At 40.1% G+C, this 70594-nt stretch overlaps 4 protein-coding genes across 17 annotated transcripts in view; 3 read left to right on the forward strand and 1 right to left on the reverse strand.

Annotated features, from left to right (window-relative positions):
• The window catches only part of ANKRD28 (ankyrin repeat domain 28), a 119026-nt gene extending 111247 nt beyond the window's left edge, over positions 1-7779 (forward strand). For 3 of the 5 annotated variants that reach the window (XM_042043501.1, XM_042043500.1, XM_042043499.1), the window contains 2 exons: positions 499-590; positions 5763-7779. In XM_042043501.1, coding sequence (XP_041899435.1) covers positions 499-590; positions 5763-6049 — 379 coding nt within the window. In that variant the 3' untranslated portion in view covers positions 6050-7779. Of the gene's footprint in view, positions 1-498; positions 591-3954; positions 4060-5762 lie in introns of all 5 variants that reach the window. The other 2 variants (XR_006018544.1, XM_042043502.1) reach the window with 2 other exon arrangements.
• A 6690-nt stretch (positions 7780-14469) lies between these two features.
• Positions 14470-25708, reverse strand: BTD (biotinidase). 7 transcript variants are annotated; one of them, XM_042043513.1, is made up of 5 exons: positions 25690-25708; positions 23982-24053; positions 20431-20665; positions 18824-18973; positions 14470-16792 (listed from the first exon to the last, which is right to left on the reverse strand). In XM_042043513.1, the coding sequence occupies exons 3-5, from the start codon at positions 20659-20661 to the stop codon at positions 15608-15610; spliced, it is 1566 nt and encodes a 521-aa protein (XP_041899447.1). In that variant the 5' UTR covers positions 20662-20665; positions 23982-24053; positions 25690-25708; the 3' UTR covers positions 14470-15607. The 7 variants fall into 7 exon arrangements, with proteins under 7 accessions (XP_041899447.1, XP_041899442.1, XP_041899443.1 ...); XM_042043508.1 differs by lacking the exon at positions 25690-25708 and adding an exon at positions 25571-25667; XM_042043509.1 differs by lacking the exon at positions 25690-25708 and adding an exon at positions 25574-25663.
• On the forward strand, positions 25109-46582 carry HACL1 (2-hydroxyacyl-CoA lyase 1). 3 transcript variants are annotated; one of them, XM_042043503.1, is made up of 17 exons: positions 25109-25258; positions 26229-26333; positions 30017-30057; positions 30612-30692; positions 33453-33525; positions 34034-34111; positions 35144-35238; positions 35646-35758; positions 37405-37540; positions 38677-38782; positions 40188-40271; positions 40566-40667; positions 41600-41754; positions 42901-43059; positions 43355-43462; positions 44068-44254; positions 44657-46582. In XM_042043503.1, the coding sequence occupies exons 1-17, from the start codon at positions 25202-25204 to the stop codon at positions 44687-44689; spliced, it is 1713 nt and encodes a 570-aa protein (XP_041899437.1). In that variant the 5' UTR covers positions 25109-25201; the 3' UTR covers positions 44690-46582. The 3 variants fall into 3 exon arrangements, with proteins under 3 accessions (XP_041899437.1, XP_041899439.1, XP_041899438.1); XM_042043505.1 differs by lacking the exon at positions 25109-25258 and adding an exon at positions 25637-25723; XM_042043504.1 differs by lacking the exon at positions 25109-25258 and adding an exon at positions 25661-25753.
• Positions 46583-56082: 9500 nt separating this feature from the next.
• COLQ (collagen like tail subunit of asymmetric acetylcholinesterase) overlaps positions 56083-70594 on the forward strand; it is a 39502-nt gene continuing 24990 nt past the window's right edge. For both annotated transcript variants that reach the window (XM_042043514.1, XM_042043515.1), the window contains exons 1-3: positions 56083-56291; positions 68535-68647; positions 70211-70306. In XM_042043514.1, the coding sequence (XP_041899448.1) occupies positions 56186-56291; positions 68535-68647; positions 70211-70306 (315 nt within the window). In that variant the 5' untranslated portion in view covers positions 56083-56185. The remainder of the gene's footprint in view (positions 56292-68534; positions 68648-70210; positions 70307-70594) is intronic.

Here is a 70594-nt window from a genome sequence, read left to right on the forward strand (position 1 = left end):
ACAGTGGAATAGGGTGGTTTCTAGAAGGCAGATTGATAAAGTGCTTCTGCATTTCTTATGAGCATTTACATGCAGTAGCAAACTACTGCCATTCTGCTGTTAGAGCTGCAGTGACTGATGGCAGTGAGATGCAGTATCTCTCAGATGTGACAGTATCTGTTACATCAGTTGAGTGGGGGATTTATCAACAGTAGGGTGCCAACTGTTTCTGACTTTTTAACATGATAAAGTCCATAAGCATGCACATCTTTACTAGCAGCTGCTTCGTCACTGTGTGCTGCCATGGAAAGAAGAAAGTTCACAATTGGTATTGTAGAGTGTCTTTGCAATAAGACAAGAGATTTGCTGAGTTTCCTATCTTAGTTATTACATCTACAGTATTTATATAATGTATAAATAACATAGAAATATAAGTATTACATTTAACTAGATGCAAGCTACCTGTCGTACTTACTGACTTGTTCTAAGGTTTATATATGAGTTTGCTTGTCTTCACAGACCTCTGCATGTTGCTGCTCGAAATGGACTAACGGTTGTAGTTCAAGAGCTTTTAGGGAAGGGAGCAAGTGTACTTGCTGTAGATGAAAATGGTAAGAAAAATCTAACTTTGTTTCCCTGTAAGGAACTGTGGTTCTAAACTCAACTCCCTGAAAAGCAATAACTGTGGAAACTTCAGATGAGCCTTCCAGTAGGTCGCCCTCAGAAAAAAAGGCGTTGGCGGTGAACCCTTTTAGCAAAGCAGCAGAAGTGTAGAGAGAGTGAAAGCTTTAAGAATGATGCAGGTCACGGCACAGAAATGTTTGGTTTGCATTTGTAGTTTTATGATGCACTATAAAAGTAGTTTTATGATGCACCTATAAATGCAGTAGCTTTGGCATACCAAAAATGGTCAGAAAAACATAATGCTCAAAGTAAAATATAACTTTCAGCTGTTAAGAAGCTAGATTGAATTGCTATTCGTTTTGTCACAGTAGGTATATCAGTGTTAGCTTTTAAAAGCTAGTATGATTTACAGCTCTCAGTTACTTTTCTCAAGCTTCTGGCTCTTCAGAGTTTTTTGGCACATGGAAGTAAGAAGAAGTAACTGCTTTATTACAAGAATAAATCCTGCACCTTGTAAGAACAAAAGAAAATTAGATTTACTGACGAATCTGCATATTTTCATGTAAAACGTCTGTGGTTCTTAGAAGCTGTGCCTTTAAAAGTGTAAGGCTCCGTCTCTCACGCCGTGAAAGCAGTAGCTGGGATTTGGGGAGGGGTGAGGGAATGGCCTTGGATTGTTTGCTTTTTGGCTTTGTTTCTTTGGGTTTGTTGTGTTGTTTTTTAACTCCAAAAGTGATGTGCCTAATTAATAATTCTAATTCTATTTCCACTTTGGAAAGTTTTTCCTCTCTTGATGTTCACTGTGACTTTCTCTATGTGTTTCTCAAATTACACTGCTTAAAGTGACATGGGTGACTTAAAGATCATTCCTTGCCTAAAACAGGGCACAAGAGTAAGTACTAAAAGCAACTCCCTAAAATGAAAAGATTGGAAAACATATCTTTTTTATTTTTGTTTCTCATCACATGTATGCTGACTGGAGACATTTGCCTTCTCATAGGCAGCCCACCAGTCCCTTGTTAGGATGGATCTTTGACATAACAAAGGAAAACATTAGGAAACACATTCGTGTCAAAGTACCCTGGCAGCCTGGGGATGTAAAAATCTTTTTTTAAATTCTGCTCATATTTTAAATTTTAAAGTAACACTGAGCGCTATCTAATATTTTTCCTCACTGTGGTTCTTTCTAATAGCAATTGCTTTGTTTACAAAATTTTAAGCAGCCTTGAGGATATTCACAATGAATTCTTTTTCTGACTGGAGAAATAGGCACTGGAATATTTTGGGTCACAATACTGATCTTACTTTATCATAGTCCAGATAAATTCAGTGATCTGCCACACAAGATTAGCATTTCATACAGAATTAGATGATACAGCAGTTTAGTTTTAGTTTTAGAAAGTTCTAGTGTTTTACAGGGAAGTCTGTCTTGATATATGGAACATGTAACCAGCAGAGCCTCAGCTGTTACGGAGCAATGATCAACTTTTTGTCTTTGAATTTGTCCCTTTCTGTAAAAGCTACATTGACTTTTTGCAAGCAGTCTCTATTTGTATCTATAGCTGTATAAATTGAGTCCTCTGCTGCTCTCTCTGAGCTATAGATCATTTTTGAAAAACATGAGCTTTCAAAAAAAACCAGCATCAGTCCAGTTACCTGCATTTCAGTTTATATAGTTTATAAGATTTTTAAAACTCTAGATTTGAAGTCATACTGGTTTTGTTATAGAGCATCTCTTATTGTGGTGAGATCGTTTTTGTTTAAGAACTAGTGTCTGTAGAAAAAATTTAATCCTCTTGGTTCTTAAAAAATTAAATGCAGCTGAAACTGCAGCAAATTAACTCTCTAGTATACTTCCCCAAAGCAGTTGTGTTGAGGGTTCATTCTCAGCTCTGTCTCAGTTCTTACTCAGATTTCAGTTGTTTTCCCATATTTCCACACCAGTCATGATGAAACTGCCATCACCTTCATCTACAAAAATTCTGTTGAATTGGACATTCTTAATGTAAATTTGCCTGTCTTAAAATAAATTACTGGCTTTTTCTTTCATTTGACACCATATGAAGTTTTATTTTGTCACTCAACCAACTTTTCAATTTTTTTTTGTTTGTTTTGTAGTGTTTTTTTTCCTGACTATTTAAGTTGTATTTTAGTTTATATTGGAGATGTCCAGTTTTCTGGAAGGAATTTTTCTGTAAGTGCTTACAAGATAAATTGTGCCTCAGACTCTCATCTCTTTCCCAGTGTTAACACTTCATTCAGTTGATCTTGAGAACTCTCATTGCACTGACAACATTAACAACCTTCTGATTCTCCTGTAGACGCCTTCCTTGAAACTTTCAAGCCTCAGGGAAGAAGCAGCTCTGCATTTGGGCAGGGGGAGCCCCAGCCTTAAGTCAGTGTCCATCACGCAGATTCTATTTTTCTGTTGTGCAAGGAGGCTGCCCCACCTCACTCTGCTTCTATTGCCCCACTTACAAATGAAGATAGTAAATATTTTGTTGTTACTGTTGTGTGAAGGCTTATGCAGGTACAAGTGCATATTGTGGGGACCATTACAGGGAGCTGAGTGAAGAGTATTTCAATGGAGTCAGTTCATTTACCAACATCATCTTCAAAGGAAATATCAAGTATTTATATCTTTTGTTTCTCTAACTTACGAATTATCACTCTGCAGTTAAGTGACATAAAATTACAATTTGTTCTTACAAATTTGAATTGATATAGTGGAGTTAATGTAAGTTAATATGGTGGAGGACACAGATGTCAGTCTTTCATGGTGTAAGCAGTTACTTCATCTTGCTATGTCTAAGGCAAGAATAAAACTGTGATACTTCATTCCTGCTTATGAAAGCCAGGAGCTCGAGACCAACAATTGTATATTAATTACAAACACAGTTTTTAGAGAACAGAGAACTTTTAACAGAAGCAAGTATTTTGTTTAATCCTTACATTGACCTTTTTTTTTTATGAACTGAATTGCTCTGTTCCAGAAGGAACATGAGTATTTAAGACCCTAGAAGTCTTTAAAAGGGGGAGGGGGAAGGGGGCAAACAAATGAACAAACGCCTTAAAAATAGCAGATGCCTGCTTGTTTTTCTTCTTTGAACTTTTATCAAGTCACATTAGTGAAAGAAATGGTGTTGAATATGACCAGCTTGAATAAACTTATTTTGTGTGTCATCTTACCTTCATACAACCTCCAGCAACTGTAGATATTAAATGGTGTGCATCTGAGTATCAGTTCTGAGCCTCTGTTCTGCCTTACATGCCTGAAATGCAGTCATGATCCAGGTGTGGCAAGCTCTGGCCCTTGCTTCTGAATCCTCTCAAAATGTATCTCTTCTGCAGACTGTCACTGTTAACTCTGAGCTGTTTAAGTGCTGTGGTACCTTACTAACAATGAAAACATCTGCTGCGCTGCACTTCTGTACGGCCCTATCGCATGGTCAGCTGGTGCGTTCTGTGCTTGAATTATCTGTGTTTCCTTGGATTGTGTGCTCCCTTGGGCAGGGACTCTTGTCTTGCTCTGTTCGAAGCATCAAGCACAAGGTCTGTCCTGAGCAAGTAATAGTTCAACTGCAAGACTGTCCCCTGCTTGCTGTTTTCTTAATTTCTAGCTACAGTTATTTTCCATAATGTGCTTACTGGTTTAATACTTATGTGCAATTGTACAATACAGTAACTGCTCCTGGGCTCTATCCTAAAACTTGATCTGGACCTACTTCTACAATAAAGATGATTCCTTGGTAGTTAAAACACTTGCTGGTAGAATGAGCATTGCCTGTTTTCTCTGCCTTCCTAAGGTCTGGATAGAAATCTATCACGCACTTTGCGTTAAAGCCATCTATTATTTAAAATTACTCATGTACTTTTTACTTGGATGTTGTACACCTTTAAGCTGTGGACTGGGGGTAGTGTGGGACTTCAGACTCCCAAATGTACCTGAATATGAGTCTTCCTTTTGAGCTCACTGTGGGCATTTCTGTCCCACGCAGTGAGAGGTGCTGCGCAGGGTGACCTGGGCAAACACTGCCGAGTGGAGCCAGGGAGGGGGAACTTGTCCTGCTCTTGGCAGCAGAATTAGCTGTGGTCTGTGGTTGTACTTAGGAGACTGCCCTGCTTTTAGAGCTGCCAGTGGCACCACCAAGTGCAGTCCCTTGGTGCTGTAGGTGCACCAAGACCTGTGCCAGAACTCGCCCTCAGGCGCCGTGCGAATGGTTAAGCCTGAGACAGGAGCAATGCACGTATCTCCGCTGAGGAGAATTTGAAGCATTTTACTTGACATTGAATGAATAGAGGCAAGTACACAGAGAATGGTAAGCTGCAGAAGGAACAATGTTGGAGGATTATTAGAGCCACAGAAACCCAGAAGAGATGTCACAGCTACGTGACCTGACTTCAAATCATTCCACAGCCCGAGACCTGCATTTGGGTGTTGTCACAGCAGCAATGCCTGGCAGAAGTTTGGTTGGACAAGCTGGGCAACCAAGAGGTGTCTCTGCAAGTCCTAGCCTGCTAACCCAGCTAGCATTTCCTCAAACTTCTCTGGATTTCTTAATCAATACCCTGAAATAAAAGTTAGGCATTGGCTTTATAATTTATATTATTAAATATTGTAATACAGTATAGGTTAATTGAACTTTATACTCTGCTTTTTCAATTAGCTGGCCCTGATCCTTTAGCCAGCTTGTTACTGAGATAGCACAGTGTTACTAAAGTAACTGTGTGTGATGAACAGCTGTGGTGGAGCCTCTGGATGAAGAAACATTTGAGCTGTAGTTTCTGCAGTAGCTCTTTAGTAAATACCATCACCTATTACTGTCGGCTGCTGTTAGTTGTCTCGCTTCAGCCAGGTGACTTCCTCACCATTTCCAGATCTGGGCTTTTCTCACTGGCTGAGTGAGAAAGAGTGTTTGGCTGTGCTTAACAAAACAATTACATCTTTTTTGCAAAGCCCATTAATTTCAATTGTTTTTGTAGCCAGAAGTTTAAAAATACTAATTGATAATGCATTTATTTCATTTTTTTTAATTTTTCAAACAGTGTGGAACTAAGCAGTGTAAAATGCTTTTGCAGCTGAAAGATTGTATGAACTTGGAGAAATTTGTACAGTGCCTTTATTTTAAATGCAGGTTTTGTTTTCTCTTGATTTCTAGGTTACACGCCGGCGTTGGCCTGCGCGCCCAACAAGGACGTGGCCGATTGCCTGGCTCTCATCCTGGCCACCATGATGCCTGTTTCATCGAGCAGCACATTGCCCTCCCTCACCTTCAATGCCATTAATCATTACACCAACACCTCTAAAACTGTCACCTTCGATTCCTTGCCAATCATGAGGAGTGACCACAGCTCCTACTGTACTTTCAACAACATTGGCAGGGAAGGTGGCTACCCCTACACAGAAGAAGACGAGCTCAATGACTCAGATTCTGAGACCTATTAGAAGATACTTTTTGTAGGTCTGAGTGAACCCTCACGCTGGAAGGTCAGACTTGTGTTATCAGAAGGCTGTTGCTGTTTGAATACAGAAAGAGGACACACCTTTGAGAAGATGTTTTTTATTGTGGTTGCATATAAAAAAAAGATCTGTGAGACTCTAGGAAGATTTTTAAGAGCATATTTTGCAGAAGAAGCATAAATTCTTGAATAAGTACTTGGAATCCATGGCAAAAAAAAAAAAAAAAAGAATGTCAAAACTGTTTTATTTAACTGTATTCTACCATTCTGTTTCTGGTGCCGGGAGTGATTCCTGCAGACTGGGCACCCAATTTGGTGTAAATGAATAACACTATTGTGCAAGACAAAGGATGCTAGATTCAAATACTCTCAATAAACCTAAAACCATTTTGAAGGCAATAAATGAGTTTGGTACAGTAGGCATTGTTTGTGCTGCAAATTGCCAAAGGACCAAATAACTTAAAGATTTTTTTAATTAAATACGTTTTTGTGAAAACTGGAATAGGTTATTTGAGAAGTTATTTCAACCAAACCTTAATTACTTCCGGAAAAGAAGCTTAGATTTGGGTTTAAATGTTGAATTTTATTTTTTTTTAATCATCTGAAAGCCTTCCGACACTATTAAATGTACCATGAAAGAAAGCAGATGTGCTTTTAAGTTTTATTTTCGTTTTCTTTTAGGTGAAATGAAAATGATCTGTCATACTTTTATAGTACTAAAATTAAACCAGCTAACAAGGTGAAGTCAGGGTGAAAAATGTACAGTGTAATAAACAAGGGAAGCAAGGGGCGGGAATTGTGGGAGGGAAGAAGTAATTGTTGCACAGTTACAGATTTTTTTTCTTAACTTTTGGGTTTTGGATTGAACTTTTCTTAATTTAAAAATACACAAATAACTTGGAAACTATGAAACTGCATAAAAAATTGAATTGAAATGTCTTGATAACCCTGTTGTGACTGAAAGATTTTTTCAGTAATTTATCTACTTCCTTACATCATAAATTTGTGTGTAAGATTAAAATTGTATATCACTGTCACCTTTTTTTTTTTTTAAATCCCAGATTTACAAAGGGGGGAGGGAGGAGGGGAGGTGAATTTAAAAGTATATTTCCCTATTAGAGAAAAAAGTACAGTGTCTGGTCTGTGGGAAGAGCTGTGTATCTTTGTTGTGCTCCATTTAGAAAATAAACAGCAGAAACAGGTCCCTGTAATGTAGTTCAGACTTGCCCAAATATTTTTGTTAATTTATAACAGACTACTGTGGTTTTTTTAATTGCCTGAAGAATGAAAAACTGACATAAGTAAGCTGAAGTTTTGTCTGTTAAATATGAATTTACTTTATTTGGTTCTGCTTTAACTATAACTGTTACTTTTCAAGTGAATTTGTTTATGTACATGCAAGGAATCCTTGCATGTCCTGGCAAAGTACCAATAAATTACTACAAGCTGATTCCAATTTCATTTTTATCCTTTTTTTGTATTTTGAAACTGGAAATCTTTGATATTGTAAATTAACAGCTGCTTTTCTGAACAAAGTGTGGATACATGGGACAATATTTTGATCTATTTGATAATTTTGTGGGGTTTTTGAAGAATTAATGAGCATGTACATAGAAATAGTGACTGCTTGAATACTGTATTTACCTGCACTCTTTCAGTACTTCAAGATTCCTGTATATTTTACAGAGTATAATAAAAACCCAATTGTGAGTTCTACTAATGAATAATTTATCTGTATGTACTAAGAATTAATGACAAGGTCTCTTGTCGAACTGTTGGACTCTATTATAACATCTTCATGAAGGCTTTGCCAGCATTTTAATTCTAAAGTGAAGGTGAGCTACTTAAAGTAATTTTAAATGTTACATCATTATTCCTTTAGGCTTCCTTACAAATATTGCTTTCTTAACCATTTGTGCCTGTGTTCATTGTTTATCTGTGAGCAGAGTTAGAGAACTTCAGGGAGGTCGTGATTTCTGTGCTCTCTTCCCTCTGAATCTCTCACGTATGCGTCTCTGTGGGAGTGATGTTCGTGCCTCAGCCAGGCACACAGGCAGCACTCACAAGATCCACATTGCCCTGTCTCGGGATTCACTGCAACCATTTAAATTCAAAGGCTGAAGCAACATGGACCCATTTTTTCCTCAAATGCCTGTGGGAAACCTGATGAGAACACCAAGTGGTGTGTCTGTTATTTAAAAGGTAACAGCTGCATGTTTCTGTTCATGAAACTCTCTGATGTTGATTCTAAAGCAGTGTGAAAGGATGATATTAATAGGCCTTTATTATCTATGCTGACCTCTGTCTGACTTTGAGATGACCTGTTATCTCTGTGTGCTGTCCGTAGCCACAGGACACAGATTATAGCAGGGGACACTCCTGTCTTACTGGAAAAATTGCAGTAGTGGCCGAGCTGTTCACGTCCACTGCGTGCCTGGGTGACAGAGGAGGAAAAGCTCAGATGGCATTGGTTTGCTTAAAAGTGGAAGATTTGGGTATGGAATACAGGGACATGCAGAAAACAGTGCTGTTTAACATGTTTGTTTCCTTATATCAGTCAGAAATCGTGCCTTTCATTTCATTGCTACTCACCTCTTGAGGAAGAAAAGTTTCCCACTGCATTAAATTACATTATTTTAAGTTAGGTTTTGTGAACTTTTTTTAGCTAAATATCTGTCTTTTCTAATTACGAATTCTCAAGTCCAGTTAGGAATTCAGAGTTACATGATTTGTGTAGCTCACGTATCTCATCATTGCAGTGTTTTCAGTGAGCCTGTACATTGCAATTTGCATGTATTTGTTAAATAAACCCCCAAAACTATTACTACCTGGCAGTATGGGTAGGACAGTAATTGTGCCTTGTAAGTGGTAATTGAGACTATTGCTATAATATGGTCTAATTCCAAAAATGGAACGTGATTTGTTTAAAGACCATGCTACTGTGCTCAGAGACCACTTCCTTAATGAGTGGTCAAGGAACAGCAGGTTCCTTGTTTCTGAAAAGCAAAAAATGATGATGGTGTCTGGTGGGGAGTTTAAAGAAAAATGTTCATACCTCAGTTGGAGGCCTGTCCATTTCCAGAAAATTATGTTGGAACCTCCATTTTTCTAAAAGAAATTCTCCTGATTGTATACAGATGAATATTGCACAGTTACTCTTACAGCCCTCATCCAAACAATCTCTTGGATTTTCAGCAAGGGAGAGCAGTGAGCCTTGGCTGGACTACTGAAGCAATATATTACAATCAAAGAAACCCTTTTTGTTCTGGGGGGGGGAAAATAGTCAAGTGAACTTAAGGAATGAGGACAGCTGGCTCTGCTCAGTTTTCTGTGTACTCTGACTTCTGGGATGTTTTATGGGTTTTCCGTTCTCAGGATAAATGTTCTGCAGGAGAAAATGCCAAGTCAGTATTAACCTCATAGGTTGAGCTGTTACTTTTAGAGTGTCATGTTGCAGGATAAATGCTGGATGCTGATGAGATGAAGAATCAGTCTGTCTCCCCCTGAGAGTAACCCTACTGCAATCGAGATTTTTCTTGTAATTCCATATAAAATATTGACTTTGCTTTGTATTTCCTCCTGTAACTTTTTATCACCTTCCCATGCTTAGGTGTCTCCAAAATAGTTGTATAAATGTATGTGGAACAGTCAGAGCTTTTATTATAGGCACCTTTTAAACTTAGATTGGTTGCAATTGTTTGGGGGGTTTTTTCTGGTCATTTATTTTGTTTAAAATTCTGACTTGTCTATATTCTGGTTTTGGCTACCAGGCTAGAGAATTAACAAATGTTTAGTTGAAAAACAAGTTAATATGTAAAAATTAATACCTCTACAAAGATGTTAAAAGGAGCACTAAAGATCCCAAAGATGTTACCTAAACTGTAGGGAAGATGACTAAAAAGGAGACTGAGATAATGTTTACAGATTCTCCAACCCAATTAATTCTGGTTTTGAGAGGCATTAGCCTTCCTGTCTTGCCCAGATTGTACCCATTTAAAGACAACAACTGCTGTAGTAATCCAGAATAACATGCTCTATTTATATCTATCTACTATACAAAAAAAAATGAGAGAAGGTTCATTAAATGCAGTTGGTTGGGGATAACACAAGGGTTTGGGTAACTCAGCTTCTCTTTTGCAGAAAAAAGTGTGGTGACCTTTCTGTTGCTGATCCTGCAACAACTGGGTGAGAGGATCAGAGTGTAGAAACATGGGAAGTGGCAGTGAATACTGCCCAAAGAACTGGCTGGCATTTACTTGTGAGAAGTCTGTCTCTATCAGGGAACATTTTTAACAGTCTGCAGGGAGCCCATACTACTCAGTTCCATGTTTGGATCAGTGAAGTTCACATCTTTTAAAACTGAAACCTAAATAAAAACGGTGTTTATGGAAGCAGCAGTTCTGGAGAACTGGAGGTCATGCTCTTTGGCTCCATGTACCACAGGGTGGGCGAGGGACCTCCATGGGCTTCCCTGGCTACAGCTGGAGGAGCAGCAGGAGGATCTTCCTCATCTCCCACAACTTTGCCCTGGGCCTCTGCCGATGGTATGTATCCACAAAAGAAATGCTATCACACTTTTGGTTAAAAAGCATTGATTCCCGCTGACAGTAATTTCTGATAATCCAGTCCTGTTGCAATCAGACTAACTAGATGTTGGAGAGAAGGGCCTTTATTAATCTCTTCATAAGTAGTTTAAACTTCTAACGCAATTTCCATAGATCTGAATTTAAACTCGGCAAAATTGATATTAATATCACGAAAAAGTAAGTATTTAAATTCTTAAAGTTGGTCAAGCCAATTCATACAAATCCTTAAATCCAAGATCAGTGGTTATTGCTTCTTGCAGTAGTCTCAGTGATTTGTGATGATTTCCTTATAATCCTCTTTAAAATGCTGCAGAAGCTGGCAGGACAGTTGGAGAAGAATTCTGATTGGGATGGAAAACATTTTGTTGTATAGAAGTGTGTAGCTGTGACTCTGAATCAGACAAGATGAGAATTTATAAAACATGGGGCTCCAGACTTTACAGACTGAAATCCAAGGCGTTAAATGCTCTTGGGAATGTGGTGTGATCCCTGGGATGATCATGTGCAGGGCCAGGGGTTGGACTTCAATGATCTTTGTGGGTTCTTTCCAATCAGACTATGAAATGAGAAGAGACATGGCACAGGCCTCCTTGTTAGCTGATAGCATTAGCTTTTTGCTTTTTCTGGAGTCCTCTCACTATAATATCTGTATGTTTTCAAATGTTAAGGGCAAAGGTATCACTGTGCATTAATTTTAAACAACGAAACAACTGGCTGTTCTTAGGAAACTATCCTGTTACTGTATTTATGAGAATCTATAAGTCTTATCACAAAATCCCTTCATTTTACTGCTTAACAAGAGAAGGAAATGCCTGGCTGAGCATTGTGAATGTCACCCAGGCCCCCAGCCTGATCTGTGCTCCCTCTCAGACCTACTGAGAGAAAAACAGTCTGAAATGGCAGCCATGCAAAGAGCATTTTGTTCAGTTGTTCAGCAGTCTAGAGCTCAGCAAGATCACAGGAGTGTTTTGGTTTCCTTTCCCTGGGGAAGGTTAGTTACAAATGTGACTAAAATTTTCAAATTCTACAGCTCATCTCACAACTGAACTTTCCTAACAGGGAAAGACGACTGTCCCTGCTTGCAGGACTTGAAGGTTTCTTGCAACTCTTTCCAACCTGGTATCCCAGTCTCTTTAGGACACTATTTGTCTTCAAATAAAGCAGTATTTAAATTTTCTATGCTTCCCTGGTGTGCTGTGTGTTATTTTACATTAGGATAAACTTAGCTCGCTCCATTCCATGCAATTTTCAAGCTGAGGTTGGGAAGGAGATCTTGCAATTTTCCCTCATGTAACTGTAAACATAGTTGAATAATAGAGAACCTAAAGAGCCTTTCAAACTGTCTTCACATTGATGGTGTCACTAAATATTTAAAGAAGAATAAAACACCTTAAAATCTTTCTTTTTAAAATTAAAATTGCAATAGATGCAGCCAGAAATCTCACTATTCAGGTTTACAACAGAACAAAACCAAACCTGCTTTGAAGCCTTGTCAAAGGACAGACAGGCAGATTTTCTTCTCAGTGTACCTGGGATCTGACATAAGTCTTACATCTCAGGTGTTCTAGGTTAAAAGAATGGATTAGATAGCTTAAATAGTTCTAAAGCAAAATCTAGTGATTCATGTATCCTGCCATGTATTTTCTGTCCCTTGCCAAACTTTGTTACTCAAGATGTCAGCATAATTTTCTTAAAATTTTAAAAATCTTCCTAATCTATTAAAGTCTAAATGAATTCAACCTTACTAATCTCTTCTGCCAAGAGTGTGTTTCATTTGCTGTGGGTCCCACTGTTGTCTCTGATTTCTGACCTGCGTTGCCCACACCCGCTCTCCCATGGCAGGGAGAAAGGAGAGCACAGTGACTCTCTCAAGTATTTTCAGTGTTGCTGACTATTAAAAACCTGATGGAGTGGTAACTCAGTTCAGCCTGTGAATATCCGGGGTTTTCATTTCACTGGCTGAGATCTGCCTAAAGGAGCTTATGCCCGGTTGGGCATTGTGAAGGTCTCTGGTCTGAACAGATTGTGTCACCTCAGCCTCTTCCCATGCCTCTTGATAGCTTAACTCCAAGGTTCTGTTTTCCATCTCTTCCTTTGATGTGCTTTCTGGTGTTTCTCTCCCTGTAAGGAGAGTATCCCAACATCCACCTGGAAAAATCACTGTGAATCCTGAAGCAGCGGATCCCTTACGAGGAACCTCCCAAGCCCTCTGACTCGTGCTGTTACTCCTGCCTGGACAGACAGTTCCTATGGTTGTCTTTCCCCTTCCCAGTGTCAAGGCCCTTTAAAGACACCATCCCCTGCTGTCTCAGAGAGGAAGTTTCTTTAGCATCAGTACAAATTCCCAGATCCTGATTTCACTTTGGTCCGCAGACTGAGTACTCTCAATTTCAGCTCTACTTCCTCTGTCTCAAAAATCCTTGTGTCCTGGTTTGGTTTTGTTCCAGTCTCAGACAGGAACAGCTCGGGAAGCTCTAATAAATCTGTTCGTATCCATTAGATGATGGGCTGCATGTTACCAGTGTGAACATCAGCCTTGCTGAAGGCTTCTCACAGCTCCTCAGTACGTGGTAAGTAGCTTCACTCACAAGACTGCAGGGTTGTTTGGGAACAGGGCAGTGCTGGGATTGCTGCTCCAGCACGCACTGCCAGCACCCACCGAGGTGTGGTGGTACCGTAGGTTCCTGCTGGTCACCCTGGGTCAGACAGACACATCTGGTGTTACTCAAAGACCAGGGTGGGAGTGGAGAGTAGATAATTCCTGCTAATCCTTTGTGTTTAGTACTGCCTGTTCAAACTTTCCCAATGTCTCTCTGCAAGAGGTGGCTGTTTTGGGTGAAGGGAACAAGGTATGAGAACACACTCTAATATTTAATGCCTGCTCTTCTCAGGGAGGAGACAGCGGAACGTGCCTCAAGCAAACTCCAGTAGGGCTAGAAGGTCTTGTTCTAACAATTTTAACATACCCAGAGTTAGAATAGCTCTTTGGGACACACTTTGCAAGTATTTCACAGATAAATACTACTACTTTCCTTAAGCATAGCAAATATGTGTAATGCTATTTATTTGTTTAGCCTAACTTATGGTGATAATGGTCTCCTTTGGAACTAAATCCCAGAAAAGTATTTTAGTGCATGAAGCTGCATGTTTTTTGGCCTCTTAAGTGGAGGGTCCTGAGAGCTGAAATCTCCAGTTGTTCATTATTCCATTCTTTCAGACTTGCTCATGTGGTACTAGAAGCAGAAGCATCAACAAGCTCTGCAAATGCTTTTCTGTTCTACCCTGCACGTCCTGGAATCATGCAGCATTCAGCAAGAACGTGGTATGGGTGCCAAAAAATTAATGATCTTTAATAACCCCATGGTGGAATGGTTACTTTTATAGCAGCAAGTTTATGCCTAATAAGATGCAGACATTCCCCTCTCCATATTTCTGTCCAGTACACACTGCAGGATAAACAAACCTGGTGTGCTGCTGTATCAAAGCAGCACAGGCTGACTCACAGTGATACAGACTGGAGAAGGAGGGTTTGGTAGAGCCCAGAATCTTCCATAATTATACACTAATTTTGTGTAAATATCTAAGAAACCTAAGGTAGGAATTCAGCAACTTTTTGGTTGCTTTCCTTCCTGAAACCAGAAAGTGAGTTCATTCAAAGCAGGAGCTGATTGAGCACCTCTCAGGATTCATCCTTGTAGCTGTGGTGGTTTGAGTGTGAACCAACTCAGACCATCAAAACAGAGGAAGACTCACAGCTCTCCTTGTCTACTGTGCACTGCTCCTTTCAGCCTGACTAACAGAGCAGCTGGAACACAAGGACTCACCAAAGGAACAGTTGTGTTTATTCCATTACTTAACAGCTATTACCCAGATGAAATCATAACAGCCAATAAGAACCCATAAAATTATAATGCTTGAGAATACATTAACTTGTCTGAATTTAACCCCAAATTAATAACCTTTGAATATTCTCTTCCCATCTTCTCCACTGCAGTAGAACAGCTATAGCACTTAATCTTGTTATTGCTCTGGAAAGAATGGTGTGTTTTACTCAGCAGCACAAACCTGCCATCTGGCACATGAAGCATTGATGCAAAAACCTTGATGTCCCACAGCTTCTTATGTGCTTTTCATAACTCCTCTCGAATAAATTCATGAACAGTGTGTAAGATGTCTTAAAGTCAAAACAGTCTTCTTTTAAACAGGGAAAGTTAAAATACTCAAACAGTAGGTAACATGGCCACTGATATTCAATGCTGATGTTTTCTTTAAACATAATTTCTTGTGAATTGTGTCTTTCTGCAGTCCAGGTTTTCAGAGTCATTTGATACCCTGTTTCCCAGATTAGCTATTCTGTAGATGTTTACACTCTAACATCCAGTGAAATGTGTAACAGTATTACAGACACCGGAGTGGCCAGTCAATGGTAATGATTGCAGATGGGAGGTTTTCACTCTAAGAGAAAAAAACAATCATGGCACCCTAACCAGAAATCAGAACCTCAGCACATAAAAGCTATATGTATGTATACCTACATGTTTTTGTGCATGTCATGCACAATATTTGTGTCTTACTTCCCTTTTGTTTTTTTTCCTTGCAATAGTTTTCTATTCCATTCATTTCCATACTCCCAGTCAGGACCCCCAAAAACCAAACGATTAAATTTAAAGGAACAAAATCAGTTGAAATGAAAAGTGTTATTTTCCTGGTATAAAACATCTCACCAGATCACAACAAGCCTTTATCTTTGCAAGGCAGTTCTTTCACTCCTCGTAGGACATAAACTACCATGGTACAGACTGTACTTACAGCCATTATTTCAAATGTGGGACCTAATCAGGCAGTGATGGGACAAACACACCTGAACCTCTAGGATATATGGATGTTCAACAATTTCTGTTAAGATACATACTCTGAACATATGGGCAGTTGTTTTCTGACTCAGTCAAATATCGGTGCTAGTCCTTTTCATACCATCGTCCATAGAGAGCAGCTGTCAGGAGGCCAGAAGATGTTCTATTTTTGCTTAGGAAATAGTAGTTGTTTTTCCAGCCCATGTGATCAGCAAAGTCCAAGGTAATACCAGATGTCAGCAGCAAAGGAAAGATGTAAGGGGTGCTCATATTTCCCCATAGCTGGAAATCTATCAGAGCAGTGGCATCTGTGACCTCCTGTCCACAAGTGCTAAAGCTGAGACCACCACACTTCACTAAGGCACAGGCCTGGACATAGTATGTGCCATGCACTGTATGGAGCCCATCAAAAACTCCCAAAGCATATAATTCATCAGTTAAAACAGCTCTCTGATAGTTTAAGTAACAACAAAGGGTATTGGCACAAACCTGGAGCTCTCCTTTTTCCCCCCATACAGGAACAAAAGTGAAGTTGTCATACATCATTTCTGCATAAAAGGAAGGAGGTGACTGTTCCTTTCCTTTTTCAGATACTCTGCCAGGAGTCTCTTCTTGCTCCTTAAAGCAAACTTCATCATCCAGTGAGGTGCTCCTAAAAGTCCTGCATGAGTCATGTAAGTTCTCTCTAAATCTTTCGTTACTCTCTAAATTGGTTCTATAATCTGAGCTAATCACAGGAATTTCTGCTACTATGAGCTTGCCACCGTAACTTTCCATGTTGTGGTAGATGAATGATTTGACTGGAGTGTATATGCCACTCCCTGTCATGCCCAAGGTAGGGTGGTGGATGTTGGCTGCTAAAATATTGACATTGAAAGCTGTTGCAAAAGCTTGTTGAAATTCTACAGCAGACAAAAGCGGGAGCTGGTTCATCCAGGCCGTTGGATAAACAATTTGCTTCAAATTGTATTGTCTGATGAGGTTCACTGCAGGCTCAAAAAAGAGTATATCAAAGCAAGTGAACATGCCAAACTTGCCAGCAAAAGGGGTGTCAAAGAATGCGTAGTCTGGCTCTGGAGGGGTGTCAAAAGCATATTCGAAGTACAGGTTGTGTTTGCGATACGTGGCCAGCAGCGTTCCGTCCGCGGCCAACGCCACGTTGGTGTTGAACTGGTACCTCCCGTCCGACGGGCACCGAGGATCCGTGCGCTCACACGGCTGCTTGGTCCCTAAGTTGGCCACAAGGAATATCTTGTTCTTCAGAGCCATGCAGCTCAGGCGCTGAACGACCTGGAAAAGAGTATGGAGAAATGTGAGCACTTCCGAATGTGGTGGAGTAAGTTTTACTTAAGCATCTATGACTTATTTAATACTTTCCAAATTATTATTTTCAACTGTGTTCAAAATTGAACACATTAGACCATATCTGTGAAATTTAAAAGCACTGATGATTTTGTGACAAAAGCTACTGGAACCAGTAGCTTTGTCGGCAGAAAGGTATTTCAGATGTTAATTTTAAAATAGCTCTGAAAAAAATTGTCTGAGTTTTATTTCCTTAGAAGTAAGTAAGTAAATAAATCTATTCCAGGGGTGTTAATTTTTAGAAACTTGTGACTGGTAGGAGCATCAATGGCTTTAAAACACTGCATGTGTGTGCCTGTAGAACAGCAAATGTCTAATAACGATCATCTGCACCTGGATGTTTTTACTATAAATTTTTAAAAAGCAATTACTCGCTATGACTTAGAGAAGCAGAGATGGAAAGGGATAGACCTTGCATATTACAGAAAATAAATAGAAAATGTTGCAGACCACAGTATTGCTGGGATAGTTCTTCCATATCGGAGTGCTATACCAAGACTGACATTACTACAGTCTCCAAACAGCATCATCTGAATGGCAAACTCAGTTCTTGCTTGCTTGGCCATGATCATTGGTAACAAAGATTCGTAGGCCAAATGGATCATTGTTTACAACTGCGATTCGTGTTTGCACACCAATTCTGCTCGGTAGGTACATGTAGGAAGCCAGAGTGCCGAGAATTATTTCTCTGCCTGTTTTTAAGGGTTCTTACCCCCCTGAACAACACTGTTTTAGCCTCAAACCTTGGAAAAAACTGCCTATGATCAGATAAGAACTAGAAAATACAGTGGTGTGAATTAGGTGATAGACTACTATGTAAGATTGTCACAGGGTGAAAAATTTAGAGGTTTTGGGCTTCTCTTTGTAGTAAATAGATAAGAGCAAAAAATATCAAAATGGAGGATTGTTGTTGTTCTCCAAACCTTCTTCTTCTTCTACTACTACTCCATATTCCGCAGTAAAAGTAATTTGGGATGATTGGACAAAGAATTCCGCAGTTCCTGCCTGTGTTACTGAATAATTGGTAGGAAAGTAAAAATAATATACGTTTCTAGTAACCATTGGTTAAGTTATCTTTAAAAAGGCTGTGTAAATCTTGATAATTGGACTTCTCTCCTGCTTTCTGTGCTCTATGTTATGCCTGGGTCACGCTAGTGGCTCTGTTCCTCTGATAAGACTTAATAAACAACTAGCTGGCAGCACTGAAACTCCAGGAAAAGTCTGGGTTTATTCTTTGAAACCCCTTGCAAGGACTTTAAAATATTCTCTCCCATCAGGAGGGATTTGATTTATGGCACAGTTTAGTGTCAGGTACATGCATGATTTCTATCATTCTATTGAGTTCTGTAATGTTAATAAGAATTAACAGTCTGTATTTACAAAGCATGGTTATTTTCAATTCAGGTCCAGAATAGTTAATGACAATACTATTTTTGTAACAGCCAGGTCACCTCCAATGTAATCAGGCTTGGTTGGTGTCAAGCTGTGACTTCAATTACATTGTAGCAGGTAAGTCCCGTTACTTGTGCTAATGGGTGGACACGATCGCTGAGTCAGAATGCTGTGATGTCATTGAGTCATTCAACCCGAATAACAAGAATGCACCAAAAGTGAAGATTCTACTACGTTGTTTTATATAAAACAATGTTGTTCAAACTAAATTCACACACAATGTATCTTATGAGAGAGCAATTACCATTTCAGAGGTTGGGGAGGAGGAGATGACAAATCCAGATGGTTCACACACAACTAATTTCCTTGCATGTATGGATCTAAACCCTCCTCTGCTAAGAATGAAACTGGCAGAGCCTGAGCAGCCATGAAAACAGAATCTGGTACTAGGAGTTGTTAAATCTCTTGCTTACTTTCCTAAGCAAACCAACCTGAGCTATTTCCCACTTGGAGCACAAATGTAGCATTCAGTTATCCCACCCCTGCAGTCATCAGCCCTACATTTACCTCTGTGTCATTGAACAAATAGGGCTCTCTGCAGGGATTCCACTTCCCAGAGCGTGAATGCGGAACAAAATCCAAGTAAGGGTAAATGGAGCTTCTGGTGAAGTTGAAGCCATGGATTCCATCTTCAGGAAAAACAATGATCTGTGCCCCCTGTATGTAAAACCAAAACATGTTTTGTAGGCAAAGCAAAGGAAGAGAGGGGATCTCATGGCTAAAAAGAGCTAAAGAAAGTTAAGGTTAACCCAATTATGTTCTGCCAATAATGTAGCTTGAAGATGTCTTTTCTTCTACTTCGTAGTAGGTGTAACTATGTAGTCGGTGTGTAACTATGTGTACAAAAAAACCACCTTATTTAACCTGACACATACCTTTATCTTGAAAAAGAATGCAAAAGAATGCATTTGGCATTATTTTAAGGGCATGCAAATAAGAGCATACTGCATCCAATTTCTTACCAAAGGTATTCTTCCTTCACAGGAGTCATGAGAATGTCATCATTCAGGTTAAACACTGATGATGTTAAAACTTGCCCTGACTTTTTTATCAGAATTATGCTATTTGCAGATACACTTTGTCAAAGGTGCTGCATCACTTAGTTAATTAGGTACAGGGTTGGACAGGGTACTGGCAGTGTTGACTACAGAAACAGCTTCACTGTGGAAGCAGTGCACAGTCTGGTAGAAATGTAGCCATGCCAGAGGCTCTGCCTGAAGTTCATGGAGATCTGAAGCATTCCTTAAAATGAGGTGGATTCTTCTTAAATCAGACACAGCACCAGCCACTCAGATTCCTGTTAGTTTTCAAAAGTCAGCTCAAATGTGTTACCTATGTAATGGCTGCACAAAAATTACTGTTATGCTTCTGCCCAATCATCTGAACTTCTCAAAAAAAATTCACGTTTTCAAATTATATAGAAATAGTAATTATTCTCTCCCAGAGCAATAGATCTGTGAAAATTGCAAGTCAATTCTCCTCTGTGTAGGGGCACTAACATTGCTTCCTGTCACTAGAACCAGCTTTGGGTTTTCTTGGGAGGGGAGGAAAGAGGGCTGTGTATAAGAACAGCTGGCGATACTAGTCTCTCTCCTCTAAATATATTTAGACTGAGAACCATTCCATGGTGGGTAGGAGAAAGGAATGGAAAACTTTAGTTCCACAAAGTTGTTAAAGGCGGAACATTAATTTCCAAAGCATTTGACTTCCTTAGTTTTTAGGAACATTCAGGAATTTCCATTGAGAGCATTGGAATAAAACCAAACCCAAGACAGCTGCCAGTAAGACAAGCTTTCAAGGAAACCCTTCCATTTAAGAAAACAGAAAGGAACTAAGTATTCAGACCAAAATAGAAAATTAATTTCCCTATACTAAATAACTATATGTGTGTTTTTCCAAGCTTGGAATAGCCTGAGTCAGGCAGGATGCTAATTGGCCTGATTCCTTTTCAGAGCTGCTGGCAGGTCAGATCGTCTGAGAACCCAGACCATAGTTATGTATATAAATACGGCTTTAGTTGCCTGGGAACACAAAAGTGAAAGATTATCTCCAAATAGCACTCCCTCTATATACACCCAGGGCACGCACAAGTGCTGCCTGGAGCTGGGCCGTACCTGCCTGGCAGCAACCAGCACCTGCTGCTCGTAGACGTCGAGGTTCCTGCCCATGAGCTCCAGCGCGGAGCGCCGCTCCACCAGCGCCGCCGGGGTCGGGCTCAGGATGGACTCGTGCTCGTACACCGCGGCCACGTAGTGCCCCTCCTGCCTCACTCTGCCTGAGACTGCTTGATAGAAGAGAAAGCAGATGGGCAGCTTCCAGCACAGAGCCACCATGGTGAATGCCATAAATCTAGAGAAGAAAACCAAACAGGGGGGTGGGGGGAGCATGAGCAAAATATAATGCCAGGAATTTAAATTTACAATTAAATAAGGATGGTAACTGATGCTCTCAGCAGTGTGGTGTCTTTGAGTTCCTGAATGACCCTGTGCATGTTGTTTCTAAACCTTAAATCCATCTACACTGGTGCTTTAAATAACTGTCCTGTTCAAAAGTGTTTTAGCTTCATATATAGCTCTACTGATCTCCTTGCTTGGTTTCTCTCTATAATAAACATTCATTTATAGATTATTTCACCATATATCAAAACATCTTTGAGAAAAGTTTAAAGCAGTTCACAAATTTGCAGTTCCTCCCCCGTTTGGTGATGGGGGATGTATTTAAAAGTAGCATTTCCTAAAATTACTTGGAGACTCTATTTAGTAGTCAAGCAGAAATAGGGCTTATTTTATCAATACTGAAAAAGATAATTGCCAAGAGAATTACACTAGACACTACTTCTGCATCTATCATATAAATGCATCTCCTAATGGATTATGAATTCACTGTATTCCAACACCACATATGAAATAGGCAAATATTTCTCCTACAGTGCAGCTTTTCTAAACATTTATAAAAATGTTGAGTGCAATTCAGATCCACATTCCTCCCGTACGATGCAGATCCATAAGGTTAAAAATATGTCCATAGTAACAACAATAAATCAAAAATCCATACAAAACAGAGAAAATTTGCATTAGTTAGCTTTTCTTAGAAAAAAATTAAGAATTATTGAGTCTGGAAGGCTGGCGCACTCTCTGCAATATGGGCTCTGCATGTAACCCTCCCTTTGACATCCCAGGTTAGGAGAGGACTTAGGAACAAGGACTGACACAGTCACTGGTTGTGCAATGCTTCAGAAAGACTGTTGAAATGCCTTTTAATCCAGAATTATTCTCACTTGAGAATTCTGTATTTGTCACCACAGCGTCACTAGTATCATTAAAGAATTAAATCTCAAATATCAGTGAAGCTGGAGGAGCACGCAGGAGAGATCTACTGGTGCTGTATATTGATAGCTGTAAGTTCAGTTACTGACTTTTTAATTGTATTTGCTCTCTGGGAACTTGTATCCAAGAAAAAAAAATGTTCCAAAACACTCTTAGTGCCCTTCAGTCTTCGTGATCTACAAATCCCTGAATTTTTCTAAAGCAAATACAGACTGACAGACACATGCATGAAGAGTCTTCTCTAGATCCCATTAGGAGTTCAGCAGGAGAAAAAGATCAATTCTAAACTAATCACAATCTTATTTTTATTCATGTTATATTAAATGTAGTTTTGTACCTTAAAAAAAGAAAGTCTATGGCAAGTTAACTGAAAATATCTCTTTGCTTGAATATCAGGATGAAAAGCAGCTAATAATAATCCTCAATACTGCTTTTTTTTCCTAAACACCAACTGTTTAGTACCTAAAAATGAACAAATGGAAAAAGCATTTAGTAAGTACTATCTTAGTTTAAGGCACTTGTTTCCTTCTAGGAGCTCTACGTGCTATTTGCAACACTGGTTTGATAGCAGCACAATCCCATGTAGGACAGCAAAGTCATAACCTTGGTGCCCATGGTGGGCAGAAGAATTATTTTCTCAACCAAAAAGTCTTAACATGTAATAGTAACACTTCTAAGGGTAAAGCAGAAACTTAGCCATTCAACGCTGCTAAGCTCAACTACATATTCCTATTTCCTTGAGCTTTAATTAGCCAATGTGTCCAGGCATACATGCCTTCAAGGGTAAATTTATTTAAAGTGTGATAAAAACAGAATAAAACCTCGGCCTCCCTGCAATCAGATGGATTAGAGATACTGCATTTATATAAACAGTTTTGAAAAGTGATGTATGACAAGCTCTCCTTGCTATTCTGCAAGTCGAGGAAAGCATTCAATACTTTTTGGGGGTGATTTGGCAATGCATGTCAAGAATAGAGGTGCCTCCTTGTCCTGTGCAGCTCAGCTTTGCAAATTAAATACCAAAGCACACGTGAAGATATAAAGCAGCAGCAGGAGGAGGGAGTTCAGGGGTGGCAAACCTCTCACAGTTAAGGAATGTACTGAAAATAAACAAGCTATGTTGCATTTCACTGACAAGACTCTCTTTTCTATTTCTTGTCACCCCTTCAAAGCCAAAATGCCTATTTAGGACAGGAATGGGTTCTAGTCAGCTCCTCCTTAATAAAGTTGTCAACTAAGATGTAATTAGAATTCATCATTACTAGTGATGGAAAAAGTTGGAGAGTTTCAGCTCATGAGATGGAATTGCTATGCATTAGAAAAACTGCCTTTTTTTTTAAGGCAAAACACACTAACAGAAAAAAATTAACAGGTAATGAGCTTCTACAAAATGTTGTATTTTACAAACATGCTTGGAGAGCTGTTACTTTTCTACCACGTTTCATTTCCTGGTGGTCAGAAACACTCAAAAGTACTAATCTGAATCTCTTACTCATTTAGATGCACAAGAGGTTTAGCACTGAACAAGCCCCTGCACAATCCCATCCAGCTGAACCTGGGCCAACCAAAATAACTAAAATAGTTCCTCTGAGTCCAACCCTGGGTTGTGATTACTGCTAGTCCTACAGATGATGGCTGAACACTTGTGTGAGTGCTCCCTAAAGCCTTTCCCCTGTCTGACAGCTTAAACAACAGGACTCTGCTATCTCATGGAGAGCCGTGACAAGCCCCAAGGCTGGGCTTGGGGGTATTAAACTTTCCAGCCAAAGTAAGGATACCAACAGGGTTTACTCAGCCCTTTGCCTGTTGATATTCCAAATATGTCTGACACATTCTGGATGTTTTTACTACTGGAAAGTGCTACACCATCCCATAAGTCCTCTCCTTGAAGAGAAGTTAATTTGCTTAGGATCTACAGAGCTGTCACCTCACCCAAACCATGACTTTAAATTTTCATGACCTGAAGTGCTTTATCATTTTACTTCCTTTTATGTCCCTTTCCTGTGATTTATGTGGTCTTTTGCCTGACAGACAGGCTTCAGCAGGATCATGTCATCCAAATACAAATATTTCATAGCAGTATTACTGTTCCGCAGCCACAATATTCCAGTTATAGTTCCACACAAAGGGTAAAAAGACTGGTGTTCAAGTTTGGATGCCAAGTTTTCCCCCCAGTCACATTGCAGACTGTTTTCCTATTCACCTTTTCAGAATCATCTAATCCCAGTGTGTTGTGAAGTAAAGCATCCAGTCACTCGCTTTTCAACAACTTTGGAAACTTAGAAGTCTGTCACCTGTCACCACACCTGGATGTATACACAGGGAAAAGCAACACATACCCTCCTTCTTCACACTTCTACACTCAGAAGAATCCAACAGATGTTGAAATAGCAGAGGCAGCACGGGTCCTCCTAAGTGGTTAATAGCAAATGCATGTTAAGCTATGCCTAACATATAGTATAGTAACAGAAATAGCAACATAAACAGTAGTAAGTAATAATAGTAACATAAACAGTAATGATTACTAGGCAAATAGTCAATTGGCTATGGAAAAATAAAGTCTTTTTTAGGTTGAACGATATCCATGGATTGTGATGTTGCTGCAATTTTACTATGTATTATACAATGTATTTTAAAAACACATAAACTATAGTGAAATTTAAGGGGTTTTTCCACTGATCCCTCCTGTCTACTGCTTTTATTTGCCGCATATATTACAGTATTTTACTATGCAGGTTTTGTAAAGGTTTTTTGCGATCTATGTCATCTGTGTTTCTTATCTATGGTTGTTTGTTGTTTGGCGAGTGAGGGCGCATGGAGCGCTGCTATCGTTAGTGGTTTGGCTGCACAAACCGAGGGCGGTGGCACGGACGAGCCGGAGCGTGGGGCAGGGACATGCTGTCACCCGTGTCACCTCAGCGACACGTGCCGGGACGGGCAGAGCCGGACCAAGGGGCGTGCGCCATCCTTCAGCGCGGATTTTGGGAGGGTGTCTCGCACTCCTCTGGCGCTTCCCCTGGTGAGCGCGGGCGTCGGGCACCGGCACCTCACACACAGGCCCGCACTTTGCCCCCCTCTGTTCGCCACCTCTGACCAACCCCACAAAGCCGGAGCGCTCGGGGGCGGCTACCCCGGGTACCGCGCGGCCCTGCGGCTCACGGAGGCCACCGGGGCCGCGGCCGGGCCTGCAGCGATCCCACCCTCCCCGCTCCGCATCGCTCCCGGCCAGCCCCGCTCCCGGCGGTACCCATGCAAACCCTTCCCCATCCCGATCCTGACCCTGCCCCCGCTCCCGCCCCCCGCGAGCCTCACGCTGGCGGCCCGGCGCCTCCCGCCTCCTGATTGGCTGCCCGCTCTGGCCAATAGGAAGCTGTCCCGGTCTCCGCCCCGCGCCGCCCGCCGGAGGGGTCGGGGTGGGCAGCCTTGGGCCCGCCCCCTCCGCTGTCTGATTGGCCGGGCCGCCTGTCAGTCACTGCGCGCGACCTTCGGCCGGGGGCCCGGTCCGGCCCGGTCCGAGGGGCGGCGGCGGCGGCGGCGGGGTCGGGGCAGCGGGGTCGACATGGAGGGCGAGGCGGTCAGCGGGGCGCAGCTCATCGCCCAGGCCCTCAGGGCGCAAGTAAGAGCGCGGGGCGGGGACCGGCAGCCTGCAGGCCGGGACAGCGTGCAGCGAGCGAATGTGCGCGGCCGGTCTTTCTCCGACCAGCGCCGCCGATCTCCCGGGGGCGGACGGAAAGGGCTGGCCCCGCCGCTCTGTGGGAGGGAGGGAAGGAAGGAGGTTCCGCCGCACAGCCCCGGGAACGGCCCGGCCCCGGTGCCGCCGGGGCAGCCCCGAGCTGCTGACCCCGGGGCGGCGTTCCCCAGGCCGGCACTGATTCCCTTCGTCTGCCGACCCTGCCCCGTTCCCGAGCTCAGCCGATGCCCCCGTTACCACCAAGCAGTGCCGAGGGTCCTCTGCGGCTCTTGCCGTGACAGCTGGATGCGCCTCCTGCGCCTCCTTCGCAGTGACGAAAACTCTTGTGTTGTCTCTAAACTCGAGATGCTGCTCACCTGGCACGGGTCATGAGAGAAGACTTTGCGTTTGGTCTGTGAAACACAGAAAAGTAGTTCAGTGGTAATCTTTCTCTCTGTGTTTCTGTGGGCACGGTACTATCCCAGCCATTTCTTGGGGCTTTTTTGCCGTTAATTTTCTGTCAAAGTGTAAAAGCACAAGGTGCCATGAGGCATTTTCAGAGTAGAGGAAGCTGACATACTCAGGAAAGTGACATAGCAGAGATATCCCAGGTAAGAACTGGTCAGTAGAAAGCACTAAACACACACTGACCGAGGTACTGAACAGTTGTCCCACTGCTTGTAGACCCCCAAAATCCAGGACTTTCACAACCACAGAGGGCTGAGCTGCAAACACTAGCTGATGCCAGCTCTTTATGCTTCCACAGTGACCTGTGAGCTTCTCTGGGATTATATACGTTGTTATATTTTGGTTTTAGACTGCCTGTGTAGTTAGCATGTCTGGGTTTGGCATGTGCTTATTAAAGCTGTCTTTTGGGAAAAAACAGTCTGACTTTTCTCAACATTTTTCTTTATAGAATATTGAATACATGTTTGGCATTGTTGGTATTCCAGTCACTGAAATCGCAATTGCAGCCCAGGCAGTTGGAATAAAATATGTGGGAATGAGAAACGAACAAGCTGTAAGTATATATCTGTAGTGGGACCAGCCCTTTCCTTAACTGTTTTACAATGGAATGAAACCCAGCTTAAGTTTTCTTACTAGAAAGAATGTGGTCTCTGAATGTTCCTTTAAAGAACCTGTACAAAAGCAGCCACTGTTATTTTGGAATAATGGTGCATTGGTTTGAGTATTTCTTTGTGCCCTTCTTTTCCCAGTTCCATTTTAAAGTGACCCCTCCAAAGGGAATTGCATCTTTAATTTAAAAATGCCATTCTCCAATAAGGGAGCAAAGATAGGAAAAAAAGAAAGCAAAAATAATTTAAAGACAGCATGTGATAGAGAAGAAAAATATTACCAAAGTCATCTCCTTCAAGTGATATATCTTCAGATTTTATCTGCTAGGTTTTGAGATGCGCATCCAAGGCTTTTTGTTTTCTGTGGCTTTCTACACACTTCCCAATATTCTTCTTCCTTAATTTTTTTTACTATTTTCTTTTACTGATGTCTTCCCTTCCAAACTGGGACAATATTATTGTTCCCACTCCAATTGGTAGTATTTTAATTCTTTTTAGGACTTTATTACCTACCTCTTTACTGTTTTTTTCCTTGTCTGTGTGGTGTTCTTAAGTGCCCAACGAAGAAAGTTTTCTTGTTGATTGATAAACTTGTTCTGACAATTTAAATAACTGTGGGTTTTTTCCTTAAGTATGTTTCAAAAGCTCACAAAACAGCAAACCATAGAAAGTAATAATGCTTCCAAGTGCTCAAAATCAAACATGAACATATCTTTAGACTCTTATTTATGAATATTTCAACTTTATTGTGTACGTATCAGAAATTAGAGTCAAGCTCCTCAGCATTTTGGTGTTATGCTGCTAGTTCTGCATTTGTTTGGTTTCCCACAGTAGTAACTCTTTTAATCTCCGTAATTTCTTGGGTGGTCTGAGGTCGAAGATAATAACCTTGGGTTCGTACGTCATTTTGAAGAGCTGCTGCACAAGATGGGGAGCTGGCTGCTAGCTACTGAACTGGAGGCAGATGGACCAGCTGTTTTCCATACTTGGAGCTGGTCTACAGCAGTTGCCAGTTTTCCTTTATTTATGTAGTTAATAACCTTCTGGATAGTCCCAGTCCTCAACAAACTATTGTAACAGTAGTTCTCCTAAATCAGGTGGTTGTGAGCTGTATGGTTTTGCTCTGTAATCCTTACATTCTTATATTGGAATGTGAGCATTTAGGGGAATGTATGTCTCTATGGAAAATCTGTAATATTTGAAAGAGGCAAATGTATACAAACATGTTTAAAAGTTGTATTTGAGTCTTCAAAGGACTGGGAATTCAGCACAGTCTTTATGTTCCTGTAGGCCATTTAGCAAATATTCTAGTTTTAGCTGTGGTTACTAACATGATTAAAATTAATTACCTCATGTGTGTCTGTAATGAGCAGAGAAGATTGCTTTGCACTGCCAAATGAGATGCTGTTCTATTTATTACTTTTTACTAGATGAAGGAGACAAGAAATGTTCTGCTGTGTAAATGATGAGCTGCTTTTGCTTAGTGGAATAAAAATCACGCAAATACTTGTTTTAAGGTCAAAATGTCAGGACTTCTCTTCTTTGGGGAGTGGAAAAGGATGAATGAAGATGAGAGTTTCTGTTTTTTCTTTATCCTCAGGGAGTAATAGAGTAATTGCTTAGCAGAGGAGAGGGTGAAAGGTTATATATAGTATATTCAAGATATACTCAATATTTTCATGTCATGGATTTAAATATCTCAGTTGTGTGGTCTGGCTGTGGAGGATGTATATACAGCTGCTTCCTTTATTGGTGAAGGCAGCTGTATATGATATAAGATACATGGAAAATTAAGGGGTTTTTTCCAGAGGTTGAGTTTCTACCTCATTTCTAGGCCAGATGTAGCAAAAGGATTTCCCTGTAAAACTGGTAAAAGTTTAATTAGTAGTGTTCATAGGAAATAGGGCCCATAAGCAAGTTAAAGCACAAAACTCGTGATAAGATGATAATCAAGCAATGTACTTGTTGGTTGGCATCCTTATGTTCTTATTCCTCCCAGGATGGTGGTGGAGGCAGCATCCCTGGAGGTGTTCAGAAATGACTGGACATGGCACTTAGTGTCACGGACTAGTTGACAAGATGGTGATTGGACAGGTTGGACTCAATGATCTTGGAGGTCTTTTCCAACCTTAATGATTCTGTGAAAAGCTCGTAAAGCTGCAGACTAGAAACACCTGATTGAAGCATGAAGCTAAAAGTAGCACTACCAATGCCCATAAGCCAGTCTCCTGTAATATGGCATGAGTTTGCCAGAAGCAATTCAGCTGCATCCGTATGCCCTTTGAACAGTGAAAAATTGTGTTGCAACTCCATGGGGTGTGTTTTTGTGTATCTGTCCCTGGGTAATTAGAGATTGCTGTGATTGCTTAGAAGACTGATAACCCAGATCAGTTCTAAACTTCAAAAAACCCCCTTTACTATATGGCTGTTTGTTAACAACACACATTGCTTAGGTTTAGTTCTTAATCTTTAATAATAATTATCATTACATATTCAAAGAAATTTCTTGATATTTGTATCCTAAGTTAGTTGTGAATATACAATATGCTGGAGCTGTTGCAGCTGTCAAGGGAATAGGGCTCGAGAACACTTTAGTAACGACAGCTGGAACCAAAGTGGGCATCTTATTGCCAGAGTACTCAATAATAACTAAAAAATCAAATCTCAGTTCAATTTACAAACAAAAGAGGTAGGTTCTAAGGCCAGAAGCTTACTTCAAAAAAATTACAGAATATTGCAAAATGATGTTTTTTCCCATTAAGTGTTAGAACTTGCTGATTTCAAGACAAGAGCAAGAAAATATGAGAGAGTGGGCAATGTCACATGTGAATTCTTGAGTTCTGTTGTCACCTGTGAACTTCTATTTCTGCTTGATCACATAGTGTCTTTTTACCAGGCAAAATTTACATCCAAATGTTCAATATCACTACAGGAATAGTATAAAAACATACTCTGCAATAACACTGCTGGTAAGGTATGCTAACACATGTTGTAGATGTCACTTTTGTCATTTTTATTCAAAACATGATTTTTCTTTAAATGTCAACATGGCTAAAGCAAAGTGTGGTACCAAAGTGGAATGAGAAGTATTTCAGCAGCACAGCTTGTAAAAGACAATCCCAAATTGTCTGATTATTGTCCCCAGTGTGAGATTTCAACCTTTTGCTTGATATCTGAAATACAGTGTTTCTGAAATACAAATCAGAATTGCTGGATTTCTGCTTCTTGTCTTTCTCTTGCAAGTCCCTCTTCCATGTTAGTCCAGAAGGCAGTGTAAAGCAGAAGTTTTAGGCATTGTTCTGTTCTTCTTCCCTGGTTTTAGTGGTTTTTTTTAATCTGGTTGATTTTTTTGTTTTTCGAATCCCAAATATTCCTAATGTAATACCTTGTGAAAACAGGAGCCTGAAATATGGAGAGAAGTGGAGAAGAGTCTTGAGATTTTTCAGAATCTTTATGTAGACATCTTATAATGGGAAGGGTGAGGTGGTGCTTTTACTTTTAAGCCCTGATAGTCAGGGAAGGATCTATAGCTACTTATTTTCGTTATTTTTGCTGAAAGTTGTGTACAAAATATCATGAAATGTATACATAATAATAATTGTATCATTAACGCCAATATTTTGAACAGGCCTGTTATGCTGCATCTGCTGTTGGATATTTGACTGGCAGGTATGTAAAGAGTCTGCAAAGCTGTTAAGAAATGCTCACTAGTTAAGAGTTACCATTTTTTATCTCATCACCTAGAATAACAAGTGTCTCTACCTGAATTAAAATGCAGTAAAATTTGCGTTGAATCAGATGCACTTCTTCCAGTGTGAGCTTTCTTCATTGGTAACTGCTGATAAAGTGCAGTTGAGAAAACTGCAAACGTAAGTTTACCAAATTGCATATAAATGTTAGATGTTGGAGCAAATGTCATAGAAGAAGTCAGGAGCTGTGTTAGGATAAGCCTGTGTATGTTGCACACCTCTCTGTGGGTGGCACATAATTGTTCACTTGCTTTTCCAGTTGGATTGATACAGCTTCATAGTTTCTGATTTCCATGTCTATCTTTAGTCATTCGTACAAATTCCTAGCCATTCATGAATTTTGATGACATGAGTAAAACTTTAATATTCTATTTCAGCACCTTACTAATTTTAGTTGATTATTTATTTGATGTTCCCTGTGCTCACTCTCCTTTTCTCTCTTTCTCTTTTTTTCTTTTTGTATTTTCTCTGTAGACCAGGAGTATGTCTTGTAGTGTCTGGTCCAGGTTTCTTACACGCCCTTGGTGGGATAGCAAATGCAACCATTAACTGCTGGTAATTTAACTGCATTTTCCCTTTAAAATTCCAATAATTGTGTGTTGTTATTTGTTTCAGATGTTGAGCTCCATGGTATTTAATATTTTACTTTTTTCCCCCTTCAGATAATGAGAAACAAATTCTTCCTTTATCAAGCTTAAAATTAATTTTGTTTTATTTTCTGTATTCTCATCGATAAAATTCTTCTTTTTGTCCTACCCCATTGTGTGTATATTGGGAAATCTATCAGTATAGCTGGTTGTATGGATGTGTTTGAAAAGGAAGTCAATATTAGTATGCTTTCATGATCATGGAGATCATCTTAAAGGTGTTTTCTAAATTGAAATTCATACTGCCTTTGAATTACTGTATTTCTTGTGTGAATAAATTGACAACTGCATTGTTAAAATCCCTATTTGCCCCCCCACGCAGACATTTAGAGCAGTAATTAAGTAGTGAATTAAATGAGGTACAGAGGGACAGTATGTACTCCTGTAAGCCTTCACGGAGGTGTGACAGCTTTACCTGGTCTGCCACTGAAAGCTGTTCAGAAAGCTGTACTGAGGTATTTTGGGAAGAAGCTGTAGCAATACCAAGCAGATGTGTTCACAGAACAGAATGATCCAGAACAGTGTGACCTGGAACATTGAATTAGCAGTGGCTGATGGACGAGGGAAGCTCAGCAATGGGAATGCTAACAAATCAAGTCTGACATTTTGAAAAAAGACCTCTAGTGTTCGAACTCTTTTTTTTTTTTTTTAATTGAGTTATTGACTAAAGTTTAGCTGTCACTATGTGACTTTGGACTAAAAAAGGAAGATCATATGGAAACCTTGCTTTTGAACAGTCATGGGTTTCGTTATAGGAAAGAAGTGTTCACGTCACTTACGGATTTGCAGGACACATTTTTGAGGGTAAAGTACATTTTCAAGGGCAAAACCTCTTGATGTTTTCATGCTGCAAATTACCTGCCATGCTGCTGCCTCCTGTCCTGTCTCATTCTGAGCAAGGTTTTGTACCTCAGTCTGGCTATGACAATAGACTCCAAAGACAAGTGTGTGGTAGCTGGTAAGATTTGGAGTAAACACTAGCATGCTGAAGTACCATGCTCTTTCCCTGAAGTTGCAGTTAAATTTTTTTTCAGTTTACTGAAGTTCTTCTCTTGCACATCCGTAAGACTTAGCATTATTAGTTTCATTATAGTCAATGTTCTTTCTGCCTCAGTGTTGTTTTTCACTAGCTTTATAAGCACTGCTCTTCAAAATGTTTACAATATTGTTACAGTAGTACAATGATTTCCTTGAGGGAAAAACTTCTTTCTAGTTAGAATTATGTAAAATTTCAAGAGCAGAACTAAATCTTTTCAAGATATAGCTGTTGGAGTTGGCTTTCTAAACAGTAGACCAGTTTTGTAATTGTATTTCACTATTGGGAAGTAGTAGTTACTTTGTTCATTAAAACATTTAAATAGATTTGGAAAAGGCAAGTGAGAGGAACATAGGTTTTGTCACTGTCAAACAGTCTTGTTATATATGGATAGTGATAATCATTTTGCTGAGGGGAGAGAATAAGCAGAATAAAATGTGTAGAGGGATCACCAAGTGCATTTTTCCCATAACGATTTTTCACAGAGGTAAGATACAGCCGAAGTTCTCATTTCGCTGTGCCAGGGGATTAGAACTGAGATTTTTTGATTTATGGCTGAGAAATGGCCTGGTTATGAAGCTTGGATCTAGATACACATATCCCCAAGTCTTATGGGTGATTAAATTTAGGATTATGCATGGAACACTCTGTAAGTGTTTCAGCTTGATACATTATAGAGATAAATGCAGTCAAAGGAAAGGCTGTATCTGAAGAGAAATTGTTTAAGAGAAAAAGCCTAGAAAGCTATTGACCCAATATTTCAATATAGTGCAGATGAATAAGCAGATTGATAAAACATCTTTCTTCTGTTGACTCAGCATTTAGCATTTTAAGGAGTTTGACCTACAATTTGAATAAAAGACAGGTTTTCATTCACCGTGGGAAAATTATTTCTTGTATTTTGTGGAAATTACAATAAAAATGTGCTCCTGTGGAATGTATAACCCTCACTGTAAACTAAAACTGCTTTCCTCACATAGCCGTGAACTAATTTAAGATCAGGACTGCTTGCAAGCATGTTAATTTTTTTGTTCAATTCTTTGGGTTTTGGGATTTTTTTTCTAAGAACAAAATGCAGGGAGTTGTTCTCTCAGCCAGCTAACTTCTGCTGTGTTCCAAATTGTATACAAGGAAAACGTAATCTTTTTGAAAAATTTTGAAAATGTATCCTAGCTTGTTTCTTAGTTCTAGTGCATGTTATAATACCCTTTATAAACACAAGTCTTAATACTTTTTAGACAGTCAATGCTTTTTAACTTCTTATTAGATGTTTTCATTCCCTCAAACCACCGTGTCACCTATATTATCAAACTTGAATGAAAATTGCCTGCCATGTGATTTGGTTTTAGGGCTTCTATGGTGCAAGTCACTTAATATGGCCAAGTTGTCCTAAAGCTGGTGACCCAAAAGCTGCTGGGGAGCCTACCAGCTGGCACTCTGATATTTAGAATCCATTTCTGTATTCTGTATGTATTCCTGTAGAGATGTGTGGATGCTAATGGTGCACAGCACACCAAGAGCAGTAGGATTTGATTGTAAGGAGAGTTTACAGGTGTGATTGCAATTATAAAAAAAAATATATATGTATGCTTATGGGGTTTTTTTGTTTGTTTTTTTAATATACTTTTCTAGGCCTTTGATTGTTATTGGAGGTTCTTCTGACAGAAATCAGGAAACCATGGGGGCTTTCCAAGAATTCCCACAGGTACACAGACACACAACTTTCTACAGGAAGGTTTCAGTTAAATGATTGTTGTTTCTTCATTATTGTAGGAAAAACAATCTCTAACACTAACATTTCCTAGCAGATCTTATAATGCTGTTGATTTGCTCCATCTACTGGTTGACATTGTGTAAATACAGCAGATTGCCTGGAATGTCTTTGTCCCTACTTATGTTAGAACTCATACTCTGTTTTAGGTTCTCAGCTAGTATAAATTACCTTTGTTTGTTCTGAGATGGACAAAAGCAAAATGTCCAAGAAAAGAAACCAATTTGTGGGGAAGGAAAAAAAACCCCAAAAACTTGAGTACTCGGAGGAAGGAGTATGGTTTTGACAGTTTTCAGCAGCTGCTGCTGCATTTTTCTGTGGGGAAGTTTTCACCTTGTTGTTTTTCATCTGGTATTTCTTTCATTTTACTCATATTGAAATGAGATGGAAATGAGCAAATCACTTCGATAAATCAGCATAATGGTTTTTTGCTTTTATTCAGGTTGAAGCTGGCAGGCTGTACAACAAGCTCTCTGTCCGCCCAAGCAGCCTGGAAGTTATTCCTGCTGTTATTGAAAAGGTAGGAAAAAATACAAAATTAACAACAGAACATCAGGTAACTGTCTCCTGTTTTAAATTTTGAGGGCTTATTTTTGTATAGTTGTTACTCTAAGTAATTTGCTCTGGCAGATGTGAGGTGGTGGTTGATTGAGTAAATTAACAATTGGAGAGGTTCTGCCTTATGAACAATGCTATGGAATAGGCTAGAAATAGATTCTAATCCAATCTGATGCTTACTGATCCCTGCAGTGGTTTTTGTTAGCTTCAGACAGAGTTGGAAAATTTTTGTGAAATAAATGCTTTTAGGGAGAGATGCAGTAACTAGAAATGTAATGCTTCAACTTTTTTACCACTGTCATGTGAAGGAGGTTTGGAGGGGGGGCAGTGGAGATGGTTGTGTTTGGGGTTTGAGTTTGGTTGTTGCTTTGTTGGGTTTTTTTGAGAGTGAGAGAAAACACATCCTTATCTCAATGCTTTAGAGAGGATTAGAGAAGTCTCTTGGTACTGCTGTAGCAGCCCTTCAGCCATGTCAGCCCAAATTCTGCGTACAGTCATACTGTTTCCAGAAGTGCAAATTCAGCAGAGCATCTACCTGCAATAGAAGAACTGGAATCAAAAGTAATAGAAAATGGAGGCATTGGTTATCTTGGTTTTACTCTGTTTGTGCTACTTTAAGTAGAATTCGGCATGAATGTTTAATTTTGTGTCTCCAAACATAACAGCTGATAATGCAATTATCTCACTGTAAATTAAACAAAGAATTTAATACTGTACATCTGCTGAAAGGCCCTGGCTGGTGTATAAGGGAAAGTATAAATAGGTATCAAAACTTCAATTTATGGGTATAAATCAAGCCATGGAAAATGTAAATAGTATCAAGACTTGAATTTATTGATGTAAATCAACTCATGGAAACTTCCCCTGTGATGAATCAGCAATATGAAACTGTGTACCTTGTCTGCCTACAGAAGAGTTTTCTTGCTTTTTTGAATATAAATATTTTTAAAATCCTGTCAAACAGTGATTAAAACTTTGACTGTATGTTTCCTAGGCTGTAAGAACCAGTATGTATGGTCGTCCAGGTTCCTGCTATATTGACATACCTGGGGATTTTGTGAATCTTCAGGTGAATAAGAGCTCTGTCAAGTGCGTAAGGATTATGTTCATTATTTTTCAAGTCACTGAACAAAAGAAAATTCATTCATAGGTTAATTTCATATTTTCCTAAAACAAGAAAATCCAGCTTTTAAATGTAACATTCCATCATAACATGATATACAGATTATAGTTTGTAATGAAATGTGCAAAAAAAGAGTTAATATGGTAGTATAACAATGTTACTCTGTAAATCCCTGAAACAACACTACCTACAAGATTAAAGAAACAAGGAGGGAAAACTTCAAAGCCTGTTTTAAAAAAATATATCCTGTTCTAATAAATGCTGTAAGATGGTGTGTAGCAACTGCAATTTTATGCTAAACAATAGGTTTTGCCTTTCAACATTTCTTGTTTTGGAATTTTTAAAGAGCATCTTTTGTTTTGCTTGGCTTCAGGTACGTGGAATGCTGCCTGCCACCTCCCATCAGCATGGCTGAGCACTCTGCTGTATCAAAAGCAGCCTCTGTCATTGCTCTTTCCAAGCAGCCTCTGCTCATCGTTGGCAAAGGTAGAATGATCTGATGTAGCTTTGAACTGTGCACGTTCAGGACAAGAACAGTGATTGCTTTTCCCCAGAAGTGTTACCCGTCTTCTTTTTAGTCAAACAAAGAAACCAACCAACTGGTAGTTAAAACACAAAATTCTTTGGAATTTAACGTTAAAATCTGCTCTGGTTTTAGACTATTTTTGTTTTCTGTTATGTAATGGTTTATTTTTCATCTAGTTTAAAGAAAAATCGATTGATAAAATACAAGTTTGTGTAGAAAAAAATCAGATAACTGTTGTCTTTAATCCTAGAGCCAATACCAAGGGATCACTTCCAAAATTCCTGACAACTTAAATTCTGTTAAAGAAATTATATTCCCTGTCTGGTGTTCTGCCATATATAGCAAGAATCAGAGTAGCCAGAGGTCATTTTTCTATTGATTCTTACTGAAAGTGCCAGCCTACCTGTGTTGGGATATAAAGCAACACAGCAGGTATTGCTGCTGTTGATGTTTTACAGACTCTTCATTGTACCCTGCCAGTGTAATCAATTCCTGGAAATGGAGGGTAATTATTTTCTGTGCTGGTTCACTTCTTTTTTGCCTCCTTGTGGAATGTTAGCCAGTGCAGTGGTGTTTTTGTTGAAGATACAGGTCAGCTAGGAACAGAATTAAAATAACCAGCTCATTTAACCCAGCCTGTTTTCCTGCAGATGTGGGGAATGATCTCTATCTATGTTTAATTAGGGAGTGCAATGATTGAAATGAGATGGATCTTATGATTGATTAGGTAATGAAATTGAAAACAGAAGGTAAATCTGGAGAGGTTATGGGGGTTTTTTTCTCCCTGGCTGAATACACATGAACAAAAGGGTGTTCTTTGAAAGTGAAAGGTGGAAAACTCAAAAAAATAGATCTGTGTTTTGTTGATGTCAGCAACTGAGAATCCACTCAACAAATGTATCTGGACTTTGTGCTATATATTGTTGTATGCAGAATTTTTGGAAGATTTACAAAAGTATATTCTTCAGGATTTAAGACTCACAGACTCAAGCCATTACACAAGGACTAGTCAGTTTTTCCAGGTTGTCTGGGCAAGCTTAATTCAGCAGCCATACACTGCTGCAGCATCACAGGAAACGTGTGCACAAGCACATACCTTTGCAAGGACTTCTTTGTGCTTCTCTCTTTTCACTAAAGGCTTATGGAAGACTCTTCAGGCAGGTTGTTATGGAGCATGTGGTACAGCAGCATGCAGGGGGTAAGCAAGAAATGGCATAACACAACATAAAGATCATCTTGTGTTGCTGCTGCAGAAGTCTTTGTCCAATAATACCAAACTTCACCCACTAAAAAATGGTCATTTTAAATAAACAAGATCTCCTATTTTTCCCTGCCCTGCTTCATAAAGATAGATAAAATAGTTCAGTTGAAGTCTTACAAAAAAACCAACCGAACAAAACTTTTTGTCAAAAATATGTGAAATTTTAACCCCAGATATCTATGGCTTGGCATGTTAAGTTTTGAGTTCCTCAGAATGAAAAATAACAGGCAGCTTTCATTATGGGAAACAGTACTCTTTCTGCCACTAATGTAATCAGCTTAATTGAAGTTCAAGCAAATACAGTTGGTTTCTGTAGTATTAAGCAGTCTCTCTCATTTCATTCAGGTGCTGCTTATTCACATGCTGAAAACAACATCAGAAAGTTGGTGGAGCTTTGTGGACTGCCTTTTTTGCCTACACCTATGGCAAAAGGAGTAGTTCCTGATAACCATCCAAACTGTGTAGCTGCAGCAAGATCAATGTAAATATAAAGCAAGGCTTCTAATCCTAACAACTGAGAAACAATTAGGAATTTTGGTGGGCTGCAGATGCCAGGGAAGAGAAAATTCGTACCACAGGCATTTTTTCAACCATGTTTTACACCTCACTGTGGAGCACTGAAGATCTCACGGGGAAAGGGACAGCAGATTTAAGTGGATCACTTAGAATGCTGACCAGGAAGATACTTTGTCTGAGATATATAATATTGTGTAACTGTGAAACCTATGGCAAGTAGATGCATCAATGTTGCTAGTGTGTATTTCATAACATAAAATAGAGCTGGCAAACAGTTTATGTTAAACATTTAACTTTGTGCACTAGACAAACTACTTTTTACTTTAACACCATAAACAGAAGCTTGAACTGCCCATGTTGCAGTCGAGGTTTTGCCAGCTGTTGTCTCTGTGTGGTGTTTGCAATACCCTGTCATTAAACTGCACTTTATTCCTAAAGAAAAGTAAGGTATTTCGAACTACACTGAAAGACTATGTTTAAAGTAATTTTTAAAAGGGTTTTTTTGCCTTTTGGCAAAATTTATTTGAATGGACTCTAAGAACTCTACTTTGTATGAATATGCACAGAGTCAGCTTGCAGATGAAGCGTTTATATACCCTGAGATTAAAATGCTGTCCATTGCTGAGTGTCTTAGCTTTATCACTGTTAAGCATGCTGCTAGGAAGAATGGGGAATAAAAGAATGTACCAAATATTGTCTGCCCATCTGAAAGGTAAATTAATGGGAGACTAAACTGAGAGGCCCACAACCATCTTAATTTTGGCACCCACTGTTGCCAGTGTCACAATAATAAGTCTTTTGCTTTAACCTCAGCATCATTCTAGAATTTTGTTGGTCTCCTAATGTAATGATTCCTTTCCTAAATACAATGTAATAGGAAAAGAGTAATTACTTTTCTTCTTAAGTTCCTTAACTCAAGAATGGCTTGGTGATTGGCTGTATAAAAGGATACAGGGTTTTGGGGGCTAAGCAGGCATTTTAGAGGAAGGAATGTATATTCTGGGGTTTGCTGCGGTGGTTAGGATTGCTTCTAATTTTACAAAGACTATTAAATGTAATAGTGATTCCTTCTTATCTGGTTCTGTCATTTCCCTTTATTAGGGCATTACAGCATGCTGATGTAATCATCTTGCTTGGTGCAAGGTTGAATTGGATTTTGCATTTTGGTCTTCCACCAAGGTATCGACAGGACGTAAAGGTTATTCAGGTAAGCAGGAAAATTATTATCACTTAATGAAGTCTTCTGTGTTCTAGCATTGCCTAGAGAAATTATTGTAAATTATTTTGGTAATGTATTTCATGTGGCAAATACTGCCATATGGGCAGTGCAGTATGGTGCATATAGTTATGGTAATTATCAAAAAATACTTATGATTTCTTTAATTATTGTTTTTACTTCCTTATTTTTTTATAAGAATGCTTACAGTATTGTTCCTAGTATCAAGAGCTTGGTGCTGCTTTAATGAGGAGGGCAGACACTTCTATGCAGTTGACTAATACAGGGTTAGACTTATGATACTGTTGTGATCTTTGGAGCATTGGAATTTCTATGATTGAAAGAAAACTGTCTTTGAAATTGTGGAATCTTTCATACTGCTCTCTTGGCTGAATTTTTCTGAAAAATAATTGCTTTCAGATCCTGAGTCAGTCATAATGTAAGAGCTCAGTCACTTGGAAAGTTAATGAAATAAGAGGAAGAAAGGCTATTTAACTAATTAATGTATTTGACAATCTGCCAGCTCTTAGAAAGAGAAGTCTTTAAATTGTGTCCTTAAAATCTCTTCCCCAAGAGTCCATGGTCAAATAGTAGTAGTTGATCCAACATGCTGGCTGTCCTGCTTACACTGACCTGGAACATGATCAAAAGTTCCAAACTTTGCAGTAGCATTAATTTTTATTTTTACAAATACACATGCTATTTTTGCAAATATTATTTTTTAAAATAATACGTATTTTATGTTTCCTCTTTCTAAAAAATTTAAGTAAATTTTTTTTCCTCTTACTTAAAGTAATTTTTTTTCACAATCAGAGATTAATATTAAAATACTAAGTCAGTTCATAGTCTGTGTGACCTGGTCAAAAGTAACAGTTTATGGACCTTAGAGGGCTCATGCATCACTGATAAAGAAATTTGCTTCAGTAGTTGCAACTTACTTTTCGGTTTCTTCATGCTAGCTAAATTCTTACTGTCAAGTAGCATACACACAGTTTTCTCAGTGAGAAAATTGCTGCTTTGTATAGACTTTAAGGGTATACCTAAGCCTAGATTTTTAGCTCTCATATAATTATCATTTTATTCACCACCTTCTCCTTAATGTTGTAATAAAGTTCCATAGTGTCTGTGAGAGCTTGAAAGAAGCAAGCAGTCAATTTTAAGGATATATATGAATTTTTATTAAAATAGGTATATAACACAGGGTTTTACTTTATATAAAGGATTTCCTGATGTCATGTGAAGGAAAGGCAAAGGAAGCTATCTGTACAGCCAAAACAAGGTATGAAGACAATGTTAGACATGTATGTATGTTAAGCCATGTTCCTCTCTTGAACTGAAAAAAAAAGTTCTCTTTAATATCCATGAGTTAATTGTGGTCTTTCTTTTTGAAATACAGATTGATATTTGTGCAGAAGAACTGGGGAATAATGTAATGCCAGCTGCAACTTTATTAGGTGACATAAACGCCGTGACTCAACAGGTAACGTAATGTCCCGTGTCCTCTGGTTTTGACTTCAATTTCCTCTGATTCATATAAAGTAAATTGCCCGTTAAAAATAAAAAAAGCCCAGCTGTTCAAGAAAAACCATTTTTCAGGCAGTATATTCATGCTATATCCAGTATATCCAGTCTATTCTCAAATGGTATGTTCAAGATTCTGATTAGTGTTACTGTGATTGTGCTGGGATCATTCTTGATAATGTTATTCTTGATGCTTTTGTTGTCTTTTAAACATGTTGAAAGACCCCTCTATACCATTTCAATATTGTTCCAGCTCTTAGAAGAATTCAGCAAAAGATCATGGAAATATTCTTTGAATTCAGAGTGGTGGAAGAAGCTAAGAGGGAAAATAAAGAACAATGAGGAAAGATCGAAGGTAGTGTGACATTAAAGAAATTAAAGGGTTTCTTACTGTAACAGGCACTGATTGTGCCTGTCATAGTCATTTTTGTCAGTTTTGTAACTGGTCTATATCCAACCTCCTCAATTATTTCTCAGTTATATCACCCAGACTTTGAAATTCTAGTACAGGCTTATTCTTCTTAGGCTTAGGAACTATAAGCATTATAGTTAAAGTATTCTACGCTTTTGTGTAAATTCAAACTGTGTGGAAGTCATTAAACTTTGGGATTGGATTCTTAAAGCCATTAGTAGAAGACCACATCCAGAGCTGCTGTATTATGGGCAGTGACTTCTAAGCAATGGACAGATACTCCAAGTACTCCAAGTGGAAGCTGGCTTAGGTGAACATGCATTCTTAGTTTTCTTCTAATTGTAATCACTGTTTGTAACTGTTCAGTTTAGGAATGCTGGTCTAGGTTTAATCTATGTTAAAAGCAAGTAGCTGTTAAGACCAAGAGACCACAGATGGTTGGTATATACCTAACTTTATGTAACTCATATCCTGCAACTTCAGATGCATGTTTTCAAGACTGAGATCCAAAATAAATTCATTCTAGCAGGTTGCTCTTTTGAATTATCTCCCAGCTCACTTAGGGTTGTCAATCGTCAAACATGGGTGCAGAAAAATTTCATGTGCCTCTTGGGTTAAACTGAGTTTTAATAGCTTCTGCTAGCAATAGGCCATTGAAGAGTTGCTGAACTTGTTGATAGCCTTTGATAAATATGTTGTGTCACCAGGATAGATACAGAAGGAGTGACCTTGGTACAGTGTGTGGAAAAACCAAATACTCCAGCCTTACCTAGCAGAGTGTATTTTGATTTCCGTCATTATTATTTAGGTGTCTCTGTTTAGCACCTTATTATAAATTCTATTCATGGGAATTACTAATATCTTTTATTTTTAAGGAATTAGCATTACAGAAATCTCTGCCTATGAATTATTATACAGTCTTTCATCACATCAGAGAACTGATACCCAAGGACTGCATTTTAGTAAGTGAGGGAGCAAACACCATGGACATTGGACGAACTATGCTTCCAAATTTCTATCCCCGTCAAAGGTGTGGTATCTTTTATACTGTGCTGACTCAACAGGCTACATTTATGCATAAATGTTTTCATTTAGCTAAGAAGTATAATGGTCTGGAAAACAGAAGTTTAATATGCTGAGAGAGGGGTTAAGGAAAGTTTTCCACTCACATACTGATGTCCTGTCATAGATTTTAACAATTCTCTGTGTGCTCTGCAGCAGAATGGTGATAGTTGCTCTCTCTCGTGGAAAGTGAATGATGAGTATCATGTTCATTCCTTGACCTAGATGTTTGTTTCTGTCTTCAGAGTCTGTGGTAAATATTGATGAAAAATAAAAACAATCATTGAGATTCTCATGTTGAAAAGAATTAATGTGAAGAGTTCTTCTTTGAAACACTTCAAAATGGGACAGACTTGAAAATTGGATTATATATTGGGCATGCTTTCATGTAAACCTGCATGCCTAAGATGTGGGTATTCAAAATACTTTGTGAACAAAACAACCAACAACCAAGAAAACCCATGTATTTCGAGTAGAGTTGGGGGAAGACTGCATTTTTCTCCCTTATTTAAAATAAGGACACAGTAATGTTACTGGTTGTCTCTTCAGACTGCATTGCACGTATCTGAAAGCAAATTCAAGAAGTTAACCCTAGAATAATCTAGTGCTTTATGTACTTTTGTGTCCATTATGTGCTTCTGATTGAAATGGTCTAACTAAATTATAGCTTTCAATTTGATTTCAAATGGTTGAACAGAAGACTAAAATTTGAACAGCAGTATTTAATCAATGGCTTTCAGACTAATAGTTATATTTTCAAGGAATTAAATATAGAAATATTTCATGTTGTCTGTCTCTCTACAGTAATTGAATGTTTTTGAAATACTGTTACTATGCAAGCTAAAAGCATATGAGAATAGTTCTTTATTGTAGCACTAGTGTACAAGAGTTCCTAATTTTAATTAGAGTTCCAGTATATCACGTAAAACATTTGCAGGTTTCTGGAATGTTTGGCTGAATATAATAATCTCTAGTATCTCTTGATATTAATTGTTTATAAAACAGTATTTGAATAGTATATGGCAAAGCATTAAAAGTAAAAGTAAGGCACCATGGATTAATTGAAGAGATTATATAACAATAAAGGAATAGTAATTCTGTATTCTCCCTGTAGGCTTGATGCAGGTACTTTTGGAACCATGGGAGTGGGGCTGGGTTTTGCCATAGCAGCTGCAATGGTAGCCAGAGACCGAACACCTGGAAGGCGAGTCGTCTGCATAGAAGGAGATAGTGCTTTTGGATTTTCTGGGATGGAGCTGGAGACTATCTGCAGGTAACTGGGTTTTTTTTGGCTCAAGAAGGTGCTCTTCAGGGTCACTTTTACTAGAAGGCCAAGGATGCTGCTGGTCAGTGGTGTATCCATAAAGCATGTGAAAACGAGCCAAAAAACATACCTACTCATTTTTTATGTTGTTGTGATGTAGTGCCTTACCAGTGATGATTAAATCATATTTCAGGTGGAAATGATTTATTTTCTTTTTTTTTAATTTTTAAGGAAAACTACACTCTTAACATTTTAGAGAAAGGGGTAGGTATTTAAGAATTCTTCCAAATGTGTCTTTTTATAGATACAACTTGCCAATCCTGATTATTGTAGTAAACAACAATGGGATTTACACTGGTTTGGATGCAAATTCCTGGGAGGAGATGTTAAAGTTTGGTGACCCTGCTACATGGTAAGCATCTTCAAAGTATGTCCTGTTAATTGTGAAAGAAGTGATCAAAATGGTCATTCTCTTAATTTTTAATGCTTTGTGATCCAGATTGAAATTACTTTTATAAAGTTGATTTAGTCCTGGGCTAAGTTCACGTAAGTAAGAACCGGTTACCAAAAGCAAACAGCCAACCTAATCCCAGCCTATGGTTTGCACAACAGTGCAGCAGAGAGATGATTCTCTATTAGTTTTCTCAGGTTCCTGCAGCAGTTCAGCCCACACAATACAGAGCTGATAGTGGGCTAACCTTCAAGATCCTGGTAATCTTCAAAATTACCTGAGACTTGAGTTCTGAGTTTACACAGGACTTCTGCTTGTGAGCTGAGATCTCTGTACAAAGGGAACGGTGCTAAAGCTTAGCTCAGGAATGTCTCCACAAGATAAAAATGAGTATGGTACCCTATAAACATAGCTTAAGTGATATAGGAACCATAATTCTTCCAGCCCAGAATTCGTCAGGCCAGCACAATAATCATCTTGCACTTTAAAATTGGTGCTGAAATAATTAAATTGGTGAGCCTGGCAATTCTCCCATGCCATTAATCATGTTTTCCATTCTGTTACAGTGTACCTCCTGTTTCTCTCCTGCCAAATGCACACTATGAGAAAATTATGTCTGCCTTTGGAGGTAAAGGATACTTTGTTAAAACACCAGAAGAATTGCAGAGTGCTCTGAAAGCAAGTGTGTCTGACAAGCAAACACCTTCTCTTATAAATGTAATGATTGATCCACAGTCAGAGAGAAAGAAACAGGTTTGTATGTGTTTTCCTTTCTTTTTCTGCAAGCTTCATGGTGGTGAGCTCAGGAGCTATCACTTAAACCACAGAGGAGGCAGAGATGGTTGCAAGGCAGAAAGATTGTGTTTAGATTTGGAAGATGGAGAAAATAGCTCCTTCTACACCATGCCATCTGCTTTCCTTGCTATCTGCTTGTTTGGGATTTTCCCCCACTGGCTATTATTAATGCACAATGTCCTTAATAACTCTTTCCAGAATTTAAGGTTATTCCTTTTCATTCTAGACCAAATGAAATGAAATATTTTTGAGCAGTCTTTATATCCTGTGAATTCCATCTGGTAGCTAACTATTCCTCTTACTGTTTCCCCATTCTGACATGGTTTTTATTCTGTGTTGGTTTGGTTTCTTTGCTTCCAGGAATTTCCCTGGCTGACTCGTTCTAACCTGTAGAAGAGGAAGATGATGGCAGTGTGTTAAACAAAATGGAATTGTTTTCTGGAAGTGGAACTGATACAACTATATTTTGCATAGGCATTGGAACAAAGTGGGATTTTAGAATTGCTGTTAGAGGAATCTTTAAATGCTGAAATTACAATTAGGTAATTGTAAAATGAGAAAGACACATATGAATGTATACCAGGCCTTCTAGCAGATTGTACACAAACACTGATGATAAAATGATACACTTCTTCTTTTACTCAGAGTAATACCCATTATTTGTGAATTGAAGTCTTGAATATTCTGGATGAACAGAATGAAGTGAGGGTTTTATGCTGTCTGAAACAGAAGTGTTTGACAGTCTGCAATTATAGTAGCTTCATTTTTAACCAGCCACACCACCATTCTACTTGTTAAAAACTTTGTCCTCTAAGGACCAAAACAAAGCATCTTGTGAAAAAGTCCCGATTGACCTCATTATGCATTGAAGCCCGTTGCATTGGTAGTAGCTTCCTAATTTTACAGATTGATTTTTCAGCTTCTACTGAATGTAGAAGTAGCATATTAAAAATGCAGATTTACTCAAGGGCTAAGCTTCTGTCTACTGAATGTTCTTTTGCTGACTAGAGCTTATGGTGCTTGTAGGAAAAAAATCCTGGATTTTTGTTTGAAGCTTTGCTCTTCACAAAGACACCACCATGTCTGTAGACTGAAAACAGGGCCATATTTATTAGTGAGATTTCCAGTATTGATAGATTGTAAATCTTTATAATCAGAAGCATTTTAAATAAAACCTTACCACCACTGCCAAAACATCAACAGCACCAAAAAGACAACAAAAAGCAAACAAAAAAAACCAACAAAAAACCAAAACAGATAAACAAAAAATCCCTCACCAGTGCAGCAACAATGATGAAAAAAGAGACTGGAGCATAATGTTCATTTTGGCTGGAGTCACAAGGCAACCACCAGTGTTTGTGCTATGGCTGGCTAATTGTGCAACAAAGGTTCTTAATGTAACTGTATGGAAACCTAGTGTCCCACCTGCTCTGTGATGCAGAGGTAACATTTAAAGCAGATATTTGGCCTACCTGGTATTCTGTCTGCTGTGTTGTCATTTGTTGTTGCATCTGACAACCTGACTTCAAGTTCAGACTTTAAAATGAAGTAGCTCTTTGTCTATGCTTCTGTCATGGCCTACAGCAGCTACTATGCAGGATACTCTAAACAGATTACTTCATATTTACATCTGTTCTTAAATGCACAGGTTCTTTGTTGTTACTTGCACAAAAGAGAAAAATGTGCCAAAAATTGGGTTTTGCTTGCTTTATTTTCTATTTTTCCATTGTCAGTAAGTGTTAGTTATCTAGTGGAAGGCACTTGGATGACATAAGGAGAGGAAGGACTGGGCTGGCAGGGGATCATCGCCTACAGTCAGGTTTATTGCAGAAGGCTTGGCTTATTGGGTCTGGTACTTTAGTTTGGGTCTGGCCCAAGGCCATGGGTCTGTGAGGCAGAGGAAAGTAGGAATGTCTCTGCACACTAGAACAGGAAGATAATATCTGAAAGAAATAATATCTGAAATATCTGAAGTGCAAAAGGGTAAAATCCTAGAATAGATACAGCTCACAAAAAAATGTAGGGCTGCTGAGTTGCTGTGTTCTCTGGGGCGCTCTTCAAGAAATGTGGAACAATTTTGAATCTTGACATTAATTTTATTTCATTCTTCTTGTCTCACAAATTAATTTTGATAGGTTTCAGTGATTAAACACAATCCATTATGTTGGTGAAAAATATCTCAAAGAGTTAATGCTGGAACTGACCACAGGGGAGATAATTTGCATTGGATAAGCAAATGTAGAAATTATTGTTTTATACTTGAAAAGTAATAAAAAGTGATTTTCATACTGTTTGTCCTTTAATGAGAGTATTTGAATTATGTCAGCATTTTGTGTCAGCTGTTGGAAATCAGTTTATATTTGATTTATTAAAATGTTGTTGAATAACTACAATACCATGCACAATTTATTTTAATAACTCAAGATATGGAAAGCAAAGATTTGAAACTGTGGGAAGGCAAGAACGTAATTGATGTTATCAATTTGGATTTCATTAAGATTTTAAAAAGCTTAAGAAAGAATTAACACTGCATTTCTTACTGCTATAAAATAGAGATAATACCATGATAGAATTTCTTAGGTTGTAAAGATTAGGGGTTTTGAGATGAGAGAGGGCATAATTTCCATGTAAAACCAAGGAGAGTGAAATCTCTGCTGCTTTGTTTACGCAGCTTACCTGCTTGATATTATTTTACACCATGGAGTTGATCTAAGAGGAGTGTTAGGCAGATGAAATTGCATGAATGAGGACAGTTTCAAAGATGAGACAGAAACAAGCTGTCCTGAAATGTCCAAATTTTATTAAAAGGATTAAAAAATTACAGATGCTGTAAGCCTAGAGAATGTTGTGACTCATGTGGCTTTACCCAACTGGAAATTTTCCTTCAAGGCCAGAACTTGGAATTAAAGATATTGAACAGACTCAAGAGGAAGAAAATGTCTGCGCCTCAGCTGAGGGAAGATGCTGTGAAAGAGGTAGTGTAATGGGACATGCCAGGAGTTGTTCATGTTTAAGTAAGATGCAGTTCTGAGTCTCTTTCTTATCATGGTTTTCAGGTAAATCAAGAGTACTTGAAATTTTGCTGTACATGTTATGGGTGCCCTCCATCAATCATTAGTTCAGTCCCTGTGAAAACTTTCCTAACATGGGCCTGCTCAGTTCATGGGGTTAGGAAGCCCGAAGTTCAGCCCAGCAGCACTTGTCTTCTTCAAAGAGATGTGAAAGGGATTGCAACATGGGACCAGCGAGTGGTACAGGAACAGTATTACAGAGATGTCCAAAACACAACAGGTAATTTCATTATGGGAGCGGAGGTGAAACCACAAGGAGTCACCAAAAAATGGCCTGGTATGAGGAGCAAGAATCACAGAATATTCTGGATTGGTAGGAACCCAGAAGGATCATTGAGTCCCAACTGTTTAAGTGGGTGGCCCACAGGGGTCAAACCCCCAACCTTGGCATTATTAGCACCATGCTCCAGCCAACTGAGGTAAGAGGTAAGGTTTGTTACTGTCTCAGCACCTCACAAAATAGCGTAAGGTGTTGAGTGTGTGTTCCTGGAGCCCCTTGTGTGCTCAGCTTGCTAACAGGTTTAGTTTGCAGTAATTACAAAGTTCTCAGTAATTGTGTTCCTCCTTTAGTCTGCAGTGAACAGGCTCTGCCCTGTGCGCATTTGGGTGTATGGCAGGTCTGCTTGCCTTCAGTTGTTATGGCCACAGAGCACGCATCCAGATGGTAGGTTTGGTCTGGCCAGATTTGATTTTAAGCACTCCTTCAAAAGCCCAAGTACACATAAAAGCAGCAATGCAGGTCTGCCACTCCGGACCCACAAGCAACAGGCACACGCTGGCTGTAAGCTATGGTAAAAGTCTTATTAATAAATGTGTCTTCTGCACTGACTACCTCTTATTTTATATATTGTAATCAAAATCCCCATTGCAGCTCTTTTTAGGCTGTTTAAAGAGCTTCATGGCTGTGCTAAGAGAAAGGAGAGCTTTGTAATGTTCTGAGGTCAGACCAGGTGTCAGAGCTGATCTTCTGTACGGCAAACTGACAATGTGACTTCCGTCAATTTATTTACTTATTTACCCAATATTGAAATTAGTAAGAAACAGCTATTCTGAAGGAGACATTTGCTGTTACTTTTGATTAGGTGATTGAAACCAGATGGACAAGCTTTAAAGAGGCCCTCAGTAAAGCAGACCCTTCTAGCTAATTATGGCACACACTAATCTGAATGAGAGTTATTTCAGTGTCTGTTCTTTCCAGGAATCTCTAAGATATCTGAAATCATGCTGAAATAAGTAAGAAAAGTTAATAAAATAACAGTCTGCTTGCTTGAATATGCTTAAGAAATTTTGAGTTTCATCAGTCTTTTCAAGGGGATGATAGAGAAGGCAAGGAAGGTTGAAATTGTACTGAAATTGTTGCATAATTTAATCTGGAATTATTTTTCTTTTTATCAGCTATATGTAATAGTCTGAGCAATACAACTAGCAATTATTTGTGTAATGCCTTAGATCAAATTTTAAACTGTATGCAGAGGAGGGATGCTTTTGAAGGTAGGATATGAATTGCTCTATTTGAGAGTTGGAGAAATGGATTAGCAATTTATCTAGGATTGTATGGTATGATTGTATGACCATGGTCACATGAATGTAAGCAGCTTAGAACATATTTGCACATATGTGATGGGAGATTTCCTCTAGAACTTAGTTCTGGTAATGTTACCACATGAGGAAGAAGGTGGAAGACTCACATAAGCCTTTTTACATCTCCAGCCTACACAGCAACCTGAGTTTTTGTGGCTCTTGATTCCAGAAAGCAGTCACTGTTCCTGGGAACGAATTTTGTGCAGTGACTCCCTGTAGCTGTTGCAGCATGTAGCTTGGCATAACCTGCAGGCCTACCTGAGAACAAAACTGTTGGACAGAGAGGCCTTTCAGTTCTCCTCCGTGCGTTTGCCTGCCTCTGCGTCACCTTGCAGCTCTAGAGGTGATGTGGTGTCAACACACTCTCAGGCAGTCATCCAAGCTAGAGCTCCGCAATGTCTGGATGCAAGTCCCTCTCTAATGAAATCTTAACATTAAAAACACAGTTTTTAAAAATTTGCTCTTTCCTAAGTGTTTCAAGGATTTGTCTTGTCTCCTTGGCATCATCATTAGGACAATGTGCATGTATGGCATTTTATAAGCTGTGGTGCTGGGAGGTGCTGATACCAGAACTGGTGGATGTGCAGGCATACTTCAAGTTCCAGCCAAAGCAGTGCATCCTTGTTAGAGCAAGGAAACATGGCTGCTGGGATTGAGGTATGAAAGCCTCCCAAGCCAGGCTGTAAACTACCTGCTTGCTCTGAAAAAACAGGGATATCATTCAAGTGCTAGGAAAATAAGTAAAAATTATGTTAGTTAAAATTAGTATTTCAGCCCTGCAAGGGATATAAATCTACCACACCTAAGCAGCTAATGTTGGGCCTTATTTTATGTAGTTGGAATCAGTGAGACCTTATTAATGATTTTAGTGCAGAATCTGTTTTTTCCTCAAAGTTTTCATCTCCGTGTGCCAAATGGCCATTTGGTAAGGTCGTCTTAAATACAAATTATTGAAGCTTCAAAAGTAGGACTTTATAATGGAAATTCTAATGCAGCCTTAATTACAGTTCCCTGATACTGCAAAGGGTGCTGGGAAGATGCACTTCATCTGGTTTGATTAGATTCAGTTATCTTGTGTTTGGAAGATGACAACCCTGGCATCCCAGAATGACTGAGCAGGCGGCAGTGCCCAGGCATTTTCTATGGCTGCCACGGTAACAGTATAGCTGGGCTTCAAAATTTGAACCACTGTAAAAAGACAAATCCTCTCCACCTTTAGCCTGAACCAGCATCTTTTAAAATCAGCATGAAGTTAATTATCAGCTTACAAAAACAGGGCTTTTCCAGCAGCTAAGGTGCCAGAGGAGTCTCACTGAGTCCTGCTTGCTGTAGTGTCATGGTCAGCACTCGTAGCCATCCATTTGCTTAAAAAACCCTAAAAATAGAAAATGCTGTTTCTTCTTGCTGTTCTGCTGTGACCTATTTCTTTATCTATCCTCAGCTTTATAATGTTGGTTCTTCTGTCAAGTCTTTGGGTAAACCCTTGGCTGTTGTCCTCTACTACTGCTCCCCAAGTGGGTTCAGCAGGTATGCTCCTGCTTTTGCATTCTGTAAGTCACAGGATCCCTAAACATTTAGTGCCCAGATGTATCCAGGATAGAGCAAAATGAGCCATGGGAAAGTGAGGCTTCATGCTATTTAAAAGACAAGGTATCTGCAGCTTTTTCAGGCCCTGATTTGGCAAGGCACCTAGGCACATGCTTCATTTCAGGAGCAGCTTCATTGCTCTCACTTGCAGGCCTGTGGTTGCACTCATGATTAAGTATTTTCCTGAACTAGTGGTGCTCTGGCCACTCATCTGAAGGGCACTGCAACCTTCTGTAGAGGATCCCTATGCCTGGTGACATTCTCCTAGGCATGCATGCACTGGTGTTTGGATCCATGTTTGTTTGCATCTCAGTGGTGTAATGGGCTGTACTGCAGTATGAAAATCGGGAACAGGATGCTGCACTGCCAGACATCTGTGAAGCTGTTTGGAATTAAAAGTCCTGAGTTTAGTGTGAGCATTAAAATAATGATGTTAATCATTTTTTCCTGCAAAAATGTTGACAGAGAAAAAACAAGGTTGTGCTTTGTGGTGTTTAATTCATTGGGCTCTTTGGCAAGCTAGATGATAAATCACTTAAATTAGGAGCTGTGAGAGCCAATTACTGCCAGATATTCCTGTGTTCTGTGCCTCCGGCAGCACAGCAGCAATACCGGTACAGGCAGGGAGTTCTGCAGACATTTACTAATAGAAGTAAATAGCAGTAGAATGAAAATAAGATGAAAAAAATTACCCTGCACACTATTTCCATCTCCTCTAGTTGCAAGTACCAAGACCAGACTGGGTTATAGCTGTGACTTGTTTATGATTCACCATCTGAGGATGTTGAAGACAATTTATCTGCTTAGGTACTGGTGACTGGAGACCTCAGTTTGCTGGGACTACGACTGCCAAGGCCACTGTACAGGGATTTCTGTGGGCATCTTCTTTGTCCTGTATGACATTTTTCTGTGAATCATTCTGAGATTTTGCATGTTTGCCCCAGGTTTCCAAACCTGTCAATCCTGGACATATATCTTTATTCTGTGCATATGTGTGAGCATGTATGATGAGTGCATGTCATCCAAGAAGCATTGCATGTTCTGCAGTTTGGAAGGCAAGGTTTAAAAGACAAATGAAATGGAAAAAGAGGAAGAAGAGTGCTTTTATAAAGGTCAGCACCTAAATTACTGTTTTAAAGTTGTTCTACTTAGTTGTGCCCTCCAATATTAAAAGGCCAGAAGTGGGGTGGTTCTGGTAGCTTTGATGGAACTCACTTTGAATTATCCCATAAACTTTACTCATGTCCTTAACTCTTTTGTTCTATAGTCTTCAGTAGAAAAAGAAATGTGTGCATGGGGATTACTCATAGGAGTGAACAAAAAAAAAAGTGAAGGACTGAGCCTTTGAATAAAGTCTAGAAGTGCAATGTTAGAGTTTTAAGATGAACTTTCTAAACATGGGATGAGAGCTGGGCTGCTCTGTAAACAAATATGCTCTGAAGAGTGCAAAAATAGATCAGCTTCCCCAATCAGTTTTGCATTTCTGTGAACACACAGAAGAGAGGAGGCCAGAAGGCCACTGCTTTTTGTGCACAATGTATAACATCCATTAAGTGGCTAATTTGCAAAAAAGAGTTGCCTTTGGGAATTACTAGGCATGAATGTCCTGCCATCAACGTCCTCCCTCACCCTGTTCCTGCAGTGGGTGGTAATCTGAAGACTGACTGGTGCTGGCTTGCCTTTAGCTGAGCACCTGCCCCATGTCCTGATATGCAGCGGGGTGACTGGCATGGCTGGAGCTGTGGAGTAAACCAGAGCTTCATCGTGTGTGAATATGGTTGGATTTACTTCATCACACAGTTAGTGAGTCTGTTCCTATATGGGCTTCTAAATTAAATTTAAGTACACCAGCAAGGAAATGATGAAGCCACTCACTGCCTTTCTGCACTTGTCATTTTGCTTCAGCAGCTGCCTTTGTACTTTAGGTAACACCATCTTCCAAGGTGATGTTAGCTGTGTTGTCATAGCACTAAATCTAAGTGTTAGGCATAACTGATTCAAGTGTCCAAAATTGAGCAGGTATTTTTATTGTGAAAAACAATTGTTGCTAAATAACTATCTCACAAGGAAAATGTAATTATAAAGATTCTTTTCCAGCTCCTGTACTAATTGAATGAACAGGATTCTTCTGTACTACTTTGCAGACACAAGCTGTTATTGAATTACTGCATTAACTTGGGGTTGCTGTTTTACCTTTGCCCCACTCAGAAAAAGAGCTTTCAGACTTTTGAACTAGAAAGCCTCAATTATATATTGAGTATCTCAACAGGACAAGGGAGAATGGTTTTAAACTTACAGGGTAGATCTAGGCTAGATAAAAGGAAGAAATTTTTTGTGGTGAGGATGCTGAGACAGTGGAACAGTTTGCCCTGAGAGATGGTGGATGCCCCTTCCCTGGAAACATTCAAGTTCAGGTTGGGTGGGGCTCTGAGCAACCTGATCTAGTTGAAATGTCCCTGCTTATTGCAGGGGGTTAGACTAGATGACCTATCTGACCCAAACTATTCTGTGATTATCTTTGTCCTTCTAACTAGAATGGTGTTCGTGCAAGAATTTGAGATTGATGGTATTTTAACTATATTCATTTTACCTTGTCTCATTGATGCAGTACCTGCCAACCAAAAGTGAACAGGACTGGGAAGAAGCCTTCTTTTTAAAAAGTATTCATTAATTCTTGCATAGACAAAGACTCCTAAATTCTATTTATGTGGTAGTGTCATCAGCAGATTCCTCCATGCACTTCTAAGAGCTAAAGTTTGGGCTGAAAAGGTCAAGCAACGGCTCCTTGAACAGACAAACTATTCAGGCTATTTTCTTTCATTATGTGTTGGTTGGCTTTTGGTATTTTTATTTGCTGTGGCATCTACCACAAATAAAAGAAAAGGGAATAGCTGGAGAAATGCATTGCTTGGCTGAGCATGTTCACAAGGCTCAGGGCCTGGAAAGCACATGTTTGTCAAGTCTCTCATGCCAGACTCCCCCTGCTACGTGACACTTTCCCTCCTCAGGGTTCTCTCTGCCATAAGCACTGACGCCATGGAGGTCAGAAAGAAGCTGTGTGACCAGGTGTACAGCCTTGCCATCCAGCCTGGAGCAGGGAATATCAGTCTGCTGTGGTGTCACCTGCGAAAGTCATAAGCAATAAGCCCACAGCTATTGTCCATTTTATTTCCAATGGACTTTGTTCTTCTCCCATGAAACCATTAGCAACCTTGCCAGCAGCCTCAGCTGGTAAGGCCAACACCTCAGAATTAGAGGAAACACAACACAGGACCTGCACTCTGACATGGCCTGGCTCGCTGCCCTGTAATGAGAGCTCTCCACTGAAGTCTAAGGAGGGAATGGAACAGCATCATGAAGAAGAGGTCTCTTCAAATGAGTTAAAGTCCAAACACCTCCTTTCACGTTTGTTTGTGGAAGATGGTGTGTTTTTCTCAGAAGAGTGTATGCCCACAGCGCTTTCTTCTCACATTGGCTGAGAGCCATTTCAGGTCAAACAGGCTCAGAGTGATGGAGATGCTATGCTGAAAGGAAGGAAAACATTGACAAAACCTCCATTTTTAATCAGGGTTTTCCACTGCAATAACCAGATTAAAAAGTCTCTATTTAAGAATTGACTACAAAGATAACTTTATGTGGTTTTTTTAACTCTGAAGCAGCCCTGGCTTTCTGTATCACTTCTGGCTACCTCTGATACAGAATCATAGAAGGAGGGAAAGATATGGGTCCTACTGCATGATCTTAGTTCTTTCTAGTATTATTGGATTAATTATTTCCTTATCAAATAGAACTTATTTTGTACTAGAAATTTCTACAAAATTTTCAATTGCTAAAAGACTGCAGGAGGATTTCAGCAGGATTTGGAATTATTCAATTGTTCCTTTGACTAACTATTGTGTTGGTCACATATCTTCAGAGGTGAATCTTTTAATACAATTTTGACATTTCAATATTAAGCAATTTTTTCCAGCATCCATGCTGGAATTGGGGGATGGGGATTGCCCACTGCTTTCCTTTATAATCAGGCAGCTGGACATTTATCTTGTGTGCTTAGGGCTTGTCATGATAAACTTCCCAAGAGGTATTCCTTTCCCTCTGAGGTGTAGCATGCCAAGAAAACTAATGGCACTCACTTATTCCATGGTTATCTTGGTCAAAGAAGAAAGAGACCAAACTACTCTCTTCACTAAAAAGAGCCAAATACTAAGAAATAACAGACAGCGGAATAAAGTAGATTAGATTAAATTAAAATAGAAAATCTGTTATCTAAATTGTTGCAGTACTGGAAAGGGATTTTAGAAAGAATTATGGTTATAATAAGCATGTCCTTTAAGGATAAAAATGTATAAGGCAGATGTGATTCTTCCCATCTAGCCACTACATTTAGAAAGATTTTGTCAATATGTTTGCAGTGCATTGAAAGTAACAGCCAGGGCTATTTAACCAGAAATGTGGAAATATCTCACTTTGCTGGACAGCGGAGTTAATGCCCAGGGGGACATGTCATCATTTCTGTCAATGAGAACTCTTCTTAAATGAAAAAAAAATCAATTCTGTAATTAATCCAGAATACTTTCACTTTTTTCTTGGGGGAAACAACAAACAGTGGGCAAAGAAAACCATCTCTATCTGGGAGAGAATAATGATGTTTTCCACAGCAAAGGATGTACCTCTGATTTTCTTGGAAACCACTGTCAGATTCCAGGCAGAAAGGAGGATCTCTCTGCTAGTTTTTCAGAGGGCACAAGTTAATCTGTAAAACCCTGCATGTTGCAATAAGGCACAGAAACACCAAACTTTTGTACAGGTAGCAAGGGCACCTGCTGGTTTCCAGAGAGTGGGAGGTTTGTTTTCTTCACAGTGCCGTGTAGTGTGTTGACCAGCACCACCCCCAGAGCTGATAGCATTTCACTCACCCCATCACGGCACATGTTTTGTTTCTTCCACCTGTTGCACCCCATCAGTGAACTCTGTGCAATTGTGCAATGTCTGGCACTATCAGTGATACTGTCATTTTCACTTAAAACCAAAATAATGATGTGCTTGTTCATTCGTGAAGCCTTTGTGGCATCCCTCACCTTGAGCTGCACTCTGTACATGAATGCAACACTCGTAGCTACCAGGGATAAGCAGATGTTAAGTCACTGCTCATCTCTCTCATTAAGGCAATTAGTGACCTGTAGAAGATGATCAGTCAGGGATTTTATCCATCTTGACACTGGTGTCTGGTTGCCTGTACCAAAAGATTCTGTTTATGGTCCGGTTCTTAATTTCTCCCATTCCTGCTCATCATTATTATTATCCAAAGTGCCTTTTTGCTTCTGTTAGCAAAACCAGAATCTCCCATGCCTCAGTTTTAGCAGCTAATGTCCACAATAGGGGCAACTGATCCAGCACAGGAGTTAAATATAACTGTGTCTAGTGTAAGGAGAAGATTTAATGGGAAATGGTTGGCATTCTTTCTTCCTAAAGGCACGGGGAGGGAGGGGGGGGAGAGAGAGAGAGAGACGTACACACACAGACACACACACGCATCCCATAGTGAGGGCAGAGGCAGAGAGCAGGCAAGGCAGAGAGGGAGAGAGGGGAGAGAGAGAGCCCCAAAGCAGCCCTGCGTCTCTGAGCTGGGATCTGCCAGGGCAGAGCCAGCATGTTGGTCCTCAGCCCACTTGTCCAGGGATCTTACCTGCTGCTTTTCTTCTGCTTTGCTTTGTCTCAGACTGCGTACGCTGACAATGTCTTCTCAATTTCAGCAGGTAAATTGCTTTAAGTCATTACTTTTCCTTGCTTGGAGCTCTCTGCACTCTGATTCTTGCACTTTCCGGTGACTGGGAACACAGGAGAAAAAAAAAAATACTTCAAATTGCAGATCTCGGTGGAGGGATTTTGCATTGCAGACCTGCTCTGCCACATGCCATGACATTTTGTTGCTTGGTCGGTTTTGCTTTTTGCTTTATAATTTCTGGTTTAAACCCCTCCCTTCCCTTCCCCATGAGAAATAATGGACAAGATCCTCAGCTGCTCAAAAATGCTTTTTTTTCCGTTGGCCTCTGCAGTGCTGTGCTAATTCATGGATCTGGCCCAATTAGTGTATGACTTGCATGTCTGCATGTTTCTTTCTGTTTTTGATGAGTTTAGGTAGAATACAGCAAGGGAAGGAAAATGAATCTCAATGTATATCTGCTTCTATAAATAAAGCCCTGACCTCAGTGAGTGCTGCCAGAGTCTGACTGGATGTTAGCAGAATAAACATCATCTGGCTCTGGCTATGACACTAACAAATACTCGGATGACTTACATAGCAAACAAGAGTCCACTGCATGGAAAATCCCTGCTAGGAAAAGACAAAACAAATTAGTTGTCAGCTGAGCCAGGGCACTGGAAATCCCTCTTAATACATTTTACAGTTTCAGCAGCAAGGCTTTCCTTTAGTCACGTTCTGTGCAAAGGAAGGGGAAAGCCATAGGACTCTGTGTCTTCTTTGAGGAACTTTCACCAATTCATGGCAAGTCGCTGTCTCCCACCTTCTGTCTGTTATTCTGTATCAACAGAGATGCTTCTAACTGATGTCCTGTTTCCTTCAGTGTCAGATTTGAGATGGTTCAACCAAGGTTTGTAGGTCAGGGCCTGCTATACCTATAGATCCTCCCCATGGCTTTCACAGTGATCAAAGGGGTGCATATTTTAAGTCTGTACATAAAATCAACCCTAGACATGGACCTAAAGGCATACGGCCTTTCTTGCTCTCTAATCCCTCTGGTGTACCCACAGAGCCAGATGGTTTACATTCAAGCTCTAAAAAGCCTTTGCATTTTTTACCATTTCTTTTCAATGGGATGTGCTTTTTCCATTATGTTGAGGTTAGCTAATCCTGAGGCACAGGAATCACCAGTTTTCTCTGATATACTCCAAATTGCTTTGCAATAACATGTAAGTCATCAGGCATCAAAATTTGGTTTGAAGTACTTTTTGTTTATTTGACACTTGTAGATGCCATGCAGGCAAACAAGAATGTGATGTTTCTATCGCCTTCTCCTGTGGCATGCTCTTGTGTGTCTACAGAAGACATTTGAACTGTCCTCTTAAGAATTAAAAGTTTAACAAATAACCTGCCCCTAGGAAGAGGGAAGACTTGTCATCTCTGCTGAAACCATAGTAGAAGAGGCAAACATGAAGGAAAATGCCAGAATCTGCATTTTCCATGGTGCAGTCCTGGGGCTTGTCTGCAAGAGACCCCTTTGGGCAGATCCCCACCCTGCTCTCTGCTCCATGGCAAAGCCCCACACTAGGCTCTTCTGGCCAAGACACTGAAAATCACCTTTATACCCTGCAAGCTCTTAGTGAGACTCCTGCCATGAATGTATTGTCAGCATTTGCCTGATAATATGTGGAAGAAACAGCAGTTGGTAGAAAATTCTATCATAATCCCACAGCCGCCAGGCTGGATTAAGAGACATACCTGTGTGCCATTATTACTTGCTAATTAGGGCTACTTGGTATTAAAAGTTATATAATAAGGGATTCCTTTAGTGCTTTGGTTGCATCTGCATTTTAAGAAACTTCTAAGAAAAAAGCAGTAAGTTCTGATTTTTCTGGTAGAAATCTGACAGTGGGCACAGGAGGTGAACTAATTCCATTCACACTGAAGGTGAATTAATTCCACTTACATTCTCAGTTATTTTAGTGATTTCTCAAATGTTCTCTGGCTGTCAGCTGAGTCAGTTATTTGTATCTGGCACCAGGATGCAATTTCACATTTAAAGAATGAACTTCAGCAGTGCACTTTCAAATTCTGAAACTAATGCCATTTAGCAGAGAGGATGTTCTTAAGTGATGGCTTGTCTTTCCTATAGTTGGGAAAAAACATTTGGGTATCTTCCAGGTATGTCTGAAAACTTCTGGCCTAAAACTACTTTTGTTCCTGTCCTCACACATCTTTGCATAGCAATAGGTCACAAACAAAAAGGCTTACAGGTCACAAAGAAAATGGGAAACAGCCTGTAGGGTGGAAAATTGTTCATACAGTAATTGGGGAAAGAAGAATAATCTGGATCTTTTTTTTCCACCTTAGAGTCCCATCAGCCTCAAGCAACAGTGCATCCTTGTTTCTAGAAGTATTTTGAGTGTCATGTCAGCTCCAAAGAGTTGAGTCTCATGGTGCTGAAGTGTCATTTCTGGAGAAAATGTTTCAGGGAATAATCTTAAAACGTGCTTAAGCATGTGGCTATGCTTCCTCATGGCAGTGAAGACCCCCAGGGGTGGGTAGCTCAGCCCCTGGAGACAGCAGGTTGTTTTCAGGGTAACCTGTCATATCCCATCCTTCCACCACTTGTGTTTGTGGTGTCATTTACATCTATTTTTCAGAGCTCTGCCCTACTGAGGTTCCTGAACTGCTGCACTCACATGATGAAGGCATGAGTTCTGTGGTCATTTTTAGTAGGGCTACATGAACCAGTCTGCACCTTGTAAGAACCAGCCTGAAGGAAGCCACCTTCCAAATTCAGATAGTAGAATGACTGTCTTCCTCTCCTCCTCATTCCTTCTCCTCCCCTATCCTGCTCATCCAGGCCCAACGTTTCTGGGACAGTATTTAAATTCCCAGAAGCACACAAAGAAAAAGAACTGCATCTCAGTGCTTCTTCTGGCTTTTTATGCATGCCACAAATGCATCCCTTGATTCAATTGTTTCCTACAATCAATATTGATTCACAGTCCTTTGGAAAGATTAGGGTTGATCAGTTTAAAAGAACTCAATGGGATATCAGAGAACTATTGGCAGTGTTCCTCACTCTTTCTTTGCCTTTGTCGTAATATTTTCCTGAAGAAAAGGAACATCATATCTCACTGGGCATTAGGTTCATCCTCTGAGTCAGGAAGGTGTAATATTTGCAACCAGACCTCACGTGGCAGAGCTGCAGAAAACAATTCAGTTTTCTTGTGGACTGACACTGTTGGAGCTGTGGTGATGGGCAAGGTGGGCTGGGAAGGGGAGCTGTGTGGGGTGAAAGCCTTGGCTGGGCAGCACAGAGAAGTGACCTTGGGAGCCACTGTGGTGCTGTGCTGTGGGGAGAGGGCATTGTGCATTTGTGAGGGGAACAGCAGGAGAGAAAGGACACAGAAACTAGTGATGATTCCTGACACTGAGGGAGTTGGGATCGGGGCTGTCTTTCTATAAAAGGAATATCTGACCCCATCACCAGGGTTTGGGTTTCTTTTCCCTGCAGGAACCCTAAATATTGTCAAAATGGACAGCAAAGATGTCAGGTGGATGTATTTTGTTTTTAAAGAGAGTAATTGTAAATATTTAACTATGTAAAATCACAACAGAACGCATTATCAGAGTGTTTGCAGGAGAAAGAAAGTTGTAGAAGGAATTTAAAACAAGACAAAAAGTATAACTTGAAGACTCTCAAAAGGCAGCAGCCAGAGACTGCTGGGAAAACAGCCAAAAGGGTGACTAGCAAGCAAAAATGCCAGACCAGGGAAGGAAGCCTGGCTCTGCTCTGTAAAGTCAGCATGGGCCCAGGAGGTGCTGAGCATCCTGGTGCCATTGGTCAGTGGTTTTCTCATGGAACACACATAAGCAGGAAAGCTGTGGTTAGATTAAAATTCCTGATGGAAATGAGCCACTGACAAAGGCTACAGCTTCATTAGAGAAGGGCAGCAGAGTATCATTGGCCATGAGAGGGCAGTCACCCAGCTGTGGATCTGAGTAGCCAAAGGTCTTGGGGCAGGACATTTGAGAGCTTTCTGTCTTGTTTGTGATTCATACAAGCCTGAAAGGGAGACAAAATATTCTTTCAGTAGAACCTCTGTTCAGCTTCAGAGAAAAAAAATAACCTTGGGACAGGCTGTTTTAACTTGATAGCCCAAATGGGTAGCTGGAAAGATAAGCCAAAAGAAGGATGGTGTTGTGATTACCGTTCTAAGCTTTTGAAGAAGACAGTTCCCAACCAGCCTCTGGGGAAAGGCTTGGACTGGTAGCAAATTAACAGCCTAGTATGGTGTAGTTACTGTTGCTTCAAGCAAATGGGTCTTTAAAATAAGCACAGTTAAAGAAAACACCTGGTTTGACTTTATCTGTATATATCTCCCCTGGTAGATATGACCTGTGGAAATCCCAAGCTGAGTGTCCTGCTCAGGTCAATGTAGGTGATGCTCAGGAAAGAAGTCACCTTAGAACTTATAGAGCTTCTCTGGTGGTGTATGCTGCAACAGCTGTGCTGAGCAAGGTGAGAGCAGAGCAGCCACACTGGTGCACAACCTGTTCATGACTCCAGGCCTGCATCCATCTTCTTGTCAGGAAGGGCAAAGGGAACACTGATGTTATCCACAACAACCAACGACCCCCAGAGCTGCTCTGAAATCGGCAGTAAACCAGCAAGTAGGAGCCCGCTTGATCCTGTGGGTAAGGGACAAGGAAAGGACATCAGAGGCACTTCACAGGGTTGTGGCATTTGCCTTGCAGCAGTAAATAAAAATCAGAAGAGGACATAGCCTCTAGTGAGGAAGCTGGAACGTGTTTGCAACAAGGCTCCTTAAGTACAGCCCTGGTCCTGCATGCAGGAGAGGAAACAGTCTTCTGGTGTGTTTACGGCATTACTGGTTGACAAGGTTCTTGTCTTGTCAAAAAAGGTTCCATGGCAATGCAGATGAAGGGAAAAGGTTCAGTGAAATACCATTTAAGCTGAATATCATGCCATTCACTTGTTGGGTTGTGAAGAAGTCCTCCAGCTGCCAGGGACAGGAGCTGAGGCAGCGCTTGCTTGGCTTTCCAGCAAAGGAAGCAGTAACTGATCTGAAGGTTTTTCTATAACCTATGAATGCTTCCGACAGGCAGCACCCAGCCCAAAAGGGAATCTCAGCTGAAAGTGATCTGCAGCTGACATGGAGATCCACCTGGTCCAAGCTTGTCCATGCTGTACCGCTGCCATGAATGAGCATAGCACTGTCTATAGTCCATAAGTAGTGGGCATGCTAGAATGCTAGAAGGTGAATACTAGATTTTTGTTATGAGCAGACTGAAAGTTGGAGGCTTACATTCCAGCACAGCAAAGTAAGGTGTCTCAAAATCAGGTGTTGTCACTGAAAGGATAGAAGCTCCACCAACAAGTAATCCAAAGTGCTGCAAAATCAGCTTAGTCCCTATGTAGTTGTAGACAGACTGTGCTTGTAGGCCTCTGCCTTTAGTACAGGCAGTTCATTCATGGGTATGTCAATATTACTAAACCCCTGCACAGGAAGGGAACAGTCTGTGACTTCACATTTTATCCTCCTTGAAGCTGACAGTCTGTTTCCTATCAGACACTGAGGCTTCCCATGGGTGGGATATTGGCACAGGAGCACCAGCAGCGTGATTGCAGCAAAAGAAACTGCAAATCCTATTTAAAACTGTAGAAAAGTATCAGTTGTGTTTAGACAGGAGGACATTTGTTGTCACAGTAGACCCTGTACCCCTGCAGTCTTTAACTCCTGGTGCTAGGATGGTGTGTGGCTGCAGAATCAGCTGTGGTGCAGCACAGGACTCAGCCAGGACACAGCCGGGAGATCTGTCTCGTGCTGCAGCTTAGAAGGTAGAAGAGAACAGGGCAAGCCCTTCAAATCTAGGGTTAATTGTTTGAGCAATATCAGAAATAAGCAAGAGAGGAAAAACTCTACAGGAATTAGCAAACCCCAACCTAGGTGCTCTATTTCTTCCCTTCTCCTCTCCAAGGAATCACCCCTTTAATGCAAAGGAAATTGTGGGGACACTTTCTGTAGTTACACAGCTGTGATGGTGAAAGGGCATTTGGGAAGGCAAGATGGGTATAGGAAAAATACAGAGGAGAACTGAGACACTGAGGGGAAAAGAGGTTAACCATTTTCCTCAGGAGCTAGCAAGAGGGTATGGATAAATGTAGGTTTCTGGGGAATGCACGCAAGTAACGGCAGTGCTACATTTCAGTTTTCTTCTACCCAGGGAAGTGATCATAGACTATTTTTATTAGCTGCTTGAAACTCCAAAGTTAACATTTTTTTACACTACAAAGTCAATATGTAGTTGGGTTTTTTGGTAAAAGGCAGGAGAATAAAGTCAGCTGGGCTGGGAATCTGTTGCAGCAAGGGAGTCATGAGGAATTAATCTAGTTCATGGCAACAAACTTTCAAAGAAGAATTGAGAGGCTTTTCTCTGAAGTCTTTTTGAGCACACAGCAACACCCACACCCTCACAGGGATTGTCTGGGACCGTCTGAGCATATGGTGGAGCAACATCAAAGTCAAGTACATGTTTGATCTATGCCAGCACTGACAGATTATGATCTTGCAGTCGCAGAAGGGTGGAACTGGTGTCTCTCAGATTTGTTGCTACTGATCTCACACAAAGTGGGAGAGGACTGTGTGGCAGTGAATGACATGTAGATGTCTTTCAGGGCTGATGCAGCAGCCATCCTGCTTTAACCTTTAGGGCTTCAGGCTCTTCTACAGATTACAGTAAATTCTTAGGCTTTAATACTCAGAGTATTTATACTATTGCTCTGGTGTGACAAGTAGTTGAGTTTTATGATCTGGTTCATAAAATGATTGAGATGTGATATTGAGATTCACCAGATTGGAAGTCTGTTTCTGGTACTGTGACTACGTTACCCATGGACTTGGGGGACTTGCTTAACTTCTCTGTGCCTCAGGTTCTCACACACTGATGGGGAGTGCTTAGAGTTGTCAACATTGTTTAGCAGTGTCTAGAGCTCTGGACTTCTGCAAATGAAAGGCATTAGAAGGAAAATTGCGCAAAATAGCCCTGTCATGGTTATTGGGATTTATAAGACATGGGTTTATTTTATAAACCCTTTTTATAACCCACTGAAGTGTTCCACCTATCAGATTTTACTGGGATTTTTCACTGGTTTGTGAAATGCAATGCAGAGCCAACACAAGCAAATCCTCCTCTCTCTCTCTCAGAATTTTCCTTCTCCAGTCAGTCTGAGAGAACACTGTATAATCTTCTGGCACATGTATTGTCCTCACAGAGGCACATACACACAGATAAAATGTCTGAAATGAAATACAGGGATTAGAAGGCTTTTCCTTTGCTTAGAAACCCCATAGCCCCCTTTGCTTTCCCACATCTTGCCGTGTCTGCAGTGTTTTCTAGAGCTGACCTCTGAGATGCAGCCACTCACTGCTCCCCAGCCAGGCTGCCAGAGCTGCTGAGGGACGTGAGCTAAATATTAGGTGGGGATGGAGGTCAGAGTGTCCTTGCTCCTGTAGACAGGTGAATACCCAGACCTGCTGTCCAGGCAGCATGCCAGGGATCATGCTACTGTCAAGCTTTTGGAACACTGACTGATTTTTAAATGTATTTATTTATTTATTTATTACAATTTCTGAGTGTGCACCAGCTGGTAAAGTAGGTGTTACTGCTGCCACAGCCTGTAGTCACTTTGGAGTTTAAAAATGGAACACTTTCAAATTTTTCTGAGATTTTCTTGACTGTGCTAGGTTAACCTTTTGAACTTAGCGGTCTTTTTCAGCCTAAGGGGTTCTATTATTCTATTAAAAGAAACTTGCAAGGTTTCATCTGGATTTCTTAATTTTCTGAAATTAATTGAAATAATTTCTGATCTGCTTTGTTCTGTTTCTTGAACACTCTGAAGCCTCATCTTAAGCAAAAGGAAACTAGTGGCAGGGAAGATCTGCAGCTCTGTGTCTCATCCTGTAACTCCCACAGGAATTTCATGGGTCACCACCTCCTCCACACAGACACCATTACCTAAGCTTGGTATATTTCTTTGGCATATTTAATCTGGTTTATAGGGAAGGATATATTTAGGGCACCAACTATAAGGTCCAAGTTCTAAAATGTACTGAGAGATGCAGACAATTCACTAACTTGACAGTTCAGCCCAGCTCCAAACACAAGCTGTGTTCTCATCTCTGCTTATATGTCCTTAAAACACACTTAGGGTCAAAAAGTTTCATAAGACACACTTTAAAGAAGCATATATTGATAATGCTGGCACTTATCTTTGGCATTTTGAAGGAGAGCTTAATACCTGCATCTGCTCTGTAAATACAAAAGGTGCTCTCAAAAGGCACCAAGCTCTTAAGCTTTCCTAACTTAAGAGGAAGATGTGTCCCAGTCACCTGCAGTAGATGTACAGAATGGAGCTGGGTGTCTGCGGCCTGTGGTGCTCTGCTGTCCTTGCAAGGAGGCTGAGAGGAGCCTGAATGAATGACAACAAAGCAGATCAAAGTCTCAGTTTCAGCTGGACAAGCCCACATTCATTAACTGGCTGGTCTGCCCAGCTTGTTTATTATTAATTCTGAGTGCCATCCGAGTGGGGGAAGCATCTGTGATGGGTGTCAGCCATCAGAGGGCTCTGTCCAGCAGAGCCCTGCCTGTCACAAGCTGAGCAAGCCACCAGCCCTGCTGTCAGGGTGAGAAGGCTTTGGATAATAGCTCGGCTTCCCGTCAGGGCTTGCTGGATCAGTGTGGTCATAAATAGGAAGGGAAACACATGTTAAGTATCCCTTTCCTTTCTTGTCCTTTCCTCCTGGCGTTCGGCCTACAGCTTTGCAATTTTAGGATGAAAGTCACTTTCATGGTTTATTTATGATTTTTTTCAATGAAATCCTGTAAATTGGACTTCAATCCAGGGCAGGACTTCTCTGGTATCTCTGTTGCAGCTGTGGGGGTTTGTAGTGTTGAAGATTCCTCTAGGATCTGCCCTAGGAGGCCTCTTAGACCCCTTATGAGCCCCACTCCAGGGGACTCAGCCTGGGTGAAGGCTTCTGCTTTGTACCATCTTGAATAAGAGTTCCCAAATTCCAGCTATGGTCACAAGAAATCTGCAGGAGCAACATGAAACATCACACCTTATCTAAAGTATGTTGTTTTCTGAAGCTACCATTGGTAGTATACCCATGGATTTATAAAGTCACTTTCTTGAACTGGATTAACTTACAGCCTTGACAATAAAAATAACCTGAAAATGTAAATGTGTTCTATTTTAAAAGTGACAATTTTAGTTTTTATGTTCTTTGATAACAACTGCCTCTTGGACAAGTCCTAAAAGGATTTCTTCATTTTGTCTTTCTTTCCTTATTGAATATGTTCTTTGGCATTGAAGTTGTTGAAAGAGCAGCTTTCATATGAGATATGTAAACGCATGCTCTGTGTAGGCAGGGTCTTCATATTTCACAGAAAACTATAACAGTCCTATTCTTGGGCTGAGATTTTTTCCACTGATGGGGACTGGAGTATTCTGAAGCTCTGTTTAGCAAACAAAGCTAACATGGAGCCTAAAAATATGCATTGCCTTTGCAGAGTGCCTGTAAGCCTGCCAAGGTAACCCTTTTGTGATATAAATCAAGGTGATACTGTAATGGTTGTACATCTTGGACCTATTGCAGTTACTGACAAAATCCATACCAAAGAAATGTGGTGCTTACTGGAAGATAAGATTATAGCAGTCATACCTGCAGTCCCTCTGTGAATCATTCATTTTTTTGCTCCTTCTGCTGTCATATCACCTGTCATTCCTGAGTGGGGAAGGTTCTTGGGTCTAGAATCAGTCTTTTCTTAAATATTTGCTTGACAAATGCACCTTCCAGAGCATAGCCAGGATTACTGATGGAGCCCCTGAAATATTAACTACCCAAGTCATTACATAATTGAAACCTGTTCTCTATAGCAGTATCTTTACTATTAATGGTATATAATTACTTAGTATATAATAATGGTGTCTATTAGAATTTAGTATCTATAATAATAGCATCTATTAATATCTAATAATATCTATAGTAATAGTGTCTATTACTATTACTGGTAGGTAGATTTTGCTTGTCTCCATGCTGACATCAGTACATGCTGTCACTGTTCATACCAGCAAACCTAAAGTGGGCTTCAACCTAACTTGTGTTGCAGTAGCATAAGGTGATAAACATTGAAATCAGGGGCTATTTTTTTACCAGCTTGGTTAGGTATAGTGTTTTTCACAATAAAGCTGTTCCACAGATTTTCAGGCTTTTCTTCTAAAAAGGAGAATCCAAATTTTTTATAAGCCAGGACTGGAATTTACTTATAGGATGTGATAATATTAGAACTATAGCTGTAATCTTATGTTTGCAAAATATTTAAAGAACAACACTTTTTTTTTTAAGTAGCAGTACAACTGTGGTAATGCAAACCTTTTTCTGTGGTGCCTGGTAGTGATCTCTTAGCAACTAAACCACATCAGGCTGGTTTTGGTATTCTTATTCTTGTTGAATGGTAATAATGCTACTGAAATTTTATCTAGACCAAGGAATGAGGTAATACTAAGAAAGATGACATTGGAATGTGGCTTAAAGTAAAGTAATAATCACACTTTACACCCTGTTAAATTTCAATCTGTCCATTACCTTAATAATGTCCTATTTTATCCCAATGCAATATGTTCAAATACAACCCTGAAACTCAGACAACCACAGAAGTATGTGTGTTAAAAATTGAAACACTTGGTTACAGCTGCATAAGAGTGACTGAATTCAGGTTAAGCCAATATAAAACTTAACTCTTCATATTTTTGTATTTTATTACTTGTAAGATCTGGAGGCAGGAGACTCATACCTTTGCTACTTTTTAAAGGACACTGACATTTTCAGTATGTATTTAAAGCTTTAAATTAAAATATATACCTATCTTTTAATAAGTCTTCTGCCTTTCTCTTAAATTGAAGTTTTTGACTGAGTTTCAAACTTGTGAGGAAAAGCTGAGAAAGAGTCTTCATTATGGACCCTTCCAGAATTCAAATGTATCATCACAAATATTGTTTTAATAGAGAAAAATAATCGGGATGACATGATTCAGCAGCCCCTGAATGCTGCTGAATCACACTCCTCTGGGCAGCTCTTTTTTGTGCATCAGGACTGAGAAAAAGCCGTCCCCATTAACGTAGGATGATGGAACTGACATAAGAGATTTTCTGAGACATTCGAAAAACCAGAAGTATCTCTATTCTTCCCTTACCTTGAGATGTGACTAATATCCAGCCTGCAATTGATTTGCACACAAATCTAGCAATTTCATCAGGTTTGTCTTCCCAGAAACCTAATTTAGAGATTTTCTATTAATACCAGATACTTCGCCATAGGCTTTTCTTCTTGGCTCCCTGCCACCCTTCAGTTCACAGACATCCATTCCAGCTGCCACTAGCCAGAGGAAGAAACCAACAGGCATAAATAAATATTTGCTATCCTTGGCAAAACATTTGAAGAAGGCTCTCACTCTGATTAGTGCTGTATTTCCCAAGGAGCAAGTAAAATTCAGGGGAAAAAGTACAGTGTATAAATGCACCATCTTAATATCCTTCCTTTGTGAATTTTGGTCACAGCTTCTTATATTCTTGATGGAAGTTTACCTCTTAGAAAACATTAAATACACTGCCAAACACAACTGAGGTCCTGCCTTACCAGTCAGTCGGTGACAAAGCTTTCAGCAAAGTCTGGGTTGTGGGATATTTATTCTTAGGGATGATGCACAAACCAGAAGTACAGCAACCTGGTTGAAGTCCCAGAGGAAATACAAGTAAATGTGTTGTAGGACAGCTTCCCACTTCCCACCCATCAAAGTGATTCAGTTCACAGGGAAGGTGATGGCCAACAGCACTGAGTGCTTTCCTGGTGGCACGTGGGCTGTGACAGGGACCAGAAGATGCTATTTCTAACACAATTTTGGAACAGAGGGTAGAGAAAACAATAAATGTTTGATTCATTTTCTAATGTCACCTATCTGAAGTTTTCCAGATTCAGCCTGTGTCAGAGCCACGTTAAGGGCTTAAAACTCTGCACAGCCTTCAGCACAAGAAGGAACTTAGAGACTTAAGGGTCCACCGGGTTTCTTAAATCTGTGCTTGGATTACAGCATTGTAACCAATGCATATAGGATGTAGGAAAATACTGTGAAATGGCAACTTCTCTTATTCTGTAAGGAATGCTTGTGCTGTTCAAGACCACAGATGAGTGTTTGTATTGAACAGATCTCCCTTGTTTGGAACAGAAGAAGCAGCCCAACTGCAGAGCATGCTGCCTCCTTGGCCCTCCTCCACCGCCCCTGTTCCCACCACCATACTTCAGGCACAGCTGGAGAACTGTAAGTGTGGCTTTTACTTCTTCTACATGAGTTTTAATGACAAAGAGTGAAGCATCCTCTCAAGCACTGCTTCATGGTGTCACTCAGCAAACCCGCCTGGCTGTGCTGATATGGCTCTGTGAGGACAATCACTCAGCATCCCAGACTGGAGCTTGAAGTAAATATCAAATAGATCAAGGAAGAGGCTGGATTTGTTCAAGCAGTTAATTCAATTAACTTAAAATATTCTCCTTACTCTATTTAGAAACCTTCTTAGAGTGAGCCAATCCTGAACTAAAGGAAATGGCAATGCAGTAAACCAGTAAGGGCTGAAGGGCAATTTTCCATCCTGCACAGTGATTTCAGGGTGTTCATGATGTGTATGTCCTGTTTTGTATCACATTTGCTTTACCTAGTAGGTGAAATGAAGGTACTGAAATCCTCCCGTGGAATCTATTCATTTTGCAGAGACACACACGTGTTTGAGGTGCTGGTGTGCAGTTTTCACTCACCCACCCTTGCACAGACCTGCTCTGTGTGATACATGTCCATACACATATGCCTTCTGAGAGATCAGGGTTGAACTCAGGGTGCTGTTCTCTCCAGACCAAAATTTACTTGCCTTTGCCTTCCTCATCACCTCTCCTGCCTGTGCCTTGATTTCCACAAAAAGGAGATCCAAAGACAAGATCTCTTTAGGAATGTGGTGTACTCCTTCAGTGAGGATGACATTGGGACCAGGGTCCCTGAGATTCCTGCAAGCATCTCAGAGTAACCTGAGCCTAAAATCACCCTTCACACCATCTCTCCATAAAAACATGATACGTAAATAAGCAGTTATGAGCAGAGTGGGAGCCATGTGAATTAAACTATGAGCAGTTTGTTCTTTGGAGCCTGTAGTCAGAGCCTTACTGGAAAATGGCCTTTCACTGGGAAGCTGAAGATCAGTTGTTTTAGTCCGGTGTTTCTGGCTCAGTGTTCATCTGCATTTCTGGGGGAGATCACTTTTGTCACAGGGCATAAAAAAGGCATTTTACTCATGAAAGGTTAATTTTGAAGTCAAAAGATCAGATATTCATAATCATTTAAGGCACTGGCTCTGATCTGCAGTGAATGAAAGCCTCTGAGTTAGTGTCTTCTGGAGCGAAGTTCATGCTGCCTGTGCCCTCCCTGAGTGAAGTCTCTATTATTAGAGCAAGGATGCTATTCTTGGAGAGGAGCTGCTGCTGGCAAAGTGGGATAGAGAGGGCAGGGTCAGGTCTAAGAATAGGCCAGGGTCTCACGGTGGCTCAGAGGGGCAGCCTGGCTGCGATGTACCTCTGTGTGAGGAGGAGGAGGAGGAACAGGAGGAGGAGGAAGAGGGAGAGGAAGAGGAGGAGGAAGAGGAAGCATGGGGCAGGAGGCTATGCTGAAGTGCTAGTGTTCAAACATCCATGAGGATAACCTTGTGACAAACCCCAGGCTTCTCCCAAAGGGAGGAAATAAACTCTTTTAGGCTGTAGTGTGTGGTGGCTGGATTTTTATGCATTTCTCCAACAGGCTACGTGTGCCTGCATGTTCACTCATATGTTTGATGTTTCATAGAAGCTGGATGTGGAAGAGCTGTGTCATGAGCTCCAGACAATACAGGCTTCCTCTCTGCCTGAACCTCACTGTTCTGCAGGGCCTCCTGGCCCCCAGGTGAGTGATGCATATGTGATTAAACCACATTGTTCTCTCACTTGCTCCAAAGTCCTTACAAAGCTGTGAAACATGTGGAAATGCTTTTTACCACTCAGTAAGCATGCCAAGCTCTGGCTTAATTTCATTTTGATAGGACTTTGCATATAATGTAGTCTTTTTACCTTGTGTTCTCGTTCCTGCCTTGCATACTCCATTCTGTTTCAAGTTCAACCTTCATTTTTGTGCAGTTTACAGAGGGTAGCACCCATCAAAAATCCTGGAGGTGTCATCACTTCTTTCAGAGGG

This window comes from Corvus kubaryi, unplaced genomic scaffold (assembly GCF_017639235.1).
Source record: "Corvus kubaryi isolate FWS band 111438036 unplaced genomic scaffold, C.kubaryi_AGA036_p1.0 37398, whole genome shotgun sequence".
NCBI classification, from domain to species: domain Eukaryota; kingdom Metazoa; phylum Chordata; class Aves; order Passeriformes; family Corvidae; genus Corvus; species Corvus kubaryi.

Coding starts and splice junctions, on each gene's coding strand:
- BTD (XM_042043506.1), bottom strand. Junction 18,974..20,430: donor TGCTGGTTGCTGCCAGGCAG/GTACGGCCCAGC, acceptor TTTTACATACAG/GGGGCACAGATCATTGTTTT. Junction 16,793..18,823: donor ATTTGTTCAATGACACAGAG/GTAAATGTAGGG, acceptor ACTCTTTTCCAG/GTCGTTCAGCGCCTGAGCTG.
- HACL1 (XM_042043503.1), top strand. CDS start 25,202: ATGGAGGGCGAGGCGGTCAGCGGGGCGCAGCTCATCGCCCAGGCCCTC. Junction 25,259..26,228: donor CCCAGGCCCTCAGGGCGCAA/GTAAGAGCGCGG, acceptor TTTTCTTTATAG/AATATTGAATACATGTTTGG. Junction 34,112..35,143: donor TTCCTGCTGTTATTGAAAAG/GTAGGAAAAAAT, acceptor TATGTTTCCTAG/GCTGTAAGAACCAGTATGTA.